The 70679-nt window shown below is 43.2% G+C and overlaps 2 protein-coding genes and 1 long non-coding RNA gene across 8 annotated transcripts in view; all 3 read left to right on the top strand.

The window, feature by feature from the left end:
* LOC133270526 (uncharacterized) overlaps window positions 1–8881 on the top strand; it is a 9029-nt gene extending 148 nt beyond the window's left edge. Inside the window, exons 1-3 of the long non-coding RNA XR_009743817.1 lie at window positions 1–932; window positions 6722–6897; window positions 8021–8881. The exon at window positions 1–932 is cut by the window's left edge and continues 148 nt beyond it. This is a non-coding gene — a long non-coding RNA (uncharacterized LOC133270526). The remainder of the gene's footprint in view (window positions 933–6721; window positions 6898–8020) is intronic.
* A 3369-nt stretch (window positions 8882–12250) lies between these two features.
* KBTBD8 (kelch repeat and BTB domain containing 8) lies at window positions 12251–22980 on the top strand. Of its 2 annotated transcripts, none has more exons than XM_061455775.1 (4): window positions 12251–12410; window positions 14670–14829; window positions 15484–16598; window positions 19295–22980. In XM_061455775.1, exons 1-4 carry the CDS (start codon window positions 12395–12397, stop codon window positions 19756–19758), a joined length of 1755 nt encoding a protein of 584 aa, XP_061311759.1. In that variant the 5' UTR covers window positions 12251–12394; the 3' UTR covers window positions 19759–22980. The 2 variants fall into 2 exon arrangements, with proteins under 2 accessions (XP_061311759.1, XP_061311758.1); XM_061455774.1 differs by having other exon boundaries at window positions 12252–12410; window positions 14619–14829.
* A 4697-nt stretch (window positions 22981–27677) lies between these two features.
* On the top strand, window positions 27678–69629 carry LOC133270533 (monocarboxylate transporter 2-like). 5 transcript variants are annotated; one of them, XM_061455813.1, is made up of 6 exons: window positions 27679–28927; window positions 32453–32593; window positions 32798–33055; window positions 59030–59173; window positions 63957–64832; window positions 67666–69629. In XM_061455813.1, the coding sequence occupies exons 3-6, from the start codon at window positions 32839–32841 to the stop codon at window positions 67956–67958; spliced, it is 1530 nt and encodes a 509-aa protein (XP_061311797.1). In that variant the 5' UTR covers window positions 27679–28927; window positions 32453–32593; window positions 32798–32838; the 3' UTR covers window positions 67959–69629. The 5 variants fall into 5 exon arrangements, with proteins under 5 accessions (XP_061311798.1, XP_061311797.1, XP_061311796.1 ...); XM_061455812.1 differs by having other exon boundaries at window positions 32443–32593; XM_061455814.1 differs by lacking the exon at window positions 32453–32593 and having other exon boundaries at window positions 27678–28927.
* Window positions 69630–70679: the final 1050 nt, after the last annotated feature.

The raw sequence follows: 70679 nt of genomic DNA, 5'->3' as shown, positions 1-70679 counted from the left end.
TGACCAATCTCACCAGATACCTCTGCTACCACAGAAAAAAGCTACCACCTAGAGCAGAGATTCTACCGGGGCAGCCAGGCAGAGCAGGCTGGACCCTTCCCCTGAGTTACCAGTACTTATGTCCAGCTGTATAACCTGAAAACAGCCATCAGCACATGAACAAAACTGGGTGTTCACAACTGAAAGAGGAGCTTGCACCAGCTTTGGATAGCAATAGTCTTTAGGCTTTGCAGCTTGGGATGCTAAGAAGGGGCTGCAGCATATTGCCTTGTAATAACATGAAGCAAAAACTCAGCACAAAGTCTGTGAACCAGATAAGATTGATTAAACAATTTCTAACCAACGGGGTTGCACATAAAAATTTTATTAAAACCTCAAGTGCTAATTTTATTTCCTGGGTCTGTCACTGCTATTTTTTTCTTTTTTTTTTTTTATTCAGTAGTGATAATTACTACATTAGAAATTAAATGAACCTCATATACTACATCTTTCAGACCTCCTAGGAGAGTTGTGAAAGTGATTTAGAGAAGTGAATTTGCTATTGTGCCTAATCAAGTTACAGTAATTGTCACCTATAATTTTAGCTTGACTGCTACGTGTTTAATTGGGAGCTTTGCCTTTGAATTTTTGTAACTGAGCTTCCCTGTGACTGTTCTCCTACTTCCCATCCCTTCCCAAACCCACTGACAGAAAACAAATCACTGCATACAGCTGTGCCATTAACAGCACTGCCGTTTGCTGCTACATTGGTTTCTTCATCAACCTGAGGTGCTGCAACATCAGGTGATTTTCCTTGCGAGACCAGCACCAGGTTGTCTCCCTCTAGGTCATTATCACAGCTGTGTAGGTATCAGTGGCAATAAAGGGGCTTTCTGGCCTACAGGAATCCTTAGTAGGGCTGTAAGTATTGCAGTACTCTGGGGATTGCAAAGGTAAGTCCCAGGACTGTCTTACATGTGTTGGGGTTCCTGCTGCTCTGCTCTCTACCTTGTCCTTCAGAGATGCTGGGCCATGTGCTGCCACCTTAGAAAAGCTTACTAATAAGTCCCTTAGTCTGATTGCCCCAGTCAGGCCAACAGATTTGCCCTCCATGAGCTTTGCAGGACAGCAAACTGCAAAGCAAGCCGAAGGGTTTCTAGGACAGCAAGATGAGACCTGCAGGTGAGCGGCAAAGTAAGATACAGTGGAGCCAAAGGCATCCCAATGCTTCTTAACAAGATCCCAAGCTACCCTGGTTGGAAGCTGAGTCAAGGGTAGGCTTGTGGAGGCTGCTAATGCTTCCTCCCAAGCAGACACAGTTAGTTTAATGCACAGGTTCCTTACTGTGGTCTGAGATCTGGGTCATTTAGTTCTAAAACAGGCCTGCTTGTTCCTCCTTCCCTTTTCTTGCTAAAGAAATGGGTTTAATGCACATACATATATGCGTGCATAAAGCCCGTTTCTAAGACAAGGGGTTTGCGCATATATAGACCCATGCAGACTTAGGCCGCAAGGAAATGAGGGTTTTTCTGGATTTAGGGAAGCTGGGGATAATTATGAACATGGGAACTCTAAATGCTTCATGTAATTATTGATCTTCAGCCCTCCTGGATGCTTGCCCAATATCAGATTGAAGAATGAGGCTGCTTCTGAGCAGGACAGGGACCTGCTGGAGAGAGTCCAGCGCAGGGCAACTAAGATGATAAAGGGAGTGGAGCATCTCCCTTATGAGGAAAGACTGAGGGAGCTGGGTTTCTACACTTTAGAGAAGAGGAGACTGAGGGGTGACCTTATTAGTGTATATAAATATATAAAGGGGGAGTGTCACGAGGATGGAGCCAGGCTCTACTCAGTGGCAAACAATGATAGGACAAGGGGTAATGGGTACAAACTGGATCACAAGAGGTTCCAAGTAAACTTGAGAAGAAACTTCTTCTCAGTGAGGGTGACGGAACACTGGAACAGGCTGCCCAGGGAGGTTGTGGAGTCTCCTTCCCTGGAGACATTCAAAACCCGCCTGGACACATTCCTGTGTAACATTATCTAGGTGTTCCTGCTCCGGCAGGGGGATTGGACTAGATGATCTTTTGAGGTCCCTTCCAATCTCTAGCATACTGTGTACTGAGCAGCCCTCTTCAACATAATGTAATACTTGCCCCACTGCAGTCACGTAATATATAAAACCTGCTTAGTTTAGGTTGGGATCAGGCTCTATGGTTTTAGACAGTCTATTATGGATCCTTAAAGATCCAGAAAGGCTACATTATGTTGATGCAATTAATGGCAGTTATTTGAAGCTATTTACCAATATAACACTCACAGAAATTGTGCTTGTGTGGCTTTGTGCTTCCATTCTAGAGTGATGCGTGTAGAATAGCAGTAACCTTGTCTTTGAATAATGCATGTTGTTTGTCAGCCACTCTTTAAGCCTTTGTGCTTAACCACAGAAGATTAGCGTTTTTGTTTCCTTTTTAAACAAAGGTTTGGGGTGGAGGGAAGTGGGGAGTGTTGGTTTCCTTTCTAGCTTACTTTAAACACTTCCCCAGGCTTTCAGTCTGTAACTTAGCTATTCAAATTGGGGTATTTTGACCTTAGAAGCATTTTTTGCTGGCTCTTAGGCCTGCCAAATTTTATAACTTTCTAGTAAATCATGAATAAGTTGAAAGGCTGTAGAGTTTTCTTCCTAATTTCTCAAGGGTCCTTTTATTTCCTAATTTGTTTTCATCCCATGTTATTTACTAACTGTAACCAACTCTTCTGGTATTGTTCCAGTCCACAAGTGTGGGAAGGTTTGGCAGGTAATGTGTAACAGCAGAAGGGGTTTGAAAGATCCTGGCCTTGAAATGAATATTGTTGGTTGGAAATTGGACTGCATTCATTATGTGCTGGTGTTCTTCTGAGCTTTGTCTTCGAGTAAGGATGCCCCAGTGGTGTAAGCTAGGGTTCTGAGGTGATGCTGAATTGCACAGCTGCAGCACAGAAATACTTAGCCTCAAAATCAACAGGATGTAGTTGAACCTTAGCAAATTAAGGCTTGGGGGTACATTTTCTTTGCATCTGTTTTGGGGTGAAAAGTAGTGTTTGAGGGTGTTTCACTTAAATTGAAAGTGAATTTGCCATACCGTATTTCAGGGAAGGAGGACAACAGAGGTAAGACAAAGGGTTTGCAGTACCACTAGCTGATGGGATGACAACAGGAGGCAGCTCACTGAAACCAGCCTGGCAACCTGACGGGGAGCTCCTGACCAAGAAGTCACTCAGTCAATGACATAGCTCCCTTGACTGTGTCTGGATCCACACTAGCACCTCATATCTGAGTCATCACTGGCACACAGAGCAGGCAAGACCTGTTGGCAAGAGCATATCACTGAAGGGGAGATGTTTGGGTTGTCATGTTGACAGATTTAATACAGAAATGTTGATGTGTGTGAAGAGCTCTATGGTCATATTTGGTGAAGGAGAGGTTGGGGTGAGATCATGGTTATAAGGAAACAAATTCCCTATTTCTGCAAGGCATCTCTGATTTCCACACTTATGTGTGTTCTTTTTCCATGCTCTTTATTCAACTTTGAATCCCCCTCTGATGTGCCAGGTGAGGTCTGCCAGGGGATGGGGTGACAGAAGCTGGTACATGGCCACGGCTATTTGTGGAGCACTGTGGTGTGACAGTCACAACTTCCTCTGGCAGTTGGGTTGGACTATCTCCTTTTTGCCGTTGCTGCTGCTTTTCTTTTTCTCTTTATGCCATAACATTTAGGAAACAAAACCAGAATGCTCTTGGAAAACAAAATGGATTTTTAGAGACTGCTGTGTTACATCCCAAACTTTGCTGTGCAAACTTTCCAGTCAATCTAATTTTCAAAAATGCTGGCACTGAGCTTCTCACCCTTCCCTTATTGATACCATTCAAGCCTCTTCTTCTGGAACTGCAGTTTGTTCTCTGTCGTGTGTATTTCAAGAGCCAGTCCACAGCTCCCACACTGACATGTGGTTGAAATGACAGCTCCAGCTTTCACACACTAGTGCACTGTAGTCGCTGGGGAGTTTCTCTAGTTTCTCTGTTCCTGCTCCACTATTAGGTTTCAAATCTCCCTGCTGAGTAGCTGTCCTCAAGTCACATCAGGTAAGCTTAGCTATGCATTGAATTCGGAGAGTGGAACTAATCCCACATTTCAGCTTTAGATAGAGAACAATGAGAGAGGGAGCTAAGCCTGGCCTCTGTCTGCAAGGTAAGGGTTTTAATATATTAAAAGAAACAGATGCCCTACTAAAGCATGTGTGTTGCATCTAATTGCAGGTCTACATCTGAGCTGAATGCCAGGCCTACATATTTGAGTTAAAATACGTATAATGCATAGCGTATTACACACATGTCTAAATTACGTGTATTGTTCAATGTGTGTATGTTTTGGTTCATTACTCCTGACAGGAAAGCTGTAATGCCAGGCTCAATAGTCTGTATAAATTCAGGAAGCTACTATCATTAGCAGAAAGGAGCCAAACATGCTTCTGCTTTCCCAACTCTTGACACTTACATCCCCAAGTTTCATCTCCACCGCTCTGTGGAGGAGTGACTGGCTCACAGGGAATTTTCTCCCAGCATTCCCTTTGTCTGAAGGGGACATTTATATTGACTATGCTAGAAGTGAGTTTAAATTCTTTCAATGATAAGATGAATCTTTATTCAGATCTGAATTTATAAAATCCTTATTTATAAAGATTTGAATCTTTTAGCTGAAAGGAGCAGATATGCTAGCTGCTAAAAATGGTACTTCATTGTCTTACCAGTTCCCCAAAGTGCACTTGCTATTTTCTTTGGCAAATAGAAGAAAAATTAAATTTTTCTTCATTTGAAATGTAAAAAGAATGGTGAGGGAGTGCCCCGAGATCATGCCTGCACAGCGCATGCTAGAAATGAGAACAATCTCTGCAAGAAGTGGCTTTAAAATTACTTTCCCTTTTAGCATTTATACTATTGCTATGATTAGTAAAAGAACTGAGTTCTGAGTGCGCTCCATGCCTATGACGAGCAAGCACAATCAATGTGAGAATGAAAGTCCTCACTCATTCTCCCTGCCCTTCAATTCCCATGCTCCTTGTGTTGCTGATGAGCTTTGCCTTCAAGTTTGTTTAGGGCAGCAGGAGTCATGGGTCACTTCCCAGCAGGTAGACGAGCCCTTCCCAAGCCAGGTCTTGGGAGGGATTGATGAGGTGCTGAGGCCTGAAGACTTCCCAAGGAGCTGATGGGTGTGTGGGCCATAGTTGACCCAGCCATTCCCGCAGTCATGTTTGTAGGCTTGCTTTCTTGGAATCCCTTCCCCTTTCCACCCAACAGCAAAAAAAGTGAATGCCCTGCTAGCTCCAAGTATCACATGAACCATTTTATCTTAACTATTTTTGCTTGGAAAGCTCTTCTTTATTCTTCTAGGTTAAAGAGCAGGCATGTTGTCTCAGCACAGTTAAATCCCACAGCTTATTACCATGAAATACATGAGCTTAGAGGATATGAAAGTGTTCCATCCAAGAGGATATGAAAGTGGACTGCCCAGAGAGAGTTCAAGGCCTCCTCTATGAGGACCACAGTTCCAGACTTTAAAGGCGTGTCAGTATTTTCAAAAAGGAAGGTTGCAAAATGGCCTTTTAAACCGGCAATTGTTTTCCATATATCATCAAAGCAGACTCTTGGAGGAGCCATGCAGTTTGGAAGGGTTCCTCTGCTTCAGGGGTGCAATGGCAGCATGTGCAGGGAGAGTTCGGCTGGCTGCAACTTGACTGGCTCAGAGACCCAAGAGCAGGTTAATCACTGAAGCCTTTAGAGCCTAGATTGGGTGTCTGGTGTGTACTGCAGCTGGCATCATTGCAGCTTTACTGCTGCTAGTATGTCCTTGGTGTGTATATACATAAGTATATACCTGAACGACCTTATCTGAAGGAGGGCGGGGTTCAAATGGGAGAAAACCCTGTTGTCCATCTTGCTCCTCTGGAATCCAGAATGAGTCATCTTCCTTTCTGTATATTCAAACACAGTATTTGCAAATAAGGTCTAGGAATCCACCCATTGTCTGACTTCCAATTATCTGATTTACTCCGCTGCACAGGGATTTTAGAGGAAATAACCTTTCATTCTTTTTAACACACAACCATTAAATACACTTTTACAGTCAATAACAGACCAGGATTCTCTGAGGACCTCAGCTCAATGTCTCTCCATTCAACAATAAAGCTACTGACCACAATGAGATAAGGATCTAAAGCCACAATCAGAAAACAAAAGTTGCCAGTACCCAGAAATATGTAAACTGAAGTTGTCCTGAACAGTGCAACATTCCAAATCAAGCCATAGAACATAAATGATGCAGCTGAGTTTGGGTGAGTCAAGTAAATAAGGGCAGGTAATGAGACCTGTATCTCAACCCACTACTTCAAAAACCTAGTACCAGGTATTAAACTTACTTCCTTATGAAAGCTGATCCACTGGGCTTTCCTCTATACAAGAAAGCAAATACAGGGACACTTCTAAAAATATTCACACTATCCATTACCCTTTCAAGGATGTTAAATTTGTTTATGATTGTTACCTTTCTGCATTCAGTGAACAGGTCTATAACCCCACACTGCCCCATCTTGTCAGACAGCATTGACTCAAAAATGCCCCTTAAGAATTAGACATCTGCTAAGACACTTTTTTTATGCAATGGGCCTTCTGAGTTATGAAAATAACTGCAGTGTATTAACCTTTCAGAGTTCTTCAGGCTGAAAGACTGAAGGGGAGAGATACTTTCCTTCCTGTTGCAGCTCCAGGGATTGTCTCTTCTGTATTCAACTTCTTTAAAACACACACAGAACAGTTACTGAAGGGAGAAAGAGCTAAGAAACTCAGCAGCTCTAAGCAATAACTTCAGAATGGCCCACTGGATGGTATTGAGTGGTTGAAGTTTACTGTACTATCCCTAAAAAGAAACAAATAATGGTTGCAGCTATGCCAGCTCCCCCAGTTAAGAAGGAAAATGAGTTTGCTCTTAACCTTCATGACTTGTTCCAGCAGAAGTGCTTTATTTTTTTTCTCTCCCCTTTCCTTAGCCATCTGTACTCTTTGGGAAGTGGCTACACCTTTCCCCTGGTTGAATCCCATTCTGACTAGTGGATGGATCAGTTTACACCTACATTAGCGCATTGAAGTCCTAGCTCTTAACTGTAAGAGCTGACCAGGCCATTGGTGACCTGGAGGTCTGTCTGGGTTTTTTACATGCAAGCTGCAAAGTTCTAGTAACACACACATGTAGGTAGAAGCAAAAGTGGATGCAGAAGAGAAGGGGCAGTAAGAAGTTACTGCTCTTCTCTGTTGTGGGCTTCATCCAGCATTACAAGGTTTGGTTTTGTCTGGGCCCACTAGATGTAGAGAGGAGGTAGCTAGAAGGGTTTGGAGATGAGTTTAAACTACTTGTTGCAGCACAGTTCTGAGACAAGCTCAGGAACATGCCTCCTCCTGCTCTGGATGGGGCACATTCCACCTTTGTGTGTGGTTTGGTTTAGAGAGTGGCCCAGAACCCTGCCGAATATGGATCATATTTGCCAGTGAGAGGGATTTTGGAGACTCCAGGTATGATACACAGTGTTTGGTCCAAAGCTGCAAGAAGCTGCTGTTTATTTTTCAAGTGGTGCTTTTAGATGGCTTTCAGGAATAAGAAATTAAACATGCACAGATGTGCATGAAATACTGACATAAATATGTTATCTACAGTTAATTCAGTCTCTGAATGCTCCAGTGGAGCCACATTTTTTGGTGGCAGCCAGGCTCTGATGCACCCCTCTGTAACAGCCAAGAGAATCTTAAAAGTCATGGCATGTTAAGGAGGGATGATCATAAAAATATGATTAGAGACTTGACAAATCTGAACAGAGCTCATACATGGAGTCTGCTGTAACCCAAGCAGCGTCATTCCCTTTGAGGCTGCTGTTGGGTTATACCTGCTGGACCTCTTCTTTTTGTCCCCTGTGTAGAGCAGATCCAGTGGAGTTCTGATTTCCCATCTCTACGCAGATACCCAAGCCTTCTGTGTTAGGCTCCTAGTAATGACAGACTGCTCTTGGGAAACTTTATGTCGATGATGAATGAATGGGTATTTTCCTCTGAAGTGGCTGCTCCAGAATACATCACTCTCACATCATCTAAACAATGCTGGTCATCCACATTTCCAGTAGCTGCTGGGACTCCTGAAAAGGGTAGAGCTTGTCATTCAGAGATAAGGAGGGATTAGCTCTGCGATCTCAGTCAGCCTTAAGAGGAAGGTTAAAAACTTTGGGAGAAGGAAGTATGTGTGTGCATGCACATGTGTCTTCCAAAACAACAGATGGTTTCAATAAAGTTGCTCCTGCTGCTAGGAAGTGGCACTTCTTGACATTAGCAGAGCCATATCTCATCAGGGTTCTTGTTTCTACCAGCCTGTCTCGGCAAAGTTAAATCCACTGTACTGTATGTGGTAATCAGAAAAGGCACTCTGATATCTGCCCCATTAATTGCCCCCTGCCGGCTTTCCTTCTCTCTTGATGTAAGGCCCACTGTGCTCAGTATGGAGGGATCTATCAGATTTGAAGGGCAACCTTAGCTAATGATCTGCAATTCCCCCTACTTAAACTGCAGCAAGAGCTGTCCTTTTAAGGATCCTGCAAGAAATGCATTATTTCTGGGAACCGCTAAACAAAAACCTCTCCACTTCAATCGATACATCAATGTATTAAATTATTGTGCAACTAAATTAATGTGCCCCTTGGTGACAGGATTGCAGAAAATGAGCAGTGTTTTATGCATTAAAGCCAAACTGGTAAAAGATTGTTTTCAAGGTTAGATTGTGCCATAGTGAATATCAAGATTTTTCCTATTAAAGTATGATGGGGTTTCAGAGTGCAGTTGTCACCTCTATTGCTTCTTACAGACTCACAGCACAAATTAACATGTACAAATAACTGAAGAGTTGTAAATATTAGTTATTGAGACATCTGGGAGACAGCAAGGAATATTATTTACTAGTATTTGATTTGAATTTTATAATTAAACAGTTCTGCTGGAAATTAATGCCTGTTTTCTTACCTTGAGTAACTGATTAAAAGAGACCTTTCAATGTTGCTGTAAAAGACTAAAAAGCTGGTTGAACAACCCCCTAATTCTATTTTTCTTTACATTTTAGTCCAATTGCATTTATTATCTTCATTTTCCTGGCAGGAGGCAGTATGAAAAGTCTTACCTAATACTGAGTAGCAAGAGCTGGCATTATTCAAATGCTCTGTGCATTATCTCTAGCGCAGCAGGAGCACAGGGGGTGGCTTGGGCAGTTCCCTACCAGATGACCCAAACCAATAATTTGCCAAAGATAGGAGGCTTTCTTGGTCTCTGTGTTGAAGGCAGATGAACCACAGCTCTCTAATTAACTTGTTCTGTAGGTGTAATGAAGGAAAGCATCTCAACAGGCTGAGAGAGTTGGGCTTGTTCAGCTGGAGAAGGCTCCAGAGACCTTAGAGCAGCTCCCACTGGCTAAAGGGGCTGACAAGCAAGCCAGACAGGAGATTTTGACACGGCTTGTAGTGACAGGACATGGGGGAATGGCTTTAATCTGCCAGAGAGGAGACTGAGATGAGCTCTTAGGCAAAAGTTCTTCCCTGTGAGGGTGCTGAGGCACTGGCACAGGATGCCCAGAGAAGCTGTGGTTGCCCCATTCCTGGCAGTGCTCAAGGCCAGGTTGGACAGGGCTTGGAGCAACCTGCTCTAGTGGAAGGTGTCCCTGCCCATGGCACTTTCCCCACCAAGTGTTTTCAGATGTATGTTTTCAAGCTGTATCTGAAGGAATGATAAATTAAGTGTGAAGCTAAAGCATAGGTGAAAGCATCCCAGTCCCTCAACAACCACGACCTTTTGGATTCTTGCAACATGTCAAAATGGTATCACTAGTTTCAGTGCATTGCTGACCAACAGAAAATGTAAACCAACCAAAATACAAACCAACAAAACCACCCTACCCAAACTAAATAGAATATCGATAAAGGAATTGACATCAATATGTCTATCCATAGCTCCCCTGTGTCTCCTGGGAAGCCAAAATCCATGAAATCAAATAATTTCATCAACAGCATGCAAGTAAATTAGTGTCAGCACCAAGCTGAGAACCCAATATTCTGACTTGTAGCTCTGTGCTTGAATAGAGGGCCTGCATCGCTTTGCAGGCAAAACAATGACGGAAGAGAGAAAGAAAAGGATGCAGCAGATGCAAAGGGAGCTGGAACTCATTAAGCATCTTGTAATTTCTGAGAGAAAGGTTCCAAAATTTGTGTGTAATGCAAATGCCATTTCTAATACCTAGCTTCAGCATGTTAGGTGACTGACAGAGATTTCAGAGCAACTTGCACAGGCACATGCTTCTCATTTTGCACCTCAGTGATCCAGTAAATAATATGCAGAGATAGGTGAAAAAGCAGGTCCTTGTATTTCTGTGGGTGTGCTCGATTGTGCTAAGTCTTCTAAGTACTAAGGACTAATAGTGAAGGCTTCCACAGAGGAGAGGAGTGGTGGCATATTACACTTGAGAAGACTTCGAACTAAGATAAATAGTTGATACCAATGCCTCTTGAAGAATATTTAAACCTGTTTGTATCGCAATTTATGTGCTTCACCAAAGGCCATACAAAGGTAAGCTATTTCAAGAAAAGCTTTCACGCCAAAGTATGGTTCAACGTGGTATCTGTATTAAAAAACATTCTATGTTTTGCTTTTGCATTTTGAATGCTAATCCAGTCCGGCCCAAGTGTCCCCAGCAAAGGAAATGAGCTGTATCAGGCAGTATAATTTGCTGCAAGGTAAGAATAGAGGTATTCTTCTTCCCTCCGTTTTACATTCCAAGGGACAATTTCACAGGCCATGCCATTGCTGAATGGGGAAATTGGAAAAACTGCAGGATTGATTTGCAGACGCAAAGTTCTATTTTCTTTTATACCTCCTTCTTCAGCACCTCTATCATCCCTGTGCTATGTGGCGTTAGTATTGACAACAGCCTGGACGCCACTGATAATTGCTAAACTGGGAAAAAGCCGTGCCTTGCAAGTGAAAGGAAAGCCATGTCAACAGCAGGCAGACGACACCGAGTGGTACTGTTCTTGCCTTTAAATTCATCCACTTTAGAGCACTGGTGACGGACCCGTGTTACTGTTTCTGAGAATTAAAGGGAAATGTATTTTACAAATATAATTTAAATTGGCTTGGCTTGCAGTTTTTAACAGAACTTCCCAGCTAGAACCTGCAAAGTTGTATTAAATCTATTTTCATCAAATCCAGAGAAACATACTGGACTTTGTCATGCTTCCATTATGGTTAATTCTTCATTAACTGCATTTCACAAAGGAGGAAAAACTCCACTCCTGCAGCAAACTTCTGAGAATGACTCAGTTACCAAGAACGAAACCAGTGGCCAGTGGCTGGAGAGAACTGGAAAAGCTGGTGAATATCAGCCCCTTGATCTCTGGGATGGAGAGAAATGTGCTTTTGTGGTATTAAAGGTCACTGCCAACAAAATGGTTGCTTGTTTGCTGGAGTTGTTCAGCTGCTCTGTGTGTAGGGCTGGTTCAGCACCAGCCACACTGCGCTGGGTGCTGTGAACAATGGTAAAATAAAGACTCCTGGCGTGATGAGCTTTCAGACTAAGCAGTCCATTATGCTCTTCATTAAAGGTCAATTCCGCCTTGCACAGCTCTGGCTGCCCTGCCCCAACCACATCCTTGCGTTATTAGGATGATGGCAGGCATTTTCATCTACCCCGTTTCTGCCCGTTTTCCAGCAGTGCCCATGGTGGCTGCTCTGCCCGGCCTGCTGGGCCCACAGCTTCTGGGTAATGCCTCTGCTCCACTTTGGGAGGGTCTGCAAGTCCGTGAGAGCAGGAGAGGCAGCACAAGGGCTGATAAAGCAGGAAGCAGGATGGGTTTATTTGCGTGGAGAGGCCATTTCTGCTGCGTGCACTAAAGAGCGGCAGACTCACAGCAAGGTGCTGAAGGATGCCCGCTCCCCCCGGCCTGAAGGCCCCAAAATGGCTGCTCCGCCCTGGGGCGCGTTGCTACGCGACGGGCAGAACCCGTCCCCACGTCCCCCTCCGCCTCCTCCTTTAAGCTACAACACCCAATCAGACCGCCCCGCGGAGAACTACAACTCCCGGCATGCCCCGCGCGGCCGGGGGCGGTGCACCGCCCGGATGGAGGCACGCACTACATTTCCCGTCAGGCTGTGGGGGTTGTGGCCAATCAGCGCGTCTCAGGTTGGCCGGTGCGAGGAGCGGGGTTGGCTTCCGCGGGAGTAAGCGGGCCGCGGAGAGGAATCGGAGTGGGTGACATTTCCTCTCGGGCCGCCCCTCTCTGCCGCTGCCTGAGCGGGGCCCCGAGAATGGCAGCGTTAGGAGGTCGGTGCGGCCGGGCCAGCCGTGTGGGGGAGCGGGCTGGAGGGGGAAGCGGCTTGTGGGATGGGGCACTCGGGGTGGGGTGGCTGCTGTGGGGGGCCTGTGTGGTGAGGGATGTCTGGGGAGGGGAGGCACACAGAGGAGGGGAGTGAAGCCTTTTATCTGGGGGGTGGCCGTGGGGAGAACCGAGGTGGGGGTCGCTGGGCTGAGGGGTGGATGTGAGGGGGGACGGGCCCGGGGTGCTTGGATGAGGGGCCTGCGGTGTGGGGAAGGTGATGGCAGAGGAGGGTGTCCGAGTGGGTTGTGTGCAGGGGTGTGAGGTGAGGGATGGTGTATGGGCAGAGAGCAGGGCCGCGTGAGGTGTGCGGCAGGGCTGGGCTTTGTTAGGGTAGAGGGAGGGTTTCCTGAGAGGGGCACCTCAAAGCTTGTGGTCTGTGTGAGGGGAGCTCAGCCGAGAGGGGTTGTGCTTGATGAAAGGCGTCTATGAACGTGGATGTGTGGGGAGTGGAGAAGGGAGGGGGGTCTGAGAAATTAACGTGGAGAGTGTTTTGGGGTGATGTCTGTGAGAAACAGTTAAAATTTTGAGATGCAAGTGAGAGGAATATTGACAGAGGATAAAGATCCTTGGGGCAGGATAAGGGAAATGAAGGTGATTAAAATGATTGGGAAGGTTTTATGGGGTGAAAGCTGAAATGTGGATAGTGTAAGGATTAAATAGAATACATGCATGAGTACCTATTCTAGCACTAGAAGGTGGCTTGCTCGTATTTGCTCATTGCCCGAGTTACTGTCAGGGTCAGAAAAGAACTGTTTTACATCTTTTTCACTGTTAGAAAAATAAACTCTCCTGCAGTAGTAGCTACATCAGAGCTTTGTGTACATCAAAGCTGTGGTAGGTAGGAAGCCTTGGAACCGATTTAACAAAGTATTGTTTACTTGGAATTTGCTCGCTGGTGATTGAAACTATTTCTAAACAAGCACCAATTCTCCACTTCCCTAATGATTGGTTTGAATGTTGGAGCTCAATTAGTGTGATAAAGTTGAATCCCCTATTGTAGATTTTACCTGAAGTATTTACTATTGTATGGGAGGAGTAGGGTGGGAGGGATGAAAGTGTTTTGAAGACTTTTCCTAACAGTACTTTATAGAGACACTGATGATATTTGGCCCCAAGCCTCCCTGGGAAATGTGTGCCCAGCAGCAGATCCCCATTGATTTAATTGTGCCTGCTCAAAGCTGTGTCTTAATTCTGAGTAAGAGAAACTGTAACTGCTGTTTATCGCTACGAATTAGAATTGAAATTTCCTATTCATTATCGGCATTGTTGTTTGCTGTCCTCTTTGCCCCTTTGTGTTGCCTAAAGTTTGTTGGAAGCATTCTCTGTTGCAGTCAGCAGCTTTACCTGATTTGCAGCTCTTGCCACCTAATGTTTTTCTTTTGAGCTCTCCTTTGTTGTTGTTGTTGCGTAAAAATTTGGTTGCTATTACGAAACAGTTTTTCGTGCTTGAGGTATTGCTCAATTTTCACTTTGGGCTTTACTTCATTAGGCACATCGCATGTTACTTAGAATAATGTGCTCCACTCCATTCACTTTTAACAATGATATGTGAGCTCCTTCATAGCCAAGCAATTTGATATGGCAGTTGTGTTGTATTTGTAAAGAAAAACATTTAAGCATCCATACAAACTGATGTGAATTTAAGTTTGTTGCCCAACATATTTACTGTTTCTTCATGAGTCCATGCTATTAACCATCACTTGTGTAAGCTAGAAGCTGGTTCCTGTTTCAATGTGAAGTTAAGCTTGTGCATATAGACTTGTGTAATGATGATGTAGGTTGGAGGCTTATGTTATTCTTCTGCATTCTTTGGTTTTCCTGTTTTATAAGTCAGTAAGCTTTGTGATTCTTGACTTAATTTCCCAGTGATATGGAGTAACCATGAGTTATGTGGTGGGTTTTTTTTTCTTAATGTTAATAGATATAATTTAATGGTTAATGGTAACCAATGCATACATTGAAAAAAAAAGATATCTTTATATCTTTACTCTTGAAAGTGTTAGACTTGCTGTTGATGAATAGTGACAATGTGGAAGTATAAAATATTAATTTGAGCTAATTCTTGCTCCTGCATGGTTTTTCTTTGGATGGAGAGCATTGCGGTATTGTATTTCTTGTTTGTTAGTTAAACAGTTTCAATTTTTGCCTTGTAGAACCAAGTAAGTTTTCACAAACACTGAACGGAATTCCTTCTTCAAACCCAGTCAGCAGTGGAATGGACCCCTTCCATGCTTGTAGTATTCTTCAACAGCTGAAAACCATGTATGATGAAGGACAACTGACAGATATTGTAGTGGAGGTGGATCATGGGAAAACATTCTCCTGTCATAGGAATGTTCTTGCTGCAATCAGTCCTTACTTCAGGTACAATATTCCATTGTTCTAGTGATCAAAAGCAGAATTATAATTGAAGTTCATTATTAAAATTAAAAATCACACCTATGCTAATATTCCATGGAACTTGGTAATACAGTGAACCTAGTTAATAAAGGTTATTGTTCTCTTCAGGCCAGTGAATTAGCAGTGTCTGTTTATAAAATGAGTTTCACTGGAGAAAATGTTACATGATTTAACAAAAAAAACCAAACAAAAACCCAAACAAAATTGCATCCAGTTTTGAGGGTATCTTGGATACAAGAACAGCATATTTAAACTACTTGTTTCCTTTTAAAGTTATATATTCTAGTATGCTAGAATGTGCATGTGAAATAACTTTTTTAAAGTTGAATGTGAAGACTTGCGCATGTCAAGAGCTTTGCTTGTAAACTGAGTGAATTTTAATATGGGGTTGCTGAGGTAATTAAGCAAGAAATTTGAGTTTGCCATTTTTGTTTCAGCAAGTTAGAACTGATCTTAAATTTAGGTATCCAAACAGGACAGTGTAACATCAGTGATAAATGTATTTATGCTGATACAAGGGCAAACTGATTGGGATTAGCTGTACAATATAACTTCATTTCTCATACATGTACATGGAAGGTGATTACAAATAAACTGCTGAATGTTTCTCTTTTGTAGATCTATGTTCACTAGCGGCCTTACAGAGAGTACCCAGAAAGAAGTTCGTATAGTTGGTGTTGAAGCAGAGTCAATGCATTTAGTATTGAACTATGCATATACCTCCAGAGTAATGCTGACAGAGGCCAACGTTCAAGCTTTGTTCACTGCAGCTAGTATCTTCCAGATCCCTTCCATACAAGACCAGTGTGCTAAATATATGATCAGTCATTTGGACCCACAGAACTCCATTGGGGTGTTTATCTTTGCTGATCACTATGGTCATCAGGAACTCAAAGACAGATCACAAGACTACATTCGTAAAAAGTTTCTGAGTGTCACCAAAGAGCAAGAGTTTCTTCACTTGAGAAAAGACCAACTGATAAGTATACTCGACAGTGATGACTTAAATGTAGACAAAGAAGAACATGTTTATGACAGCATTATAAGGTGGTTTGAGCATGAACAAAATAAGAGAGAAGTGCACCTTCCGGAAATATTTGCCAAATGCATCCGTATGCCTCTGTTGGAAGAGACATTTTTAGAGAAAATCCCTCCCGTGTTTGCACAGGCTATGGCCAAAAGCTGTGTACAAAAGGGACAACATAGTGCCAATGGCTATACACAACGGCTTGGAATGACCGCTTCTGAAATGATCATATGCTTTGATGCTGCCCACAAACACTCAGGAAAGAAGCAAACAGTGCCTTGTTTAGATTCGGTCACAGGGAGAGTGTTTAAACTATGCAAGCCACCAAATGACTTGAGGGAGGTTGGAATTCTTGTATCTCCTGATAATGATATTTATATTGCGGGTGGTTACAGACCAAGCAGCAGTGAGGTCTCCATTGACCACAGAGCAGAGAGTGATTTTTGGATGTATGATCACTCTGGCAATAGGTGGATTCCGAAAGCTCCTTTGTTGCGAGCCAGAATAGGCTGCAAACTGGTTCATTGCTGTGGTAAACTGTATGCAATAGGTGGTCGTGTTTATGAAGGAGATGGACGTAACTCACTCAAGTCTGTGGAGTGTTACGACAGCCGAGAGAACTGTTGGACGGCTGTCTGTCCAATGCCGGTAGCAATGGAGTTTCATAGTGCTGTGGAATATAAGGATAACATCTATGTTTTACAGGGTAAGGTGGTTTGACTACACGGTGTTTTGTTGGAAGTGGGGATTGTTCAATCTGACTATGCTCCCTTAAGCACCTTGGAAAACCTAAATTTCCCGGACATTTAGAGTATACTTGGAACAGCAAGGTGGAATGAAGGCTAGGGAAAGCAGTGGGTGCGAAAGAGTGAGGTTGCTGCTTGAGTTCTCATGCCTTGGGAATGTGTACTGAATTGTAGCATTGAGTATTGCACAAATAGCAATTTTGGTGGTGCTAAGTCAACAGTATAGTATTAAATTTTACTGTCGAAATTCTTTATTAAATCTTCATCTGGTTGAAATGCCCTAATGTTGAAGAAAAGATATTGTCCTCTGAAAAAGCAGGTTTCATTTTATTTAGCTAAACCTGTGAAAATTCCTGGTGTCTGTATTCTTGGTGACCACTGAAAGCCTTCATTTCATCCCCTACCCTGCTATTTGAAGTCAACCTGGAAACTAAGAAAGGTGGTTTCTCTTTCTAATTAGCTCTGTTTCTTTGATCAGTAATTATATAGTGCCTTTACATCCTTTCTTCAAGAAAATAATCGGACTTATTGGTGTATTAGATATTATTAAATTAATAAACAGGATAATTATCAGAATGGATCAAATAATTTATTATTCATTCTTCTATAAAATACCTATTTGTATTTTGAGCCATATAGCAGTCTGCACATAAAAGGGCAGAGTCTGGTCTATGGGGCTGTAGTGAGAGTCCCAAGAAGTGGAGCGAAAGAAGAGAGGGTGTCTTGGTTATGTTTTGCTAAAGGCCACCTCTGAAAACACCTGCAGAAGTTGGAGTCCTAGATTCACATCAACACCCTCTTTGGGTTGCTCTCCATACAAAGCTGGACTAGAAGAAAGAAATAGGATAGAGAATACTGTAAGGTCATTGTTATGTACTTGAAGAACTCAAGTGGATTTCTTGACTTTGCTTTCCTGCTACTTGGTAAGGTTGGGCTTCCACATGACTGGGAGAGACTTCTGTAGTTTCTGTATCAGATTTGACTATTGTTGATTGTGACTTTAAATAATTGTGTTACACTAGCAAGTTGTCTCTGTCTGTTCTGTTGGGTCAGACATCTGTTTTAGGTGGTTAAAAGAACACAAGAATATTTAATGTAATACTTTAATACAAGGGGTAATGGCTTTAAAATGAAAGAATAGATTTAGGTGAGAGAAAAGGAAGAACTGCTTTTCAGTGAGGATTGTGAGGCACTGGCACAGGGTGCCCAGAGAAGCTGTGGCTGCCCCATCCCTGGCAGTGTTCAAGGCCAGGTTGGATGGGGCTTGGAGCGACCTGCTCTAGTGGAAGGTGTCCTGCCCGTGGTAGGGGGTTGGAACAGAATGAATTTTAAAGTCCCTTCCAACCCAAACCTGTCTGTGATTTAACTTGTTAAAAGCTTGTTAGAACTGCTAAAAAAATAAACAATTTTATAACCTGCATAATTTGTTTACAGATTTTAACTGCACTAATTCTGTGCTTCAGTGGTTTAAATGACAGCTCAATGCTTGCAAGGTATTTCACTGTGCAACCAGCAGATTACAAAGATTTATGTTATGGGAAATAGGCAACTCTTCTGTTTGAGTGTGGTAGATAAAACCTTGATTGAGTTGCACTGAAGTAGTATAAAAAAAGTTAACTTTCAATAACCTTTCTAGAGAAAGGTAGTAAGTTTGAAGTAGTCAATAAGGATTGAATGTTTAAATACCAATGGAACACGAGCATCAGTCATAGGAGATTACACTTTGGAATAAAAATTAATTATCAAAAAATGTATTATATGTAAGGCTTGGCTTTTAAGTTGTCCCCCCATCCATTTTATTGTATCACTGCTGTATTCTTTGTTATACTTGAGGTGCTTGGTTACACAGCAGCTTAATTAAGATTCTTAAAACAGCCATGTGAAATTATATATGATTTGAATTATGCTGGTATTTGGCAAATGTTAGACCTTTATTTCCCCAAGCTTTACAAAAGACAGAGTAATCTTTATCTATTTTCATCAAGTTTGCAGAGCATAAGCTTTCAGTCAGCTGAACTTCCATTAACTGCAGCCTGTAGATGCTTCTCTGTGCAGTGAACAGAAGAGATGTTTTGTAATTGCATCACGAAACTAATGATGAATCAGTAGCTTCATGCAAATACTCACCTGGCATCCTTCTAAGCAAATCAACCCAAATGTGTAACCCAGCTTCCTGATACAAATGGTTTCAAAGTCTGTGTGTGGTGCAAGACACAATTGTTTGCTCAGGTTTAATGACTTTCTGGCACTGAATTCAGGGACACCATGGTCTGTAGATGACCTATTGTGAAGATGTTAAAGAACAAAACAAATACTCCAGACATTTCAAGCCTAGAATCTTATGAGAATTTGTCCCACATTAGTAAGCATGGTTTAGAAGTATTGAAGGACATCTAGTAAATATGTAAAACATTGTATTTCTGATACAATTCACATTCCCTCTTCTTCGGCTGGAATAGAAACTCAAAGTAGTTTTTACTCATGTGTTTGTAACCTGGATGAAAGCAGGCCATGGTGCTAGGGTTTCTGTTACGGGATCAGGGCACTTAAAAATTGGTAGTCTATGGAAGAACATATCTGAAAGCTTAGTAGCTGCAGAATTACTGGTCTGAGAATGAAGCATAAGTTATGTTTTATTTTTCCTCTCTTTTTTCAGGGGAATTTTTTCTCTGCTATGATCCTCAGAAGGATTACTGGGGCTTTTTGACCCCCATGACTGTGCCTAGACTCCAAGGCTTGGCAACTGTGTACAATGACTCCATCTACTACATAGCTGGAACCTGTGGAAACCATCAACGTATGTTTACCGTAGAGGCCTATGACATTGAACAAAATAAGTGGACTCGAAAAAAAGACTTCCCTTGTGATCAGTCCATTAATCCATACATAAAACTCGTACTCCTCAAAAACAAACTCCATCTCTTTGTCAGAGCTACTCAAGTCACTGTTGAAGAACATGTTTTCAGAACCAGCAGGAAGAATTCACTCTACCAGTATGATGAGGTTACTGACCAATGGCAAAAGGTCTATGAGACTCCCGACAGGCTCTGGGATTTGGGCCGGCATTTTGAATGTGTTGTTGCTAAATTGTATCCGCAGTGTCTTCAGAAAGTTATTTAAATCTTGTTTGTTTTCAGTCACAGGCCTTAGTGATTTCAGTGGTGATATGATGCTAGAGAAAACATGTCTTAAAAGAAAACAAAGAAATCCTGTCAGTATTTATTGTAAGCTGAAACAGACCGTTTTTTGTGTATGGGGACGGGTGCTCTTTAAAGGTTGCAGTCTGGGGAGGGAATACTGGTTCAGTTTCATATTTACTGATGCTTTCCTGGGAAATGAGAAGGAGGTTACAAAGTGCAATTATCAGCATTCTTTTTTTTTTTTTCCTGGTAAACACTTGTTTACCATGTGTAGTCATGTCATACTAGAGGGGTGGTTTTGTAAGAGCAAATTAAGTGGAAGAGCCAGGATAACTATGCACTACAGTGAAAGAAAATCTAGCATTACTAGCTAAGGATGTCCAAGATGTTTTGAAGTGACTTTTCTTTTTTTTCCTTTCCTTTTTTTTTTTTAATACGGGTAAATTTTGAGGCAATATCACTACGTTGGTTTTCTTTGGTTGTTTATTAGTCTAGATTGAAAGTACATAGAGGAATGATAGATCCTGATTCATAATGATCTCTCTTTTTTTTTGTACTATTTTTGAAGTCTGCGAAGATGTTTTGTGATGTTTGTGCACTACAATTTAGGAGGAAAACTCGAGTCCTCGAGTCAGCATTGGAGCACAGAGTACCTTTGCCCCGGACGGATCCTGTTCACATTACTGTACCACTTCTTGTCTGTGGATTTCTGAGCTTAATGATGGGGGTGGAATCCCAACATCTACTTTCTGCCACATAGACGTAGTGTTGTAAAACCATGTATTTTTTTTAACACTGCTTAACACCTTTTTTTCCATCCCATAAAGGGCTTTAACCCAAAAGTTGATGGTGCTAGTACGTTTTTAATACTTGTTTGTCTGAAATGGGCCAGCTTTATGCTACTGTTTAAGACAGCCTGTTAGTTTCCATGAAATGTGTCTGTCGTGAGGCCCTGTCCTGTCATCAGGTTGTCTTTTTTAACATAACATTTTTACTGCAGTGGTATTCTTGCACAGAATGGTGACAGGATATGGCCTTCATAATAGTGATTATTTTTCTTTTTGTGTGGAGTGTTCAGTTTGTCTCCACTGAAGTACAGTGCTATGTGCAGAGTTGGCACGTGCTCCAATAGTTTGGAAAAGCGTGGCTTAACTTTACAAGTTGTTGTTCTTTTCTCCTGGCAGTCAAGCCCTCAAATAATTCCTCTTTCATTCTGATCTATAATGTGAAAATTTGCACTACTGAGCTGTCTTCGTTATCTGGTGTATTAAAGGAAAATTGACAATAAGTGTCCATGGCCTAAATGCTCTGAGGTGCAAATGCGCAATAGGAATCCAATGTATTGCAACACTTTTCTCTACGTATTTAACATTTAGTTTATTTTTGAGTAGTAAATGAGTTCAAAGTTCAACCTCTACTTCAGTACTGAAAACTGGATTTAAAAGGGAAAAGATGAATCCCAAAACATCTATGGGCTGTAACTCACCAGGTTTACTTTGTTACAGCTCTAATTTTTGCAGAGCTGTGAGTATGTTATCTTACTCTTCCCTGTTTTCTCCAATTGACCTAAGGAAATCAGTTAACTTGCAGTGGCCATAGCTGACTGTAAGTGCTTACCACTATCTGGCTTCACAGCTGATATTTCAGTAAGCCAAATATTTAGCTTGTTGTTTATCCCCCTGGCATGGCTGAGGATTTTGATACTGTTTGTTTACAATGTGGCGTTACTGTTCCCAAATGGGATCTTTCTCATCCACAACAATACATGCCTGGTTCTATTTCTTAATTCTTGCACAAAGTGTTTAAAAGGCAAAAACAAACACAAAAAACTGTGAAATGAAAAGGAGAAAAAAAGAAAAAGCCTCTTTGCATTACATACCTCATCTTCCAGAGACTCACCAAGCCGCTGCTTTTGAACATGAGCACCTGAATTGACACTTCTTGCTAAGACTGCATTTTCCAACAGTGTTGAGGTGTGTTGTTTTTTTGTTTAGTTTTCCTCTGGATACTGTTTTCAGTGTATCCATAGCCAAGAATAAGAGTGTTGGTGTTTTTTTTAAAGGGCAACTGGCTTTGTTTTTACAATTACGCTTAGTCCTTGGCTAGCTCTTTGCTCTGTTGTAGGCCTCTAGCTGCAAGCTTTCTGAAGCACCCTCCCTAACAGTGTTGCATTTATGTGTAAAACCATTTCTTTGCAAAGTGTTATGTACATTTTTTTTCTCTCTTTTTTTTTTGGTTGATTTTGGTTTTTTGTTGTTTTGGGTTTTCTTAAGCTTGGTTGAATATTTACAAGACTTCTTGCTGCTTTTTGACAATCTATATTTATTTAGTAGAACAAATTTCAATATATTACTTGAAACTATGAAATAGAATTGAGTTAGCAGTTGACTGGTCATGTGATGTATAGAAGTACAATATGCTGTGGTTAATTCTACAGTAGGTTTGTTCATTTTGTTTTATCTGCACTAAAGTACGAAGATCTCCATTCTGTTTAACCATTCAAACTGAGGGTGTGATCCAAGTCTGTTATGTGTTTAAAAGTTAAATCCTGGAACTTGCTGTGGGAGTAGAATATACTAAACTTTTTGCATGAGGAGTTTGTTGAGACAGTAATGTAGCTGTGACATTTTGCCAATTCTTAAATGCTTCTACGTCTTGCTGAAAGTCAGATTCCTGCTAAAGTTTTGCTTTAGAGTCAGGCTTAAGTAAACTTGCACAGCACAAGAGAAAAAAGTAATTGCACCAAAGGTACTGATAATATTTAAACAGTAATCTGTACATTTTCCCCCACTTGGTATTTTTTCTGCATTCATTTCTTGCCCTTTATTAAATGAATTTCTAGCATTGTGAGGACTTTGTGCGTGTAAATCTCTTCTTCCAGACTTCTTAGTTACTTTAGAAGGCAACATTTTGTAATTTACACTTGATTCCATCAGTAAAATTTAGCCTAACTAAAAGCAGTTCTGGTGCACCAACCATGCAGTGTGTGTATGTTCTACAAGAAATCGAAGAGCTCCCTGTTCGTAAGGCTGTTTAGAAATGGCATCCAACATTCAGTGCTCAGGTATGTTAGTAAGAAGTACTGTAGTCCTATGAGGGCAAATGTGTGGATTTTTAAACATTTTGCCATAATTGCACAATTTTGCATTTTTACTTAATGTCATGTTATGTTTCTTAAAATAAACCTATTGTTGAAATACAATTGAGTTCAACTGGCTTTGTGATACATTTCTTGCATGCTTTTTAGTAAACTTCTGCAAGTTAACCCAGTGATACATCGCTTTGATGCTTGTTCAGTTGTTTCTCTAATTGTGTGTAATGTATCTATGCCATTTTTTTCCTTTTCTTTTTAAGGCTGTTACTTGGGGTGGAAGGTGCTTTGTTCTGCTTTGCTGTCTCCTTGTTGCTATTCAGGTCTAACTTCTCATTTGCTTACATGCAGGTGACATCATCTTTCCCTTTCACTTCCTCCTTGCCTTTGCCTGGAGCTGTCATCACAGCAGGAATGTCAAGTAGGGCTTTCCAGTCTGATACTGCTGCACATTGGAAAACCCTGAAATGCTTCATACTGAGTTTCCCAACATCCTTAGTAAGGAAGTTCCTTCCCAGGTGGCAAAAGGGAGGTGGAGAGTATAGTGATGCTAGTTGCAAAGGAGTCTACTGCAGAGCCGAGAACAAGAAGCCTCTTTTCCCCTAGCTGTTTAAACAAAACTCCAGCCTTATATGTGGCTTCTGATGTACTGACAGTGCTTAGCACATCTGCTTGTAAATTATACTCTTCATTTGAGAACCTTTGTTCCCTTTCAGGGACTGTCTAATGATGCTCAGTCATTGCAGGCTAGGAAAACATGAAATTCTCTTGTTTGGGAAGGTACCCCTTTTATTGAGTTCTTGCAGGTGTTATTTCCACCCTCCCACCCACTCAGCCCCTCACCTCCAGCCTGTAAACTTGTCTGGTTGTGATTTAAAGGCTGTTCACCTGGTAGTCTGCTCACAACAGAAAAAATTCAGCATCCAGCCTAGTGGTGGTGGTGTATCTACAGATGAGCTCTGCACACATGGATGGTGAGTCAGGCTGCCTTGGCTGCCTGAGCTACACAGAAGACTGCTCATGAGCCATGCATTGCAGTACCCACATGTCTGGAGACTTCTGCATGATGATCCTAGCCTTGGGTGAGTTTCTGCTAGGAGATCCATGCTCCTGGTCACCGTTTCAGAATTTTCCATTCTCTCCAGTTGTACTGAAGAGCAGTACCCATGGGTCCTGGCCTCTTTTTGTAGTCACTGGTTTATTTTATGTGATTGCAGCATTGTTCTTCATAGGTGAGCTACTTTCTTCCAACCTATGACAGCATGTACTGGACAGTCTTGATATCTTTTCTGTTTGCAGCCTTCTGTTGCTGGGAAGATCTCTCTGGAGTAAACAGCCAGTAGAGCAAAGGCGCCACTTGCCTGCCTACTTTCCTGTCCAGATCTGCAACTGCTCTGTCACAAACCAGGGATGTGTCCCCTTGAAGACCTAGCAGAAGAAAATGATGAAGCCAGCACAGAGGAGGTAGGCTTGAACTTTCTAAGACATATCTGGAAGCCACTCTTGGTTTGTAATGGCCACGGAGGGGGACCAGAGCCAAAACTGGGACAGGAGCAGTTCAACCATCTTTTTTGATTTCCCTTTTGCTCTCATGGCAAAAAAAAACATGATAAATGAACTGGCCCTCAGTGCTCTTATGAAATCCTTCTAACACTTGGCATGCAATGAATGAGAACTTTGCATGGTCAAGTTGACCTATTCAGGTATATTGAGGGTCATGGATAACTAAGGGAGCAGTTTTGCAAATTATTATACCCTCTAAGTGTCAAAGAGGATTTCCCTTCTTTGGATGCTACAGTAAATTCTGATGTATTTTTTGATGATAGAAATATATGGGCACTTGTGAAGACTTTCTGTCCTGGGAGGGGATGGAACTATTTTCTGGCCATTTTGATTTTCCCTTTCAGACATACTTAGGGAAGCAAGGCAGGTTATTTTGGAAGCATTTGCTGGAGGAATGGAACACACATGTACACCCCAAGGTAAAGTAGCATTACTTAAATGAAATAATCCACCAGGTTTGTTCGACTTTCATGAATCTGTGCCCTGGTTTTTCACAGCCCCAAAGTTACTAAGAAGTACACTCCCATATGCGTGTGCAGGGGATATCTCGCAGCTGGGCACTCGTGCTGTCAGAAGCTAGAGAAATAACCACCCAGGTGTTGCTATCTGCTTATCTCTGTGCAACATGTACTCCCCTCTCTGCCTCAAAGTTTGAACCTCACCCCTTCCTTAACATCTAGTTAAGATCCCATGTGCCTCACTGCTGATTTCTGTACTTTATGCAAATGATAATGCAAAATATCCACTGTCAGAGGCAGGTATTTATTAACTGTGGCTGAGTTTGCGTGATCAAGCTACAGGTTAACAAGTTATTTTGGGAGCAGCAAAACTGATTTCTAATGTGTCTCTCTGTAGCAGGTTTTCTGAACCATAACAAAGGTTGTGTTTGTCAGCTTCCCCCCTGCAGGAAGTTGCACAGGGTGCCCAGAAAAGCTGTGGCTGCCCCATCCCTGGCAGTGTTCAAGGTCAGGTTGGACGGGGCTTGGAGCAACCTGGTCTAGTGGAAGGTATCCCTGCCCATGGCAGTGGGGTTGAAACTGGATGAGCCTTAAGGTCCCTTCCAACCCAAACTAGTCTATGATCTCCTTCTGTTCTAGCCAACTAATTGCACACAAAACCTGTACAGACTACACATCTTTGAAAGCTTTGGCCCTCCATAAAATGTAATTTAAACCAGACAGCATCTCAGAAGTTGAGGTGTATGTGGTAGCAGATAGTGAGAGTAATTGAGCACATAAAAAAAAAAACAAACCAACAAAACTAAATACTGTGTTTCCTTAAGGAAAAACAGGCTAAAATCCCCTCTTGAAGAGTTGGCTGGGTTTGACTCTTTTTGAAGGACTAGGCAGTTTCCAATATGTAAGTTTTTGAGTAAAGAAGAGGTAGATCTGCATGAAGAGGGGCAAAAGGGAAATAGGTAAAGCATTGTGTCCTACTCTTTATAGTACCTGAGTGAGGGTGAGACCTCAGCATGGAAGGACCATTGCTGCATGCAGTTCTCTAGAAGTGAGTCTTGGGTTCTCCTAGCCCTGCTGCTTTGTGCTGTGGCCCCACAGCCACAACAGGTTAACGGGGCAGGAGGCTGTGCCCTTACAGTCTCAGTTACCACCTTCAAAGTGTGGAGTCTGACCTCTTAAAAGACAGTATGTGCTTATTTAGATCTTCAAGTGTCACTGAATACTAGCAATGGTAACATACCTGTAAAACATCAACCAAAACAGTACCAAATAAGTTCATTTTAAGGAATGCTCTCTGTGTTCCCATGTATCCTTAGGACCTGCACATGACCTCTTTTCTGCAGCTGTTAGTATTGCAGAAAGCTGGCAAGGTCCCGTGCAAATGGAAGATGTGTGAACTGTACACTTGGTTTGTGCCAACTTTTGATTATTTGTAAACTCAATTCTAAATTTTATGAGATTTATTGTTTTGAAGTCAAGTTGGTATGTGATACATCAGCTGTGGGAAAATACTTGCAGTTAAATTTTGAATTGCTTTATACCCTTCTAGTTTGATTCTGTTCATATTCCTTCAGCAACAGATTTCTTCAGGCATTTTTGAAAGTTCAGGGGCAGGACTATTTGGTGAATATCAAATTAACCTTCTTTCACAGCCAGTAAGTGAAGTGCTTAAATAGTATTTACTCTGAAACTTGCATTTTGTTTTTTCTTGAAAGAAATAAGAGATGTGCCACATTTTACATAAAAAATGGTATATGGAGAGCAAGTATTAAAGAGCCATCTGATTAGTCCTTCACATTTCAATTTTTCATAGGTTGATGGAATAGTAAAAGAGTTTCTGCTGCTTTTTTTTATCTCGGCCACTGATGGCGGTGATTTTTCCAAGGTATTCCAAAGTGATTTTGAAAAGCAGTCTCAATCGTTTGAATTGCTATTACGTCTGAAGTGCATACAAATGGCCACAGCCCAATAACTATCAGTAGAAAGCTTTTATAATGAAGGCAATTGCTATTAACACAGAAGTGGAAGGAGGGACAACATAATTTAACAAAGGCAAATTCATGTTTTGATTTGGTAAAGTACCAAAATGTCTAAAATATCTCAGAGCCCAGGGAACTATCTGCAAGCAAAGGGGAAAGCACAGTTTTAGAAGAAAAGACCAGCAGTGTAGAAACTACCAAATTCTAAAAGGAATTTCACCTTTTGCAAAGCCATTGAGTTTTCACAGTAACATTGCTCTTAAAGGTCGTAGTGTTGAAAGAAATGACTCTTGTGAACCCTAGGTCTGGTATGATTTCAGCCTCTTCAATAGGCAGCTTCTGATGACCTTGAGTGGGACAGCACTGAGGACCACAGGCATCTCCAACACGCTGCAGTGAATTCTCATAGCACCTATAATTGATATAGTCCTTTCAGAAGACAGAACACATGGGATATGCTTGTTACATTTCTGGCTGTAAGATGCTTTTAGAAAGAATAACTTGTAGAAGCCATGACCAGCGAAGTAAAGAGGGCTGGACCATAAGATCAATTCAGACCTAGGTATGTTCAACTGGTATTCTGTCCCTGACAGTGGATATCGGGGGAGACAAGAATGGACCTGGCTGTCAATATTCCCCTACCTCCAGCAATTTGCAACTGCAATGCCAGAGGTGGCATCTTTGTATTTAATAGCCCTCGATGGATTTCTCCCAAGAATTTATTTTGCTGTCTTTTGACACTTGGAGACTTTTTCAGCATGCTGGTAGTATTGGCTGATAGAAAATCCTTTTAAATTTGACCAGTGCATTGTGTATCCTGTGTGAAACGAGCATTGAGATGGCTGCAATAGTGCTGGTAGCAGCCTTTCTTTTTAATGTAAACTAGCGAGCTAGTGCATGGGTTTAAGCATTTGCTGTGTCCTTGCAAGGAAGGTGTTTTTGTTGGGGCAATACAAAACAGCATGGATGACTGCATGTGGCCCCAAGGAAATGTGGTTTGAAGTAAATGCTGACATGCAAAGTTAGCTTGGATATATTATTTTTCTCTGTGTTTATTTACCTTTCTGTTGAGTTTTCTACTAGATTGGATGAGAACATTACCCTGACCTGCCTACAGTCAGCTTGATTCCTGCATTTTCTTGTGCTTAAGTAGTGTATTACAACGTCTGGATTATAAACATGCCAGGGGAATGTTTTAAATCCCTCAAGTGGGGATTTGCAACCTAAGTCTTGTGGAAACATTCCTACTGAAATTGGGTTATATTAAACCTCCACAAAGTGTGGACTCACATTGTGGACATTGCTCGCTTGTCCAAGTCATCCACTTGTTTACTAGCAAGAAATTCAGGAACTTTGCATATCCTCCTCCCCTCGCTCCTGGGTGAAATTGACCCTTTGATAAGTGTTGCTGTGGTCTGTGAATCCCTTTGCTCTTGAGTGATCAAAATAAGCCTGATGCAGGATTTTAGGTGACTTGGATGTTGTGAAAGAGAATTTCAGGCAGGAGGTTAAAATTCCTACAGCAGGATAGGCAAAGATAGGGGATCTCTGTATGCAAATGCCCCCAGAGGAGAGAATGGGAGCAGAACCTGCAGAAGTGTGGTGTGAAGAAAGAATAAGTTAATATGTACAAGGAAGAGAGGAAGGAAGGAAAAAGGATATCTGGCAAGTAATTTATAAATATCAACAGAGATGTGAGAGGCCAGCATTCCAAGCACTACAAATGGGGAGCTGGCACTCATGTTGTCTCTGGTAGGCAAATGGCCATCCCTGTTCTTGGAATATTAGTTAATGTGGGATGTAGTTGCCTTTGGATACAGCTTGAGGGGTTGGGTGAGAAAGGGTGTTGTGAGTTACAGCAAGGTCTTGTATCTGAGGATACAGCCTCTGATCTCAACCTTTGATCTCTGCTGCATCTGGGGTGGGGGAAGAGTTCAGCAAATGGTTTTAAAAGCTGAGCAGGTCACTGCCAGGGGAGCCAGAAACAGGAGAGACACAGGAAGGAGAGTCCCAGTGGTACCCATCTCTGCGGAAGAGAGAGCATCCCACTGAACAGTGGTCAGTGAGTTTGTATGTATGTATGGTGTGCAGTGGCTTGCTTGGGTTGAGGGAAACAAGGGAGTCCTTGTATAGACAGGTGAAGCTGCGTTAGACTTGGGTTTGATTTGTCATGGTGCTGTCCTTTAACAACAAAAAATCACACCCAACCAAATAAAACAAATATAGAAAGTAATTGTATAGTCTAAGAATAGTCCCCAGTTGATTTAATTACAGAATGGAGGACTGTGATTGTATATGTTGGTTCCAAAAGAAAAAATCTTCAACAAATTAAGAAGATGGTAATATCAACAAGATTGAGATGTGAGGGCCTTGATTGTTCAAGAGACCTGAATTTCTTTATTTTGAAGTTGTCGATAATAGCTTTATCTAGTTTCCTAAACAGGAGGAAAAAATAGTGGATAATGAGTATCTAGATGTGATCAAGAATAAGTAGGTCTAAAAAAGTAAGAGGAATAAAGCAGGAAGCCTATAGGGAATGGTGGATGGAGAAATGGGAATTCCAGACATGTATAACTTTGTAAAAAAAGGAAACATTAGTAAAAGGAAAGAGCCTACCAGTGAACTTGAGTCAGGCCATGTCTATACGAAGGCAATTTTCTCACGATTTTCCTCTGCTCCAGTGAAAGGTGAATTAAGAGGTGGAGTTTTCAGTGCTTTCTGAGTGAAGGAAAGAGAAGCGATCAAGGATGGGGTCATTTCAGAGACCTGACAAATGAAATTACATGCACAATGTAACTAGAGAACAGCAAATGAACTGTAATGCTTCCATTCATTTAAATAAGACCTGGAAAATTATAGGGCTGTAATTTTATTTCAGTGGTGTAGCAGGGCCTGAGCAATATTGAGCAGAGGAAAACCCCAAACGTGGTAAGGGTAAGCGAGGGCACTGATGTAAGAAAACAGGGGCTTCCAGGAGGAAATCAAACAGTTTAGAGAACAGTTATTAAAAAGGGAAATCAAAATGCAAAAGTTTTCCTTGAAGTGGATATTGGAGAAGGAGCTGCTGTGACGCCACATGGTAATGAAGAACAAACCTGTAGAACACGAGGACTGGGGCTGAGGAACTTTAAGGTGACAAGGACATGGCTGAGAGCGTGGTAACTGAAAGGGGTAATATCCCATGAGAGGATGGTCCTGTGCCCTCCTTAGTGCTGCTGTCCCCACAAACCATGGGGGTGCCACAGGAGACGTGAGGGAGAGTATCGATGTTTCCCATTACTGTTTATTGCTCAGGCTATTAAACTGTTAAAATAGTCCCTAAAGTTCAGTTCCTCCAGGCCAGCCTCTGGAAGACTTGTTTTACAGTCAGGGAAGTAAAAGGCAGTTTATATGGTTTTTATTTCCTAGTGTACACTATGTTTTCATTTATCTTCAGTTCCTCTCTTTGGTTTTCTGTATTACGTAAGAAATTGCCTTGATAAAGAAAAGCTGGACAAGGAAACCGATACCAGAATCTGATTTTATGCTAATGTATTCTTAATAAATCTCCCATTAAACAGAAAATGAGATTCAGTGAACAAATATATTCATCTTGTGAGACTTTTAAAGGTGGTGCACAATTACTCAAGGTTTTACAGGAGGAATGAATTGGTGGTAATAAAAAAATGACCTTTCTTGTTAATCCCTGAAAATATATTGGAAGTTCAGGCTCGACCTTTTTAAAGGGCTGCCAAAAGATATATGAATTTGAGGTGCCCGAGAAGTTTTGCATATTATAAACTTTGGTAGACTGTGAATACCAAACATAATGTTAAATAAGGGAACATGTCCTCACAATGCTCACCCCTTAATCAATTTTACTTTGCCTGATTTCAAAGACATGAGGATATGTCAATGTTTTTTTGCGAGCTTGGTGTTCTCTAATATTTGAGTAGCTTAAATTGAGTAGAATAAGCATAGATGAAAGAAACAGTGCCATGAAATGCAAATATGATAAGTAATAAAAACTCTTAAACATCTTGTCAATGGACAGTCATTCCAACATCACCACTATTACTCTTTAATTTAGGTTTCCTTTTAAAATCCCATCTATGGTAACAAAGAATAGTTAATTCTGAAAGACAACTATTCTTTCTATGGTAAAACTTTAATGATGAGGGATGATAGATTCTTCACCAGAATGACTTGTTCCATATATTCTGAATGCCAGTAATGGGGAAATAATGTTCCATGAATTTCCATGAGACTATTTTATTACTTAATATCAGAACAGGAGAAACTTTGCAAGTGCCATCTGTCTTGCTGCTGAAATTGTACCGTAGCATCCCTCATCATGTAACAGGACATTTTCATATTATTTATTATTTTGCTGCAGTAAAAGACTTCTTAGTTGGCCTTCTCTTGGTATAGCAATGAAATCTCAGAAAACCCAGCAACTTGCTACCCTGGATTTCATCCAAGTAGAAATTAAAGACTGGATATATTAAATAGGAGCTTTTTGGACCAATGTTTTCTCCAGTACAGTTAGGGTTTCCTCAACTGCTTTGGACAGGGGATTAGGGCCATAGGGGTTTTCCTGTATGTTAAAAGTTGAATAGTTCTTACCTGTGCATTTGCCAGGAAGTCCTTGAAGCAACAGCTGTAAAAGCAGATGAAAGAAAGCATGAATTCAGGAGTATACCTTCATAAACCTATACCTACCAGCTTAAAATACTGTTTGTTTTTTTAATTTCTCTATGGTTCCAGTAGTGTCCCTGTACTTACAGTTTGGTTCCAAACTACATCTCTCAAGAGGCAGTGCACTTTCAGATAGATGCAATTTGCATCTAACTTTTCCTAAGGTTCTGGAATTTTTCTCCTCTCTTTTTGCAAGATAAGCAAAGGTCCCTCTCTCCCCAGTTAGCTGACTGTTGCCTCTATGGTTCAGTAAAATGTGTCCAGCTGATTATCTGTACTTGCTGCTTCCCATTAGCTCTGATGATGCCTTTTCCTTCTCAGCTTCTGAGTTTGCAGTATATGAAGATAATAAATCACCTTTTATCCGCAAAGATGCAGGTGCACCTACGTGGCACTCCTTGCTGTGGTACCTCCTCCTCTCTGGTTTAATGCGTTGACCTTGACAGGAGGCCTATGGACTAACTCCCAAGAGGTGGTGCTTTTCCTTTTACCCTCATTTTATTTTAATGGCTAGGGAAAATGGGAAGAATGCAAGTGAGTGAATGCCCTCTTTGATCTGTGTTGCTCCTGAGCATAATCTGCTAACCTGGCAGGCACCAGGCGCAAGTGGAATTGCTGCCCCTAAGTAGAAAGAAACTTCAGCCTCTTTGCAAGCAGTTGCTTACATGTTGCTTGTTGGCTTGACGGAAACGAACAGCCAAGAGAGCCTTGTCCCCCTGCAGAACAGGAGAGCTGGACATGCTGTGGGGCCATTCTGCTGTTCACAAAATGGGAATTATTCTTTTAAGGAGGGATAACACAAAATCATAATGTTTTCCACCCACATCTGAAAAATACACAATGAGGCATTTACCCTAAAAACACTACAACTGCATCATCTGGTTCTCTCTGGTGAGACCGTTGCAGGAGCAACCTCCAGCAGCCAACTCCTGAGTTGAGACACCAAGCTACTGGCTGGATACAGGAGAGAAGAGAAAGCAGAGGCTTTAACTTCAGTTGTGAATGAGGTGTGTCCCTGGAGGTGGAAGCTGTGGGAGAACTTTGAGGGTGTGTATATTTAAAATACTGGTAGAAGGGTTATTGGGAGGGAAGGGTGATTTTGGTTGTGTTAGAACTGCACAACAGCAAAAGATCAAGGCTTCAAGAGTGGGTGATCCTCTGTACCTCTAAATTATATCACTATGCTTTAAAATAATGTGTGATTACACAATATGCATCTTCTGTAAAACATACATATCCTTTGCCCTGCAGGACAGCGTGAAGTAGATTTTGCTTTGAAATCTGGATTGACAATGTCTCCTCCAGTCTCTTCAGACCTGGGCTATGTACCCCCTGATGGCGGATGGGGGTGGGCAGTGGTGTTTGGAGCCTCAATCTCAGTTGGATTTGCATATACCTTTCCTAAAGCTTTCACAATCTACTTCAAAGAGCTCCAGGCTGTTTACAGCATCTCCTACAGCCAGATTGCCTGGGTAACGTCCATCATGTGTGCTACCACCTACGGAGGAGGTAAGTGAGGCAAGACCATATTTTTCTTTGGAAAAGAGGAGGTTGGAACCCTTGGTAGGGGAGAGTATATTTCTTTGACAAAGTTCTTGGAAAGCTCTAACTGCAAGTTTGGCTGTTTTCTGATGACATGCATTGGCAAAACAGAGAAAACCAGTACTGTTGAGTATTTTATTGGCGTGTATGATGCCATCAATTCTTGTTATTTCATCAGAAGTCTTGCTATGTGTGGGGAGAGGCCATGTTGGGATTGAGTCTTGGGCAGTTATTTCAGCATATTTAGTACTGTCTTTAGTTCTGTTCCTACTGTTGGCTTTCTGTTTGAAACAATAAATGTGTTGCTTGCATTCATGATACCGGATACTCAAAACTTTGGTGAACATGCATGTAAATCTTGAGACAGGATACAAGTATGTCTTTCCCTAATTCTCTTGCTAAAATTTTGCTGCAGATAATTTATTAAGGGATGATGATTGCCTCTGCTGATTTTTTCTGAAAGAACAAATGTGCCCACCAGTTACTTGAAGTTAAAAGATTCACTGGATATTTGTACCTTGGCTGCAAAAGTTGCTGTTGCACAAAGGTGTTGTGAAGGTACTGCTTGTCCTCATAATTAAATCCTCGAGTGGATATGCTGAGGGATATTTCCCTTGCATACTGATGCCAGGTATCAGTCTGTCACTTTGATCTGAGACGCTGGTGTGTATCTTGCTGTTAATGGTTAGTAGAGGACCATCTTGCTTTTGGTCATGATGCTTGTGAGTTTGGGGGTTATTTCTGGGCTCTTAGCTGGCTCTTAGATCCTCTTAGCTTGTTTTGCAAGGGTGAAAGGTAAAAGGATTAACACTTAAAGAAAACAAGAGCAGTCACACCAAATCACATCTACCCAAACCCGTATTCTTTCTCAAATGAGGTCATGGATGCACACTTTGGGAAAGACTATTACAACAAAGTTGTAGATGGAGGGATCCTCTCAGTATCCCCTTGCTTTCAGGTTGGTGCAGTTTGGAGGCTTCTTGGGTCACGTACTGTAGACATCAAGGGTGCACCCTGTGTACAGAAGTCATGCACACTCATCTCATGTATTTTAGGAACTGGTTTTACATGGCAAAAAAAAAGACATTTTGTCATTGATACGGATGGATTAAGTTGAAAGGGGAAAATTTCTGTAGAGCTCGTCTGGCACTTGGAACAGTGATACACATTGCTCTGTCAGTGCCGCGAGCAATACCTGTGACTCTGTGGACAACCTGTGTGTACTCCTTTGACAACTCATGCCTTGTGTTATTACGCGTGCGATTCCCAAGATAACAGCATGCCTTGGAAAGCTGGCACAGGAGCAAGCGACTTTGACTTGCTGATTTGAATCCAGTCCTTGTCAAGGGATACTGAATGGGTCTCAGCCCATTCACAGCGGGCTGGTGCCGGTGTTGCTAACCCACCAGGGATGATTGGCATGCTCAAGGTTTGGGATGTATGTGACTAGAAAGAGCCTTTTCACATCTGGCTGTGAGGCCAGGCAGCGAGGAGACTTTGCGGAGTTCTTTGGGCTATTGTCTCCACTGCACATGGACAGAAAGGTTCAGTTCCAGGGTTATTAAATCAGCAGCTATATTGATCACCTATTTCCCCTTGAAGCAGTGAATGTGTGTCTTCTGGCTGCTGTTTGGCTCTGGTGGTTTCATGCACTGAGAAGGGCTAACAGAGGACAGGGTGAGAGACTGGGTGAGAGACTGAGGACAGGTTCAGGCTGTGAGCACTGTCAGAGGGCTCATTTTTCATTTCCTCAGTGTGGCTTTTCACGGCCCTCTGAAAATTGGATGTCTGAAACTGAACATTGAACGTTAGACAGGTTGAGTTGACTGGTTGAGATTTTTGGCTTTTCATTTTTCACATTCCCTGAGCTAGGGCCCTCAACATCTGATGAAGATACAGGGGAGAGTATATCAAAAAGAACTTCTGTCAGTGATCTTGATGGGGGCTGAGGCCATTACAGAATAAACCCTGTGGTTTTCTTCATTGATCTTTACCTACAGACTTTTATGAAGTCTTATTGCTGCAGAGCCATCATTAAAACTATGGCACATGCTAACAACAGGAGGGTGTCAGCATAAAGAGGAAAATACAGGATGCTGTGAAGCAAGATGAGTTTTCCTTTGCAGCATTGCATTTACCTTTACATAGACCTTGAGTGAAGAAGTCAGTGCTGACAGGGGGGTCCCATCCCTTCTTGTCTGGTGTTTTCACAAACATTGCTGCAAGAGCCCCTTTCCTCTCTGAGGTCTGTCCTGTGGTCTTGTAGCTGTTGCTCTTGACCTCAGTTTTTACCCACTGTAGTATCTGGGTTTAAAAATGAAACAAAAACCTCGAAGTATGAAACAAATAGATCTTGGATACAATAAAAAGTCTTGGGAAGCATCCCTGTGTAGCAATTACACTCTTCTAGAATTAATGAACATCAGTTACCTCTTCTGTGCAAACAATAATTCTAAACATTTCCCTGTCATGTTCTAATCTTTCACTTTTTGTTTCCAGTAAATAGTGTTGACAACTCCATAGATCTGAAAGCAGCAGCACCTGAATAGTAATAGAAGAGGGACTGGCAGTAACAGATTTAGGAGTTTCATCTCGGGGAATAAATATCTTTGGGTGCATAAGTAATTGAATACTCAGTTTGATCTTCCTTTCAGCTACACCAGCATAAGTCTAGAGCAATTCTGTAGCATCCAGGGAAGCTGCACATTGTATTTGAAGGAGGAGGAAAGCACCAGCAGAGCCTGCTCAGAGTGGTTGAGGACATGCAAGGGATGAATCCCTTTGGGGAGAATTATACCTTTAAACCCCAACTTTAGTATTATGATATTCATAAATGCTACAGCTAACTACATGAGTAGTCGTTTGGGACAGCATGTGTTTCTTTGCATTAGACTAATTAAAACAAAAAGTTTTAACAAACACTGAATATAATTAGTGGATGAAACTGTGGCTGTTCTGAAGTCAGCAGGCACCTTGCCATCACCTTTAGTGGAGCCAGGATTTCACCTTTCAGCTTCAGTGGTTGATCTGCTGATCTATAGCAGTAGGAACCTGGCAAATTTCAGCCCCAAGCGTGGCATTTGGGAAAGGGGAAACCAGATGAGATTTTAGCAATGAATTCTGCATCTGTAAACCCTTGGTTTCACAAAGGTCTCCAGGAATGTTAAGTGATGGAATGCCCTATAAACATAACCTAGATAACAGGTGCATCCTTGAAGCCAGTCTTATGAGGAGTCATTTCTGTTGCACTTAGGGGGCTCTTGGGAAGGTCAGTCTGTAAAGCCAGGATTACAGCAAGCCTGAGTAAATACTACACTTGGACCGAAAGTCTCCTCCTTTTGATCTTGTGGGATGTACAGTGTCAATAGTTCAACAAGCTTCTAAAGAACAATCTGTGTAAGAACTTGAAAGTTAATACTAAAGCATCGTGCTTGATCTGCTAGACAACGGTCAGCCAGAAGGGCAAAGCAACATAGAAGAAGCAGGCACAGGAGCCTGTCTGGGTTTACCTAGAGTAATTCTGTGTATTACATCACCCCATGTTAAGGGCATGGAAGGCTGATCAGCCTTGAGTGATATTACACACAGCTATCCACACCACATGATGTGTGAACTCATCTCTTCCCACCTTAGACTGTGTGGTTGCTGCCTTTCTGGTATGTTGCCATCACTTTGTATCTTCCTAAGCAAAGGGATGCACAAGATCACATGAAAATAATTACTGTGTGGTTAGACTGGGATTATACAGTGACTCTAAACTGGCTGAAAGTAGAGAGAACTTGCTCTGGGGTGGAGAAAGCTGCTGCCTCTGCTGCTGGTTTAACCTGGTATCCTTAGTGGGATCAGCTACCCTGTGACAGGATGGGGGATCTGGAGGGTGGTACGTGTGTGACAGTTTGTGTTTACCAGGACTTCCCATCGTTGACACGGCAGAAATGTAGGTTATTTATTTTTAGTGTGCTTCTGCTTCAAAACAAGAACAAGCAGGCAAAGTAGTAAGGCAAACTGGGATAAGATGGGATATAGTACTGATGTTACTTTGACAACACTAAAGCGCCTTTATTCACTACATATTTACCTTGAGTCAAAAGGTATGAGCCTGTTATCCTGCAAAGAAACCTCACAGCGAGGAAAACAAGGCTTAAGTGTTTTCTCCCACCTCCTGGAAGTGGAGAACCAGGGGGTGGGAAGGCATAGGCTCCCTCTGCACACAGTGATCTCCAGTAGAGTCCCCTTTCATTTTGGTACAAATGAAAGAGCAACCTGCTTCGCTCTGGCTAATGTGTAATTACACCTTCAACGCAACCTTATGCCCCAACCTTTTGTTTGTCTGTCTTTGTGTGCACAGGCTGAAATGCCACCAGGCTCTGCATTCAGCAGTGTTTGGAACAAACCACAGTATTTGTCCTAATTTTCAACCATTCTCATCTTGGCATAGCCAGACTTCTGCCGTAAAAGCTAATAGCTAAATTCTGGATGCATCTTTGAGTACTTCAACAGAGTTGTTTTTCCCTTTCTGTGCAGTCATTTTCCAAATATAACAGAGGAAGATCCTACTGGGATTAAAATGTAAATGAGATGAAGATGCAATAGCAAAGGAATAATTTGTTTTAATTCCCCAGTGAAAACGTTCTAGTTATTAGATTTAGATTAATTGTGGCCATCTCTTTCCTAACAAAAATGTTTTGGTTTGGGCTGCTGATTAAACTCCTGCAACAGGGGAAAAACAGCAGAACTGATGTCACTGCTCAGTTTATTTTATCACCTCCAGGAAAGCAGCACATCCAGCAGCAATGCTGCATGCACCTGGTTGTTTTGATGGTGTGGATGCAGGGCTGGAGCCATCCAAGGGGTTTGCTGGCTCTGGAGAGATTATTTTGTGTTGTATGAGCCCCTCTGCCTGGCCCCTTGCTATAAATACTGGGGTTTAGCAAAAAGCAAGCTGGACATTTCATAACTTTCTGTTTTAACCTCTCCTTGACCCCCTTGTAAAACATTACTCAGTGGAATGCAAAGCCACGAGGCCCTGCCAGCATCCCGGGTGGTTCTGAGCAGTGCCAGCACTGACATCCCTTGACTCCACATGGTGCCAGGGACACATGGAGCTGGTGACTGCCCACAGCAGAGCATCTTACATAGTGGTGAAGAGGTTGTGTAGAAATTCAAGTTCCCCCTGAACTAGCCATAGGGATGTAAAGGGATGCAGGTAGATGATGCTTGACCCACATGCCCCATTTGGACCATGTGTAGGTACTGCATTGGTGGGGTGCTGCTCGCATCCTTCCTGCTGCTCAGTGCTCTGAGAGCTGCTGAGCAGGGTGAGGTTACCTTTAATTAAAACCTTGAGTATGAAAATATTAGTGGTAAATCCATGAATGCTGGAGGTCTTGTGGCTAAACACTGAGGAATGTGTTGTATCAGCCTGGTCATGCTCAGTGGTGAGGAGAATGCAGAGGTATGAGGGCAATTCGGTGCTTGCCAGAGAGGGTACTACTGATCTCTCCCCAGGTCTGTGTTTTGTGATTGCATCTGGTTGGGGTCCAGAGCCAAGAGTTTTACTGAATTGAAACCTTTTCCCAGGTAACACTCTATATTATTATGGATTGATCACTTGGAAAAAGTTAAGAAGATTATTAGGAAAATAAATGTATGGGCCTATTTTCAGAGGGCTGGGATATCTGTCTCCTAAGAGGAGAGTAATGGCATCATGTCCTGGGCCATGGCATTCAGCCCTTTGGTTTTCTGGACAATTGCTGCTTATAATCTCATTCATTAAATCAGAAGCTCCATTTTAACTGTGGTTAAGGATTGTGTTTCACTGCTGATGCATTTTATGGGCAAATGGAAGATGATAGTGGAATAATTTTAAGAAATGCAGGTGTGCCATGGAAGTGAGGATTGCAGGCCCTTTAAAGCAGCGCAGAGTTGCCTGTTTAGGTGCTCATTTGTCAGACACTGTTTTCATGCAGCAGAGCTAGGTATGGATTTATTTATTTAACGTGGGAGCAATCTCTAAGGCCTTTAATTGACTTTCAAAGACTCAATGGAGGAAAAACTGTTGGGCTTATGGAGTTGTAGCTCCTACCTTTGGCTGTAATAAAATGCCTTGTGTAAAGGCTTTGAACAAAATTCTTTCCAAATACCAAAGTGGTGCACTTGAGAATAAATAGAAATGCTTTCCATTCTCATGTGAGCCCATTTCTTTCCTTTCGTTTTCTTTTCCAGGAAAAGAAAAAGCACTCAAGTTGTCAACACTTGCAATTGGTTTTCTGTGACCTTATGTTGTTCCCTGTGAGGGTGTTGAGGCACTAGCACAGGTTGCCCAGAGAAGCTGTGGCTGCACCATCCCTGGCAGTGCTCAAGGCCAGGTTGAACAGGGCTTGGAGCAACCTGGTCCAGTGGAAGGTGTCCCTTCCTGTGGCAGGGGGTTGGAGTTGGATGAGATCCCTTTAACCCAAACCATTCTAGGGTTTTAAATATTGTTCCTCAAAGCTTAAGTTTCAATAATGAATTATGTTGGTTCATTTGATTTTACAAATCATGGCTTAAAATATCTATGGGAACTGTCGTGGAAAGCTTTGCAAAGTTTGTGGAATAGGCCCTTTCCATAGAATCGTAGAATTCTGTGATTCTATGGGAAGGAAGGATCCTATGAAAAGGAAGTGAAAATGGACCCTTTTGGGGGGAGAGGAAGAGTTTGGTATTCTGCCTTGCTCCTGGCCCCTCCTCCCACTTTGCCCCTCTTCTTTGGACAGCTCTGTAGTGGAGTACTGGGAATACACCACAATAGCAGTCTCATATTTACATGGAGCATTGCGATAGGGGAGTGAGCCATTTGGAGAAGGTATTTGCAATTTCAATCAATTTCATTGCTCCTTGCCAGCAAATTAAAACCCTGCCCTGCAGGAAGCTTCTGCTCTCTGTGGATGGGTGAGTGGAGCCTGCCCCGGGGGTGCTTCTGCTCCCCGGATGGAGGGGGAGCACTCACGCAGGCAGCTACTGTGAGATGAGCCCAATCCTCCCCACATTGCTACTTAGTTCTTTTTGACCTAGGGAACACACTGTTTCGGCTGTCAGACCCACCCTCTGCTCTCAGGATGCTGTGCGTTGCTTGTGAGCATCCAGAGTAGCATCATGAGGGCGAACAGTAATCGTTTTCAGACATCTTTAGAAATCATTTCTTTGCCCCCAGTACCTCCTGCTGCAACTGGTTTCCTGCTCCAGTTCTGAGTTTGCCACCAGCCCGTGAGCACATGTACGCAGAAGCTGTCATATCAAGGTTTGCTGAAGGAACATGCTTTAATATGGGACTAAATTTAGTGTTGGAAGGAAAGGCCCATCTTCCAGTTGAGGTCATGGCTGCTTCTTCATCCCTTTGCTCCTGGGTGTTTCCGTCTGTCCTCCCCACCTTCCACACTGCTGCTGAGGATGTGCCCGAGTTCAGTCTCTGGTGTGTTTATGCGTATTTGGTCTGAGCTGTTATTTTTGGGGGACAGAACACAGAAACCAGCCTCTGAAGCAAACCTTATTCTCGTTTATGAGGAAAAACTCCACTAATCCAAACCCTCATCCCTCTGTAGTAAAATAGAGGGAAACAGCCCTGTCCCTTGGGTTTATCCCCTTGTTCAGCTGCAGGCAGGGCTTTCATGCTGGAGAGACTTTAATTGTCTCTTGTGATGGCAGACTGCCCACCACTGCACTCTGCTCCTTTGTGTGTGCAAGACTACATAGTGGAGGTGATGCAGTAAAAGTAGGTATCCTCATGGCCCATGAAGTGGGTCTGGGCTGTATGAAAACAAGACTCTCCAGGTCATCCTGGAGCCCTTCTACCTGAGAGTAAAGGCTGCCCGGTCATTTTAAGTTTACTCAGTTTTATAGGAAGAAAGAAATAGTAGTAATAAAACATCCTACAGACGTGTTGTAAGGGCATCTCTAAAGCTCTAGGTTGATTGTGCCAGGAAAACTACTGAGTTAGGCAGTGATTTTTTTTATTTTTTTTTTCCCATTCCTCTTCATTATTGCTTAATTATGTATGTAGAAAAATAGGATTTACAGTAATGCAGTGTCTGTTTTGAGAGTGTTGGAGGGAGGATGGAAATACAGAGGAGCAGAGCTCCTTATTTCATCACAGATTGACATGGTTGTACCTGAACAACAGTGGTGCCACTGTTAAAACTGTGTTGTTCAAGATTAGAGAAGAAACACCAGCCAGGAGCAGCAAGCTTCATCCCCCATTCCTTGGGGAGGGAAGAGCTCTGTACAGGCCCAGAAAGGTGTGAGACAGGATAGCGGCCAAACCTCACAGAGACCCTCATGAGCAGGGATTTGCTCTTCCTGGACTGCCTGGGAAAGGCTCCCAGCATCCCCATGCAGAGGACCTCCATCTCATGCAGGGGGATCCCACAGCCCCCTTTTTCATTGCTGCATGGTTGGTGTTCTAATGATAGAGTAAGAGGAGGAAATAAAAATGTGAACAGCAACAGAACTTTAAATACAGATTTTAAACCCAGCTCATTTCCACACACTAAACTAGTGTGACTTGGGGTTTTGAGTGTTAGGTTGTCTTTTTTTGGAGGAAAAAGAAAAAAAAAGGTTGAATGCAGCTTTATAGGAGATTGGGGAAGAGTTGGTCTGAGCCTGAACATGCAGAGAAGCCAAGGCAGAAAGGGAAGCTCTGCTCGGGGGAACTGGAAAGAAACTGCTGTGTTTGCAATGCAGGCAGTGTGATTATTTGCAGGCAAATAATTTGGTGTTTTGCCAAATTGATTTGTAAAATCTGCCCAAATCATTCCCCAGTCTTCCTGGTTACACACAGAGGAAAGAAGGTCTCTTGTGGGAGGTGACAGGGTGCTGACACTCACCTAACGGCTCCATATGAATGTCCAAAACTGGGGCTGGAAAGGCATGAGGCTGAGTTCCTCCAAGAGCCAAGGGCTGTTACTTAAGGCAGGTTGAGCAAGATGCATGTCTCCAGCGAAAATTACAACTTTCCATCAAGGGCAAACATTGCTATCGCTTCCTGAAACAGACTTTGACCTAAAAGCCGGAATATACATGGAATGGGTGAACGTAACCAGCGGGTGGATGACCGTGAGGCTGCAGTGCTGTGGAGGTACGGGACTAGAGAGCAGCCGGAGACTTTGTAAGGAGGAGAACGGAGCTGGGATACTGGTGGGAACACAGGGAGGGAAAGAAATTACTGTGGCTGCTTCCCGAGTGCCTCGGCTGGGAGTGCGTGTGTGTGTGTGTGTGTGTGTGTGTGTGTGTGTGTGTATGTGCAGGAAAAGCGGTAGGGGAAAGGAACAAGCAGGAAGGCTGTAGAACCCAGCGGCGGGCCGGGGCAGGCTGGTTCCATGTGGGGCGGTGCAGGTAGCTCGCCCGCCCTGTCCTGACCATCCTGTGCCATTCCAACCGCGTCCCGTCGGCCACAAGGGGCTCCGTGTCCGTGCTGTACTCTGCAGGTGGGTGCTGCCACGTTAGGGTGCGGGGTCCATGCATGTCTGGGACTGCAGCCCAGCCTGTCCTGGGGCTGGGGGCACGCACGGATGGGGTGGTGCACTGGTTCTAATTCACCTCCACTGTGCATACATGGGACTATCCTACTCTCCTGCCAGCCCCAGCACGGATGCAGGAGGCTGTATGCCATATAACTGATATATTAACTTCATCTCTCAACAAGTCATAGGACAAGGGCTAGCAGCGTCAAGCTGCACCAGGGGAGGTTTAACTTGGATATTAGGAGAAATTTCTTTACCAAAAGGGTGGCCAGGTTTTGGAGTAAGGATAATGTGAGGTGTCCCTGCCCATGGCAGGGGGGTTGGAACTAGATGATCTTAAGGTCCTTTCCAATCCTAAACTATGATTCTATGATTCTATAATCACCATCCCTGCAAGTGTTCAAAAACTATGTAGATGAGATCCATAGTGACATGGTTGAGTGATGGTCTTGGCAGTCCTGGGGTAAAGATTGGACTTGGTGATCTTAAAGGTCTTTTCCAAACTAGGTGATTCTGTGATTCTCGGTTTCACATTGAAGATGTGAAGCAGCAGCATCGCAGCTTCAATCTGGTTACTTATTTCTAATGTCGCACCCCTGCCATTCTGTTTTGCCATTTAACAGGAAGATACCAGTTATATGGAATAGACTGGGGACCTAGGACTGACTCTCCACCTTTGCACCTTGTGTTTCAGGCTTTCTGAGGAGCTATGCCACCGCCTGCTAACGCAAGGCGAGCCCCCAGCCCACCGGATGGTGGCTGGGGCTGGGCAGTGGTCTTTGGTGCTTTCGTGTCTATCGGCTTCGCGTACGCATTCCCCAAAGGCATAGCCATCTTCTTCAAAGAAATCCAGGGTTTCTTTGGCACGTCCTATAGCGAGGTCGCATGGGTCTCCTCCATCATGTTGGCCACGACATACGGTGCCGGTGAGTAAACCTGCACCAGCGCCTGCTGTGTGGTGCATTGGAAGGGCAGAAATAAGCCAGAAATCTAAGCTCTAGGACAGTGCAGAGGGACATCTGCATGGGTACTATGAACAGGTTCATTTTATGATCATGTTTCCAATGTCCTTTAGGGAAATGAATCATGCATGGAGCCTAAAGGGGTTGAGGGGAAGTTTTGCAGAGGTAAATTGGTGTTGGTTTGGGTTTTCAAACATGTCTGATGCCCACCTTATTTATTACTGGGTTCAGGCATCTTTTGACTTCTCTGGGTGCCTTTTGGCTTTTTGGAAGTTTCTAAATGCCTTGGAAATTGTGGTCCATGAGCAGTTTGATGTTGACATTCCCTTTATTTCCAGTTGGGGTTGCAGCACCTTTGCTACTTTCCAAAATATTGCCCATTTCATTAATATGGGCACAGAGGTCTCTATAAAGCCTCTGTGCATCCAGAGGCCTGACCCTGGTGTGTTGCTGATGGTAGCAGTGAGCTCTCCTGCTCAGAAATCGAATAGCTTTCCATGGGCATCAATGAAAACACCCTGAGAGTAGGCTGGTGTGCAATAGCTGGGCCTAGGTTTCAGCCAAAGGCAAGCATGGAGTGGAGCAATAAATGAAGTAGCTGCTCGTTTCTTGTGGCAGCTTATAATTACAGCAATGAAATCGCCAGAGTCCATCATTCTTATCAGTTGCAAAGCAGTGCATAGAGCTCTGCTCTTCTTAAAATGATTCTGATAGCACTTTCATGGCTCAGTGAAAAACTTGGACTGCCTTTGAGTCTGCGATGGGAGGTAGATGGGAACCACGCTCTGTAATTGCAGGAAACTTTATCAATATATATCTTGGCTATTCAGGCAATTCTGAAAATACGCTGTTTCTTGAAAGCAGAGATTTTTGCTTTGTTTTGTTTCCTTAATAGTGCATTGTAGTGGTTTTTGGAGAGCATAGCTGAAAGTAAAGATGCTTTGTAAAGGTTTGTAAAGAGATGCTTGAATCAGAGCCTATAGTAATCCATTCTATCATAACCCACTGCAAAGGTTTGGTCCCACAGAAAGTAGCTCTGCAAGGGCTGAGTTCCGGCTTGAGAACCCACAAATGGAGCACTTTGAGGGCAAGACCCAAACAGCTTAAGCCAGTGCCATTGTCTGAGGCCACACTTTTGGCCTCCCTGATGTGATGCTGAGCCCAAGCCCTGGGGAGTGCTGCCTCTTGGAGATAGATTTCCACTGGGGCTTGTTATTAAATGTGGATAAAGGCACTTTTGCCTCAGCCCCATCAATATCAACAGAAGCAAGTGAGTTGTGGTGGGAGAGGGAAACTGCTGTGGGGAGGCAGGCAAAAGGACCACTTGTCATTTAGGTTACACTTAAATGCTGTTTTAAAAGGCTGGGGTAAACTACGTGGAATGTCTCTGAAGCAGTCAAGTGGGGAAAAAAAACCAAAGCAGGCAGCCCATGCCTTTGGTGTGTTCAATTGTCTGCATATGAGTGTCTGAGGAAGTTACATGGTTTGAAAGTCAAAAAGATGGCTAGTATTTGGTGCCAAAACTATGCAAATGAGTGGAGGCTGCTGTAAATTTCATGGTCTGGTACTAAAGTTAGGACATCACTGGAGCAGGTAAAATGCTGCTCTGGTCACCTCTGCGTTTTACTGTCTGCAGGTTTTCCAACCCGCTTTCTTCTCTTTCCAAGTTTTCAAGCCAGTGGCTCTGTACCTGGAACACTGTAGTAGACTTTTATCCTAGTCAGCTGTCTCCTGCCTTTTGTCAAGGAGTTTTAGCCTTATTCTCCCTTATGCTATTACATGGTAATATGGGGGATGATACATCTAGGTGCTTTTAGACTTAATGCAGGTGATTGTGCTTTTGTACCTTCCCACTGGCCCTGCAGTTGCTCAGAGTTATGTCCATTTAATAGTCCTTTCCTCCTCTGCTCTGCTCTCAGATAAGATTTATGCTTGTTTGATCACCCTGTCTGCAGTGATCTGAGCTGAGACACCGTCACTCAGTGGCTGCAGACAGGCGCGCAATGGGAGCTTGCAGAACATGGAGCTAATGGAACACATGTGCCCAGGAGTGTATTTAACACATCTCATTTGATTGACTGAGCATTTAGCACCAGAGCAGTTTGACTTATGAATGACTCCAGTGATTTGGAAATTCTCATCAAAGGAACAGGGCTGCCCAAGTCTCGCTCTGCTGCGGTGCCTGTTAGAGATGTTCAGATGCCCATGCAAAGCTTGATTTACTTTGCTGAAAAGCTAGAGAATGGTTTAACACTGGATTTTTTGCTGATCTCTCCTGAAAAGAAGTTTCAAAAATGCCAAAGGAAGCGTTCAACATAGTCCTGTGTAACTAGTGGTGTTATTAAACCACGTAATTATTGCCATAGCTTGCCCATTCCTTTCCCATATCAGCAGTGAGGTAGAACTGTCACTGTGTGGAGGTGCAGGGGGGTGCAGTCTACAGCCATGTAGGAGCCGTGTTGGGGTGTTGAGTATCTCCTATGTGAAGCATCAGGCCTGAGGGCTGGAGGGGATGAATGGTGCATTTGCTGGTGTCAGGTGTGGGCATCACAGCCATGAGAGGAAAGCCCCAACCTTGCCTCACCTCCATCAGCACTGAATGGCCGCGATTTGGATCAAAAAGCGTCCCTGAAGCATGTGGATCAAAAGCTTTCCTGAAGCGTGCAGAGGCTCTGCTGTTTGCTTGCTTGGCCTTAGGGAGAGGCTGTAGTGTTCCTGTCCCATCGCCGGCGTTCAGCTGTGTGCCTGTGCTGTGGCTCTCTGAGCCAGGACTCAGGATGGGGAGGCACATCCAAGCACAGGATGTGTCCTATGAGGACTGACCAAGCCAGCCGGTCCCCTCTATCCCTAGGAGCTCTGGGCAGCTGTTGCCCGCAGCATATGCAGGGTCTGATGCTTTCAGTGACAACAGCTTTTGTTTGCACACACCCTTAAGTGATAGTCCCTCATTTCCTTGGCATGCTCCTTGTGTAGGGACTTGCTGTTAGGCTTGGCTGCTGTGTAACAGAGCTTATGTTTGTGTTTCATAAATAGCGCAAATATCTGTGTTCTGAAAACACTCGGTGAACCATCCCAAGTCTCCACTAGAGCAGCTCTTTTTACTTTGACAGCATGGATGCAGATTTACAGTGACCACCTGAAGCTTTAGCTTGTAGCACCAGAGCAGCTCCATTTTTTCAGACTCAAACTGAAAACCAGCAGCCGAGACTGTTTCTGCCCTTCACTTTTTGCTGAATTCCCCCAGGAAGCTGTTTTGTACCAGCTGAGGCTCTGGCAATATATATTGCAGAAGTTTTAATGTGTCTTATCCCCCAGTTTCTTAATCTGAACTAGGCTGCAGAAAACAATTCTGTCACTATAATACAACTAGTAAAACAGATTAGTGTGCAGTAAAGTGGATAGCTTGGACTTTGTGATCGGATGCCTGTAGTTCTCGGCAGTATTCATGTTCAACAATTCCCTGCTTCCCATTGCGGAGGGCAAGCTGGGAGGTGTGTGAGTGAGGAGCACAAGGGAACATTGATTTTCCCTGACCAAATCCTGCAGGGTGAAACCTATGAATCTGATAAAGAAGGGTTTTGTTTTGCAATATTTACACTTTTTTTTTGGTGTGAGCTAGGAGCTCATTCCTTACCCCAAATGAGAAAAGTATTACAGAGCAGAGTCTTAAATGGATGGAAAGAAAAGGAAGGAAGATTGCATCACCTTTCCCTAAAGGTGCTTTCAGCTGCACCTCAGCTTCCAGGTATGTCCTGGGTTCAGCAGTAGCAGTCATATTTTACTCCTTAGTAGCTAGTGCAGTGCTGTGGTTTTGGCTTTCAGCCTGGGAATAGCACTGATAACACCGATATTTTTAGTTACTACTCAAATGTTTAGACTGACCAAGGACTTTCTGAGTCTCATGCTCTGCCAGGGAGGAAGGGAAGCTGTGAGGAAGCAGAGAGAGGACACCTGACCCAAATCAGCCAAAGAAGTATTCCATACCACAGCACATCATGCCCAGGATGTAAACTGAGAGTTACCCGGAAGGGCTAGATCACTGCTCGGTCAGGCTGGGTAGCGGTTGGCGGGTGGTGAGCAGCTGTATTCTCTCCCCTTGTTATTTCCCTTATCATTATTATTATTATTGGTGGTAGCAGCAGTGATTTGTGTTATACCTTAGTTACTGAACTGTTCTTATTTCAGCCCATGGGAGTTACATTCTTTCGATTCTCATCCCCATCCCTCCTGGAGTGGGGGGACGAAAGTGGGGGGGGGAGTGAGCGGGGACTGCGTGGCTGGTTTACGGCTGAGCTTAAACCATGACAAGGTATCAGGCTGTAGAGGTGACAAGGACACACCAACATGTGAGCATCGCAGGGTGCCCATCATGCTCCTGCATGCCTTTGGCAGGATTTCCTTTTGCAAACTGCCTCCTTGGACTTTGCTATGCCAACACCAGGGTTCCCGAGGTCTTGTGTAGTGTACAGGGATGAGTTTTGTTGAGGAAGACAACCTCAACTAATATAATTACAAAACCAAAAGCCTTTGGCCTTCACACCTCCTGACTTGGGCCGTGTGTTGCACTCACAATGCCAAACTGAGCTGCCCTTCTCCCATTTTCTAGGGTGACACATTTCAAACTAGGCCACAGATGAGTTTCTGGAGATAATCAGTACCTGGGGAAAGCAGGAGGCTGTTAAGCTCCCAGAAAAGAAAGGATAAACAATATTAATTTGCTGGTAATTCAGTTGCCCTATTCAACATCAGGGGAAGCAGCCAAACCTTCTAAAAATAAGGAATACTGATGCCACTAATTTAATAGCAGCAATGTTCTTGTAGCTGTTATGGTCTCTTCTAAGGCTTTGAGAGAGTCAAGGATTGCAGGAAGAAGTAATGTCTTTTATTATAGCCAACTTAGAGCTTGAGCAGTAAGCTTTCTGCCACATGTGCCAGAATAGAGAAAATAATATCTAGGACAATATCCTCATTTTCAGGGGTTTTTAATAGTGAGTGAGTGTGAGGATGCTCCTGTCATCACTGTAATGAAACAACAGGAGTCACCTGAGTGAAACACGTAGATTAGCTCCTGACACAATCATTTCAGCTGCTGAGTGTGAATAGCTGGGGCTGGAGCAGGGGACATCTGATCTTATTTTCCCCCATTATTTTGAAGAGTCTCACTCTTTCTTTTGCAGTTGCTGTGCAGCTGAGCCTTGTGCATGTTTGTGTACACTTCAGATGTAAATACGACCTGCTTCTGTTGCCTCTTTACATATAAAGCTAAGTTTCATCAGGACCGTACACTGTTGTCATTCAGAACGTAGTGCAGTGGAGTCCTTGTCTCAGTCTCACTCTACGCTGCTGTAATATTCCCCCTAAAATCTCCAAGGGGCTGGTTTTACCCATCCAAATGTATATTAAATTTGGGCAATCACCTTCTGTCTATTTTTCAGACAGGAGCAGAGAGCTACCTTTTGCAAGCACTAAGGAAAAAGAGCGTTTCTGAAGCAAAAGCCTTATCCCAAAGTCAGTCAGTGTTTATTACTCCTGTTATTTATTATTTATTGGTTTGTAATTAGATGAAATGGCTGAAGATTTAATTCTGGAGATGCTCCACAACAGAGCATCTTTTCTTCAAAGAAACTTACTCCCAGAGTTTGTAACTGCTTAATATGGCACCTGCTAAAGCAGCAAGGAAGAGATTGGGAAGTTGAAAGTCGACCATTGACCTTGAGCATTTAATCCAAAATTTTATAGCTGTGTTTTATTACACTGCTGCATGATAAATTGCAGTGACAGGTTTAGAAAGCACCTTACAACATATAGCAGTGTAAAGCTGTATTAATAATGAGCTTGATTCTGCAGTTTTTCACTTAATCAAAACTGCCAATGTTTTCTTCTGGCCTGGTCTGGACTCCATCAAAACCTTCTCTGCCTCCAGAAGACCTCTCCCAAGGCTCTCACCCATCCCAGATGCTTGCAACTGGTTGTGAAGTATCAGTACTAAAAGGGGACACTGAGGCACAGGAAAGGAGGTGTGGGGTCTTTTAAAGAACAAGCAATATGTGGGTAGCAGAGTCCATCCCAGACTTTAAGAAGTGTGGCCTCTGAGCCACTTTTGGCTCAGACATCGCTGATGGGCAACAAACAACAGGTAGGATGTGCCCCGATAGGTAGAGGCTTTACCTGCTAGAAGCTTGGTGATAGGTTAGGGCAAAATAATGTGTTGTGCATTGCCCAGCATTCTGCAGTGGATTTTCCGTGTGTGGTGTTCCAAACAAGTGGGTATCCCCATCACTATGGGGAAGAGAGCTGCTGGCGCGAGAAATAGGTTGTCTGTGTGGAACAGCCTATAGGGCCGTTGTCTGGTTTAAGAAATAGTCTCTGCAAGGCGCAAGTTTGCATATACTGAACTGGTTTTGGCTGCGGTAGAGTTACTTTTCTTCATTGTATCTAGTTTGGGGTGATGTTTTGGATTTGTGCTGAAAACAGCCTTGATAATTCAGGTGTGTTTGTGATTGCTGAGCAGGGCTTACACAGAGTCAAGGCCTTTTCTGCTCCTCACACTATCAGGGACGAGGTTGCGGGTGCACAAGGAGTTGGGAAGTTGTTGCACTGTGGGCTTCCCATCATTTTCTATAGCATGGACTCTGCAGAGAAATAAATGGATTGGCTCGGTTTGCCTTTGGAGATGCTCAGTTGATACACCTGCAGCGTGGATCTTCGGTGTGCATCCATCTGCTCACTGATCTTTTCAGGAAATCCAGTTCCTGTGCTGTCTCTGACCATCCTGTGAGATGCCTTAGTTACTGAGGGTGTCAAAAGTGACAGTGGCCCTTAGTGCTGAGTGAGGGGTATGAGAGAGGAGAAAGAAGGGGAGGACAGGTGGTATTTGCAGTGGTGTATCTTGTACGAGCTCACTCTAGTTATGTGCTTGCAGCATTGGTTCAACAACAATTCTCAAGCAGGGCTTTCTTCAGTATTTCCCTAGGCATGTTCTTTTCCAGATGTGTGGGCTGAAACAAAAGGAATATCTCTGTTTATCCAGGGTGGATATCCAGCATCCTGCCATTGTGGCCCAAGCTTGGTCAGGTGCTCCCTGTGTACCCACTGCTCAGCTGCCCTGTGCAGGGCTACATCCTTTTGCTTATCATCATCACCTCTTGGAGTCCCATCAAGAGTCAATCAGCCTCCCTGTGTTATTGAAACAAGGCATCTTTCCACACTGGGGCAATCCCCAGGGTAGCAGCACCATTACAATCATGGATTTTGTTAAGAAAGCTGGATGAGGAATGATTTGATTTCTGTAATGGATGATGATGCAGATTCATATACTTTTCCTGACTCTTAGAGAGCACTCAGGCCCTGCAAGGTCATCACATATGTGCTTCTATTTTTTATTTTTTTAAATAACCCTGTTCTACTTAAGAGCTCTAATAGCACTATAGCTTCAGGTGAAATATTTCTGTGTTTGTGGACTTGGTCACAAAGCTTTATCATTTCGCCCTTCATTGGAGCCAGCAAGGTCACCAGGCAGCAGTAATAGGGATGTGGGAGACTTAATAAACCCCAAGATTAATAAGAACTAGGAAGAAGAACACGCAGAGTTTTGGTTGAGGTGGTGTTAACACTTCACAGGTGGGTCTTAAGCCCAGGACTAAGTTATAATCCACTCCCCTGGCGAGGGATTCTTCATCAACGGCTGTAGTGATAGGACAAGGGGTGATGGGTTTAAACTTAAACAGTGGAAGTTCAGGTTAGATATAAGGAAGAAGCTCTTTAATGTGAGGGTGGTAATGCACTGGACCAGTTGCCCAAAGAAGTGGTGAATGCCCCATCCCTGGCAGTGTTCAAGGCCAGGTTGGACAGTGCCTTGGGCGACAGGGTCTAGTGTGAGGTGTCCCTGCCCATGGCAGGGGGTTGGAACTGGATAATGTTAAGGTCTTTGCCAACCCAAACCGTTCTATGATTGCAGCTTTTCTGCCCTTGGATGACTCTCCAGCATAACTGGTCTCTTGGTCAAATATGTAGAGCTTCCAGGAGGTAGATAAAGCCCTTTGGAATGCATGGCTAGGTAGCGGCTAATTTGCCAATAGAGCAATTGTGTTAAGACCGGTAACAAAGAGCTGCTGATCTTGAGGAATAGGTGTTTCAGCCATGTAGGAAACTCGTGTTCTGCAGCCATGCTTCAAATGCCAGCAGGGATAGAAGCCTGCAGTCCTGCCAAAGCAAGAGGTTAGCTAAAGAAACCATAGGAAAGCAATTCGAAACCCATGAAGCCATGACCTTCTGCAGGTCAGCAGCTGTGATCTGCTGTGTGGGGAGATCCAAACCAGCAGCCCAGGGAAACCACTGAGCACAGGCACCTGCAACACCATCCTCTTACAGGAGCCATTATTTAATTGACTAAATATAAAGTGACACGAAGGACCTTGGCTTCAGCCCCAGGTTTGGAGCTGTTGGCCTGTGGCTCCTCTATGTGCCGCAGGAGCAGTGCGAGTCAGCTGTGTGATGTGGAAATTGCAATGCCGAGGCACTGATCAGATGGGATTGCTGGATCAAGGAGAGAACACTTGTTTTTCTGAAGCTTGGGCTTCATCTGCCTTTTTCTTTTTTAACATGAGGATGCTGCTGTGGCAAATGCATATTTCTGATGGGAGGTCAGGGTCCTTTCTTGGAGGATGCAGGTTGGTTTCTGCAGCAGATCATTACACCCACTGCCTTCTGAGCTGGACACGGTACTGAGACCCAGCACCTTTGATGTACACACCATTTTCCTCACCTGCAAGGAAGAAAGAGGCATCTTCTGGTGATGGGTTAGCTGGTGGAGCTGCTGTTGCATATGCTGGACTTCAGCCTCCTTATTAAAAATTATCTGCAGTGCAAAGTAATACTAACAGAAAGCATCGGGGAGATTTGGGGGTGAACAGATCTTTGGAAGCTGCCCTTTGGGGTCTGGCAGAGAGGTATTTGATACCATGATAGTCACCTGGGGTGTTTGTTTGCTGCTGCTGCTTGTCCTCCAGCTTGTGCATGGCCATCCTGCTTCCAGCAGCCCTGCCTGAGGAGGTGCCTGTTGTGTGTGGGCTCATTAGCCATTGCAGGTGCAAAGCAAACCATCTATACCAACCAATTGGGACTAATAATATGCTGTTATTACTAGGTACCACCAGCTCTTGTCTAGTTATCTGGAACTGGCACATGCAGTAAGCTGAGTTACTGTGGGACTACAGTGAGCAGCTGTTCTCCAAGCCCTGGTGACACTTAAGTGCATGACCATCCAGGTCCTGGACCCTTGGTCTTCTAGCAAGGAAGAAGAGTGAAAAGCTGCAGGTTTGAACCCTCTCATCCCTTCCCCCTGCCTTTAGAACTGTTTTCTGGGGCTGTGCACCATTACCAGTGCTGGTTGCTGATGCTGATCCCCTCTGCCTCGGGAGCTTGGTGGATTCTGGCAGTGTGTTAATAACATGGAGGCACTTGCTTTCATTTGTGGGGTAATGAGGAGGTTGCTTTGTTACAATGGGCTGGTACCCTAGTGAATAAATTACAAGGCCAAAGGCAGTGTTGTTATTCCATCGAGGGAGTGAGATTATTACTGAGGAAATTGCAGGCCTGCTCCTGTCGTTTTACTACTAGTATAGTAATAGACTTTGTTTTATCAGTATAAATGATTCCCACCCCCCCCAGCTGAGTATGCTCTGCTCCTTCTTACGTCCCCAGTGACTCCATATAGTCAATGCCAGTCATGTTGTGCTGCATTCCTTAGTATATCATGCTATTCCTTCGTATACCAACAGCAGTTGAAAAACATCGACTATCTGGGCAGTTCTTTTGGTGCTGACCGCTGTCCCTTTGCAGGAACAGCTCTTCAGAGCCACTTGTCACTGTGGAAAAGCGGGAAAAGCTGGGCTGTGTGTTGCAGCCCCAGCAATGGGGGCGACATCCCAAATCTGCCAACACTGGGGTCCATGCAGGGTTGCTCTTCTGTCATCTGCATGGCCATCAAATGGTCTTAGCATCAGGTGTATAGCATTTGCAATGGCTCTGTGCCACTCTACACTGGCAGAAGGTCAGTCTTGTGAAAACTGGGAAGACCCCCTGTTGCATGGAGGCCCCTGGGTTACAGGATGAGTCTTTCAGTCTCAGCTTTCGGCTGCTGCTCTGAAGGCCCTGCACAGAGATATTTCAGCAAGAATTCACCCAAGTTCCACCAAAAAAGGGATAATTCTGTTAGAATTAGGTTAAAAAAAAAAAGGACAAACCAAACTTTATAAATAAAGGATATATAGATACATCTATACTGTCAGACAGGAGAGAAGAATGCTTTAGTCCTTGTTAAAAATATATTGCGTTTTGTACCACCACTGGAAGTTTTGCAGCTCATAAAAGATTCATAAGGCTCGTTGAGGAAAACAGAAAGGCAATTCAGGTGTCTACTTTTTGAGTACCATTGTACTTGCAAAAGTTTAAGCCAGTCTGGATTGATATTTCTTGTTAGATGCCAACTCTGTATTATGATCTTCTTTGGATCATAGTTCAGCAGCTCAGAAAGAATAAATAACAAATGGCCTGGCTTTGTGGAGACCACAGGATTCTGCATTTTCTTTATGGTTTTGCAAACTCCTCTTTAGGGTCCTTTTCACTTCTACAAACGCAAAACTCAAGGTGAGAAGTAATTGGACAAGCTAATAAATGAGACAGGGCTTGCTGTGTTTCCCACTGGCGAGCTGCTATGTTTTGCTTGCCACCAAGATCAGCTTCTTTGACATGGCCTTTCATGTACCAGCTAACAACAAATGGAAATCTGCCACAGGTATGAGGAAAGAGGCTTTATACAGGACAGGCACTAAACCAGCATGATTTATATGGGTTGAGGATAGCGCTTTACACTGCATCAGTCTGTCAGGAATGCCATGATCCCGGCTACATCTTTCGGGGATATTTGCTGTAAGCTGCTGCTCTCCTGACTGCAGGGTTTTACTGCAGTAAACTCTTCTTGTGTGCACCCTGTTCTGCAAGGGATTGGGGTGTAAAGTGAAGTGCTTGAGTGGGCTTTCCTTGCTCTTTCCTTGACGGTGGGGATGGTGGTAGCCCCACCGGAGACCACGTGCCCTTCCAGGACTGCCCTGTGAGCCAGAGGAGGTGCGGAGCCATGGGCACAGCTCTCAACAAAGCCAGCAGCAGGATGAGGCTCAGCATCTCTCTTTGTTATAGGTGATAAATGATGGCTGGAAGTTGGTCAGGAGGGAAGAAACCACTTGCTGGTTTGTGGAAGGGGCTGCCTTGTTTCCCAAGGCTGGGTGGGTGGAAGTGCCATCTCTTCCTGCAGTGAAGCACCTTGTCCTTGAAATGCATTTGGTTACAAAGGGATGATTAAATTTTACTTCTAATTTCCTCATTAGATGTTGCAGTGGTGACATGGTGGTGGGGTTGTGGGAACAGTGCTACCTGGGTGACACTAGCCCTGATCCCAGAGAAGCTGTGCACTGGAGATGAGAAAGCTTTTGCTCCTTGCTATGACTTTTCAGGGACTCGGGCAGCATTCATGTGGCTGGTTCTGCAAGGTGAAGGCAGGTAAATATCATCTTTCTGAGAGCTTGCGCTGTCCTCACCTGTCTCTGTAAATTAAGAGGTAAAAGTCACCCCAAGTCCTGATGGCTTCTCCTGGCTCGCAGGAAGGAAGAATGATTTAGCTTGGGTGCCAGGACAAGGGAGCCTGTGGTTTCTGCACATTTGACCAGGCAGGTATTAGCAAATAAAGGTGCCTTGGGATCTAAGCTGCACACGTTGTGACTGTAAATGGTTTCTGTGTGGTAATATACAGCATCTTTATTCGTTTTATGCTGGCTAAATAACTGGTAAATGACAGGTCCTGCTTTTCAATTCCACCGTGTTTCCAGGGGCTGTCATACTTTTAATTTGTGCAATAGCTGCAAGCAAAGCAGTAATCGTGTTTCCCATTTCCCACAACTTCCCAAAGCTGTGGGCTTTGTTGTTCCCTCTCCTTAATTCCTCTGCCCTGACTTGAGCTATTTGATGTTTTCCAGAGCTCCCCACAAGGCTGCTGTTGAAGTTATCTAATGTCTGATAGCTAATAAGCCCCCTGCCAGAGATATGCTGCAGGTGGCATGTGGCAGAGCAGGGCAGGAGAGGTGCATTTACATCTGTTGGGTGTGATGCTGATCAGTGAAGACGTCTGGGCAGGGTGAAGGTGCACGTGTCTGTGCTTCATGTGCCTGCCCAAACCGGCAGGGTTTGCATGCTGAAGTGTGCACAGCAGCTATGTGACATACTGCACACACTCGGTTTCTGCTGAGAGATGGGACAGCTTTTGAAAGGCTGCTCCATTAAAGCCTATGATTTTCTGTAGGACCAAATGACTTGAGTGGAAGTAATTTTGGGGATGTGATTTCGCATTTGCTTCAGTGCATTTGAAAGGTCTGCTCAGGACTGTTATAAAACCTTTGGCCTGTGAGCAGCAGCTCAGGGAAGTTTGGTTTCCCAATTGTTTTGAGTCCTTGGGTTGGATTCTCTGGTGTCTCCTAAAGCATGGGATGGTCTAGATGGTGCTTTCCTTGCAGGCTGAGTGCTCATCATGGCCTTTGCTGTGGATTCTCTGATGGCTAGAAAGGTTTAGTCCCAGTGCTCTGCTACTGTTTTCTCCTTTAACTGGCTGCATTCAGTATCTTGAAGGTCTCCAACCCTCAGTCCTATGTGGGTGAGGCTGGTCAGGAAGATCAAATGCTGTCACTCACAAGAGTGTGCTGTGATCCTGTATGCTTTGTGTCTTTAGCAAAGCAGGCCCACTGTGTCTGGATGTAAGGTTTCAATCTGTGAAGGAGAAAGGCTGATGTTGCTTCTGAAGTTCATCACAGTTCCCTGAGAGCTCAGCCCAGCCCAGGCAGGTAATGCCTTTGAGACCACAGCTCTCCCACCCAGACTGGAAAACAAGTGGTGTTGATTATCCCCCTGTAAAACTGACAATGCTCATTACAGGAGATGAAGGCTGTTTGCTGAAGATCACTGCTGAAACACATTGCCAAGAGATCACACAATACAACAGCAGGGACCAGTTGTAGTCTCTTGGCTCAAATACGTCTTGGGATGTATTTGAGGACATTGCATGTTTGTGGGGGGTGCCACAGTGACACCCCCATTTGTAAAGCCAGTGGTTGGGATGCAAATTTTTGCTTTCATCTGCTCCAGCCTCTATCCCAGGTTGTCTCCATAGCCAGGAAGCAGAGCAGAATGTATCCCACCCTCATCCCCTTCCAGTTCATCATCTGCTGTCATGGTCCAAACCCATCCTAACTGATGGGTGAAACCAATACAAGAGCTTGTGGACTTGGGTGAGAGCACTGTGGATCCATATTTCCCTTCTCCCCAGGTGGATGCTGCAAGAGTAGAACATATATGAACATTTTGCTTGACTTCTCATAGCAGGGGCTTCTTTCCCTGCGATCTGTCCTGTGTCAGAGTAGGAGAGGGGCCTTAGCAAGAATCCTGTGGGCTTTAAATGCTCTGCTCCATGGTGGGACATCCTGTATTTTTAGGGCTAATGTGAAAGCCCTCTTCCAGTGGAAAAAGGTAATTGAAACCATATTTTATTAGTCGAGTAATTAGATTGATTCTGGAGAAATATGGACATGTGGAAAATTGAAAAATGGAAGAGTTGTGTGCCCTTAGGCTGCAGATGAACATGTTGGTGCCTTTCCGAGGAACACTGGCTTGATCTATTTAATTAAAGGACACGCTGACGCTGGCTCAAGCATGATGGAAGTCCAAGCTCTGACCAGGGAAAGCTCAGTGAGAAAAGGGGTCCCTTTCCTGCTGTGCTGATCAGATGTATGTGTCTCTTTCTCCAGAACTTAACTGGGTTCTGTAGTGCTCTGTGCAGCAAAAAGATGCATGATGTGAATCCAGTCACTGGTTTAGGACAAAAAGCTCTCTGTGGAATTATACACTCACATAGATGTTAATTGAATGGTGTATTCAATGGGACCAGCTCAGATCATGCAGATACAGGGATGCTGTTAAGACTGTGCTTGTGTGTATTTCATTTAGGAATGATTTGACCTTAGACATCTAGTGGGAAGTATTTTATATGTCCATTTTCTATATTAAACCAGTCACATCTACTGGTTTTTATTCTTGCACATTGTAACAGCTGAGAACTTGTTCAGATGCTCTCAGCCATGCTCAGGGAATATTGGGGTTTTTGGGTCTCATTCCTGTGTGCCATGGTTTGCAAGGTCTGGAAAAAGTTCTGGCACTAGTTCTGGCTAAGATTATTTAAGCAAAAGTAAATATTCCACTGACTGGCTCTGCAGTGAGGTGGATCCCACAGTCAACTCTTCAGAGATGCCTGTGAGCTTAAAATAGCTGTTTCCAGTAATCTGTATGTGGACAGCATGGGCTGTTCCTAAGGGCAGGAATGAAGGCAAGCAGGCACACTGGGCTCTGAAACACCATTGCTGAGTAGCACCAGAACCAGTCAGGTAAGATAAGATAGTAAATGCTGCCTGTAGCCCCCTGCCTCATTTCCAGCATTTTTTTTTGCAGCATTTTGCTTCAGGGTTTTTGAGGAATACAGAATCTTTTCTTTACATCTCGTAGCTTGATTTCTGGACCACTCTTTCCTGCTCTGTTTTCATTCCCTAGTTCTGACATCTCAACCTCATCTACCTTCAGAATTAGCTTTTCTTTGAGCAAGAGTTTAGTCCCTTCATTGTCCCTCCAACATAGATTATTCTCTGATTCTGATTTGTACTAGTCCTTCAGCTAGTTGGGACTACTATACACAAAACCTCCCTTCTTTCCTTCACCACTCAAAGCTGCTGGTGTGTTTCACTTCCTCAGATTTCAGCACTTGCTTTCCTTGTGTGCAGTCTTTGTTAAGCCATTTATCTCCTCCTTAATTTTGCACTGTCCTGCACCACCTCTTTACATAAATGCAAGACCAAACTGATTCCTTTGAGATCTAGGTAATCCATCATCCCAAACCATTTCTACCTACATAGACTGCTATTAAGATTTAATTAACAACTGTTCTGCTGAAGCCTCAGTTCTGGTCAGCACTATTGGAATTGCATTAAATAGAGGCATTAAAAATGCAACAGTACTCATGATATCAGCCTAGTAATATGAACCCCTGCTTTGTGTGTATGGTTTAGCATCATAATAAATCAAGGAGGCCCTATGTTGGGATCATGTGTTCACCTGATTTGGTATTGCTGTTTGCCTTCTCTGATGACACTTGAAAGTCCTGAGGGCAGGAACTGTCACCAACAGTGACACAGTGTGGCACGGGACATGCTGCCATCTCCACACAGTGTGGATCATCTTTCTCTCCTTTTCCATTTTCTTCCTGAAGTCATGTTAGAAGCTGTCAGCAGCATCTCGGGGGCACTGATGTTGCAGATTTTAACCTCCTTTGTGTAAAACATGCCCTTCTGTCAGAAGATACCTACCTCAAGGACCATTCTGTGCTCTTTCCCCAGGTCCCATTAGCAGTATTCTAGTAAACCGCTATGGCAGCCGACCCGTGGTTATGTTTGGAGGCCTGCTGTGTGGCATTGGGATGGTCTCAGCTGCCTTCTGCACCAGTATCATGCAGCTCTACATCTGTGTGGGCTTCATTACAGGTAAGAACAAAGCATCTCCTTTCCATGTGCACTTGAGGTTCACAACTGGTGGCTTGGGGTGTTCACACTTGGGAACTGCAGCCAAACGCAATGGGAAGTGAGATAAAAAGCTGGTAGGACAAGGGCCCTCTCTTACTAAGTGCTCCAGGTGAGCTTTAGCGAAGAGCACATCCCCTGCTAAGTGCTGTGCTCCTGAACATCGCGTGTGGGATCACAGCAGTGGATCTGCTCTTTGCAGATGGGCACTCTTGGCTGGAGGCAATGGTGAGGATGGCCATCAGTGCCCTCAGCTCCTGCTGAAGTGAATGAAGGTTGACTGCGCTCTGCCCTGGGCATGGCGAGCCCTTCGAGATAGAATTGTGACTATGAAGAAAGCACCTGTGTTCCTATATTACTGTGTTCTGTTTCCCTCCATGAGATACAGGAAATGAGAGTTCAGGTGTTTGCTTGTGCTTTGTCTACTTGTGAGGTTATCTGAAAATAATAACTACTGGAGTTGATTGAAAAGATGCAGTATTCTCCCTATTAAGAAAAAATAAGACTGTATTTCCTTATTGAAGTTACAGTTTGAATTGTCTGTACCGAAATATGAATTTCCATATTGGAAACTTAAACAGAAGAAGGCATAGGCTCAGTCCAGCATCTTGAAAGCCTGCAGGTGCTTGGTTATTGCTTTTAAAGGTAGATGGATTGGAGTTCCCAACCTGAGTTATAGATTCTTAACTGTAAGCATTTTTGTTTGATTATTTTGGCTAAGGTACATCCACTGTTCCTTCCAGTGCACTGAGAACACCTGCCTAAAAACATGACACAATGAGTTCAAAATTGCTTTTGAGGTTGCAAGGCATATGTTTAAATGAGTGTTCCCTATCTCTCTGCAGCTGTATTAAGTGCTGCTGCTTTCTGATCATGAAAAGCACGAGCTCAACATTTAAAATCAATAAAACCAACCACTAACAAAGTAAATTGGGACAGAAAGTTTGTCACCCTGTTCTCCTACACCAATATTGCTTTATTAAATCCATGCAGTAGAGAATAAATCCCTGTGTAGGATTCCCTCTCCTAAAACTCAATCTTTCCAAGTAGAGTCACTGCAGTTAGATGAAACTGTGTTATTACTGAATGACTAAATCTTGCAGATTCCTTGAAAGAGGTTCCATAAACAAAGCAATGAGAAATAAAAATAACCAATGTCTCCCATGAATAAATTCAATAGTTATTGATGCATGAGCTTTGCATCATTCTGTACTAAACAAATGTCCTCAAGCAAGTTGACTAATGCTGGATTAGGGCATGGAAACCATAAATCCTTTGCTAAAAATATATGCATTTTGGTAAGCGGAAGGGCTCAGGCAAGGAACAGTGCTATAGGAAAACACTAACTCCTATGTTCAAAGATACTTATCTAAAAACATGCCAGGAGGGAATTCTGTGCCTGATTCCAATGGGCCTAGGATTTATGAACACCCTGCTCTGCTTTGCTCCCTAATATCTTTACAAATCTGGTCCATTGCTCACCCCAGATTGCTGATAGTATGAGCTGTGCTTGATGCACACATGTAACCCTTGTGCCATCAAAAGGATACAGGGCAAACAGCCCCATATCTCCTTGTGCTTAATGCTGTGATATTTCCTCAGAGCAAAGCACATATTTTGTTGTGTACATCTTTTCCTCCTGCTTGCTGAATGGGGGCAGCTGTATGGATGAGGTCTTAGCTAATAACCCATCATTTCCAGGCATGGTGTGTGAGCTGGGGAAGGAATATTAATTTGGCAGAGAAGGGAAGATGCTTGTAATCCTGCTAACATGCTTGATGCCTCTAATTGCACTTGAAGTGCTTTTGCTGGTCAGGCCTAACATGGAAGCATTCAAGGGCAATTATGAAGCTGCCTGCTCATCATGCAGCTGAGACAGCATCAGTGGAGAGAGACTTCTGTAAAGATGATTTGCAATGACTGGAAAGCAACCTGTAAACATCACATTCTTTCTAGCCTCCTTCCTACCAGCCTGAAAAGGAAACAGGCTGACGTGAAAGACCCTGTTTGTGTAATTCACAGGGATGGAGATAAAAACAAGATACTTGTTACTAGGAGGTCTTTGCCACAGTCCTATGCTTTTGGCATATTAATAGCAATCTCTTCAGAGGGGCAGAGCAGGAAGTATCTGTTTACAGTGGAGGGATTAGACACAGAAGTCTCAGTTGCTTTCTTGATTATGTCTTTTTCCATTTGCATGCAGAGCAGGGATGAGGCTTTGCTGCTCTGAAGCAGCTCTGTTCTTGATGGCACCGAGCTGTGGGCTGCACGAGGCACTTTGCATACGCTGTAAAACCCATGTTCTCTTCCTCACGTGTTTCCCTATAGTGCTTAGAAAAAGAAATGGGGTTTGCAAGCTGTTGACCTGGATAGATGCCAGCCTGGGTGCATTAAATAGGTGTTTAGGCATGCAACCCCTTCTTCAAGTCTGAGGTAGAAGCAGCAAATTTCAAAGCTAAATGCAAGGCAATAACAACTGGTCAGAGTTTAGTTCCATCTGTACCAATTAGACAGCCATGAAATAAAGTGGAATCTAGGGTGAAGCATGTTGACTAATGAGACTAGAGGTTTTGCCTTAGCCATAAGTGTTGAGCATTGAAATACCTGTGGAATCTTCCCTTGCTAATAAGTTAAGAACAAGATCAATAGCTACACAGCTTACTCCTGTAGCACCACTTATTTCTTTCTAATATGAGGGAGATGTATTTAATCCAGGGAGGGATGCTCCTTCTGGCATAGGCTTGCTTCTGTTCATGCAACACCATCAATAGGCTTTTCTGTCATATCCCTGGGGGGAAAATGTGGTTATTTGAGTAACGATTTCAGCTATGGAAAAGCTGCTGTAGTTCTGAAAACTGGAATAAAATGGATATAAATATTTCCAACTAAAGTCAGACAAAAGCTTAAAGCAAATTGAAATTCCAGTCAGTCAGTTTGAAACTCTCCAAATTTAATTAATGGGAAGAGCATGAGGTAATATTAAATTAGATTTGTCTGACTGGCAAATTAATGTTCATATAATAAAAAAATGGAGTAGATCATTGTTTAAGCAAGCTGGCGTCTGATTTTTCCTTCTCTGCATGACATGTGCTAAGTCCCTACCAAAAATGATTCTGTGGAAATGATGGTTCAATTTCTGCCCTTATCTACCAGCATGGGAAATAGGGAGATAAAGCAAACTCTAATCCACTGTGCTGCATCTTCTCAGGTGAAAATAGCTGCATTCCTGTATCTGAGCACCATCAAGGGTTTTCTCTAACCATGGCTGTGTTTTGTGTCTGTAGTCCTCAGGTCAGCCCTTTAATGGGGATGAATTTGCCCCCTTATGCATTATGAGCAGCCTGTACTTCCCAAAGATATGCCCTACCAAATAAATGGACTATCTAGAAAAGTTCATGCTGAGAATATGTTTCATATCAAGGTTAATTTTAATCTGTTGCCATTTCAATTTATTTTAATGCTGCAAACCTCCAAGTATTTATTTTTAAAGAATCTTGGACTTGGTAAAAAACATAATTTTGTAAAACCATTCAAACCGAAGCTATCCAACATCAGCTGAGTTCTGCTGCATCAGTTGGATTGTGCTCTATCAGCGACTAATGATAGTGTTCCTTAATTAATTTTGAGGACCTTGACCTTTCTAAATTCTCTCCTGTAAAGCAATATGCCTAATTATGTACTGCACAGTTAAACAAACTAATTATATAGACTAATGAACAAGAAAAATCTGCATGACCCTATTTTCGGGATTCATGTTACAATCACTGATATATCTGATATAATCACTTCAAGGATTACATTTCTGCTTTGTTCTAATGGGGCTCATTCTTTCCTGGATGATAGGGTGGAAAATATGTGATATGCTTTTTAAATGTCTTTTTGATGGAGTTCTGAAAATTGAACTTTTGAAGGAAATGCTGCACATTGTAGCAATGTTTGAAAAGAAGAGATTGTTACAGGCAAGTGCTCTCAAACAGAAGCACAGAAAGTTGAGACCGTGATAGCATTTGCCTTCAGATTTCACCTGTGCAAGGGAAGCTGGCTAACTGAATTAGCAATGCAAATTTGTAATGCCATTTATATATCCAAGTGTAATAAAAATAAATTCTAATTTAAAGAAACACTCTAGGGCCCTGTTTAATTAGCATCCTCAGTCGCTGTTCTGCTGTGTACTTGCAGACCTCTTCATCTTTTGCATCAGACCTGAATTCCTCATGCCACCACATTAGTAGCGGCTGATAAGGGTGATGTTATTTTCTGTGCCCAGCAGCAGTGTTGGGTGCTCACCACATGTGGAAGGGGGTGCTAGCTCAAGATGCACCTGAGGAGGCTGTGGTTTGGTGGTTAGCGCTGTCCAAGCCACAATAACCTTCCTCAAACTGGGAGCTGCCATTTGTTTTTTAATAGATCCATCCTCTCCTGCAGCAACGCTGCTGTGTTTGGACAAAACCAACTCACTGAGAGTTATAGTTTCAATTTATTCTGAAGCAAACTCTTTGTGATAAGTTTGCCACCCAAGAGATTTGCTGTGCAAGAGGAAGGAGTGTTCTCTGACTGCAAGTGTCTTCCTGGGATCTCATTACCCACACGCTAGCTTAGGGATATTTTGAGCAGAGTTTGTATCCAGACTACCATGTTGAAGAGCCACCAGTGAACCAATTGCTCATAAGTTTGCCTTAAACAATGAGCTGAGGATAAATGGGTCTCATATCTTCCTTTGTGTCTCAACTATTTTTCTCTGTTCCAGGACTGGGCCTTGCTCTCAACCTCCAGCCATCAGTGATAATGATAGGGAAATACTTTCTGAAGAGAAGACCCATTGCAAACGGCCTTGCTATGGCAGGGAGCCCCGTGATGCTTTGCACCCTGGCTCCTCTCAACCAGTTCCTTTTTGACAGTTTTGGCTGGAGAGGCAGCTTTTTAATCCTTGGGGCAATTTTACTGAACTGCTGTGTGGCAGGAGCTCTCTTCAGACCCATTGGGCCAGGCACAACATCAGTCAAAACTCAGGTGACCGTGGAAGGGAAGGGTGCTCTGAAACGAGATGTCACTGAAGATGCCATGGAAATGAGTAGTCCCACAAACCTGCCCATGAAGAACAAAACGGAAGAGGAAGGAGACAGGGACTGTTGTGAAAAAATCAATCAGTACCTTGATTTTTCTCTCTTTAAGCACAGAGGGTTTTTAATTTACTTGATTGGAAACGTGCTCATGTTCCTGGGCTTTTTTGCCCCCATTATTTTTCTGGCACCCTATGCAAAGCACATTGGCATTGATGAATATTCAGCCGCTTTCCTCCTTTCAATCCTTGCTATCGTGGATATAGTTGCCCGCCCTACCACTGGCATCATTGCAAACAGCAAGTGGGTGAGGCCACGGATTCAATACTTTTTCAGCTTCTCCATCGCTTTCAATGGCATGTGCCACCTTCTGTGCCCCCTGGCTTCGAGCTACACAGGACTCGTCATCTATTCTGTCTTTTTTGGCTTGGCTTTTGGCATGGTTTGTGCCATGCTCTTTGAAACACTCATGGACCTCGTGGGAGCTCCCCGGTTCACAAGCGCTGTTGGCCTGGTCACCATTGCAGAGTGCTGTACAATACTGCTGGGGCCACCTATTGGAGGTGAGTGCATTTTCTTCCTCTGTTCCCACTGGGTTGTCACTTACATTTAGAGTCTTGCAAGCACGGTTTGTGAGAAGTGATTCTAAATGTGTTTTCTCTGCTTCCCACCCACCATTTTTCCACTAGTAATTGAACAGGGGTGGCAGGTCTTAGGTATCTCCTTCCTGTGTAGCCCTCCAGTTGAAGTCAACAGTTTGGAAGTGATCTTTTCGTTCCTGATCCCTTCAACTACTTGAACTGAACTTGCGGACTGGGACTTCTGCAACACCAGATGACTCCTCCTGGAGACTTCTTCTGTTGCAAAACTTCCACATTTAAGCACAGTAAAACACAACAGTTCTAACAGATCCTCTTGTTGAATCAAACCTCAGCCTTGCTATTTGTCTGTAAGGCTTTGAGTACTTCCTTTTATGGATTTTAGTTATTATATAATCACATTTAGTCATATCATCACAGCCTTAAATCTATCAGATTGATAAGGCTGTTCCAAAAATCATAACAAAAAAAGGTTTACTTTGGATGGGATGGTTTAAAGTATCAACAGGCAGAGACCCTCAAAGGTCCATGCTGACAATATTGAACCTCCAGAAGGGCTTACAGTCATCTGAAGGTAAGTGGGAACAGTGATCTTCTGTCGTTTTTACAGCCTCTGCTTCTTCCCCTCTACAGCATGCGCTCACTTCTTTTTCTACAAGGAGCACACCTTGTCTGGAAGACATAGGTTTTGAATTTGAATGATATTTGAATGTGGCATTTGGCCTAAGTAAAGTCCTTATCAGATCTGAGTTGGCTATGAAATAAATGACATTATAGGTGACATCATCTCAGTGTACAGATACTGTCATATCTGTATATGTCCTGCAATTTGCATATCACCTGTATGAAAGTTTGAATAACTAGTTTGGAAACTGGTCACCTTTAAGTATGCAAAAAAGTTGAATTAGTTTGTGTGTGCTCTCTGTATTCAGATGTGTGAAAGTTAAACCCTGCTAATTCTTTTGATATGACAGTGTCATAATATAGGTAAAGAATGAACAGAAAGAAGTCCCTTTAAATCTATTTCCTAGATTCAAAACTGAGACATGGCTGATACTCTGTATGACACATTTTGCAGAGCCATTTAATTCTTCATATTGCCATGTAGCTCATCCAGTGTGACAGAAGCAGCTGTATCCTCTTGCTATCTTACTGATTCATTTAATTAATGACAAACAAAAGAAAATACAATTTCAAAATGACTGTTTTCTGAATGATACAATTTTCTGTGTGGAAGATTAGGTTAATGACCAGAGACTGCTAATGAGGCTAAAACTGTTCTATGCCATAATCAGGATTATTAGTTTTGTAGGTTTTTTCCCCACCATTTTAATAAGCAGCAAATTTATTGGCTCTTTGGCATTTTAATAACCTACTGCAGGGTTCTGCTTTAATGAACTAAGTAAATTGTTCCCAGTGTGTTTTATGACTTTATCTTATTCTCAAAGGAAAAGAGGCAAGACGATCCTACTGTTGAATTTTCCAATACTCTGCTCATTAAAACTCTCATTGAAACTCATTTAGGAGACCTCTAGGTCATCCTGATTAGCAGAAAAGGGAAGATTGTTGCAATTAGCATTTGGTTGATGTTTCACCAGTAACATGAAAACCACATGAAAACCAGTGCATTGACAAGATATTCCAAGATACCTAGGAATGATTCAGGAAGAATCATGGCCAAAACCAGTTAAAACCGATTATTTTTGTGATCAAGAAACCTATTTGGTGGCCATAAAATCCTTTGTTAGTGTAATGAAGTGGCATAATTGGCCATCAGCGTTTCAACATTAGGGTTCAGTCAGGAAGTAACTAAAGGTCCCTCCTTTTTAAGGAGGAGAACATTTTCCAAGAAGTCAGACAGCTAATGGATGATGGGCTGGTTTCAAGGAGGGCTGATCTGTACTGTGAAGGCCAGGTTAGGAGTCGGTCTTACCTTAATTAGGATTTGGGATGTTAAGAATGGTTGGTGTTGCACCAGTAAATGGAATTAATGCTCAGGATCATAATCCCAGTAAGATTTTCATTACATTTTGACATAATGGAGAACAGTGACATTTCAATTAAGCCTTCTCCCTTCAATTACTCTACAACTCCATGGCAGAGGCATTAACCTTTGAGAAGAACCTGTCGCATTTGTCTTGGCATTGAAATTATCTGACATTGACAGCATCATCTTTGCATTCCCTGGAACTAATGTTTTCCAGTTCCACGCAGTGCCCTTTCATCTTTACATCATGAGTATAGATGCAGCAAGGGCAGCTGTGACCAAAAGATGAGTCCCCTCTAATGCTGGTGAATGAGCAGTGGTGGAATAAATTGGAGGGTCTTTGTCAGGAGTGTAAAATGAGACTGAGTGGCCAAGTGCTATCTCATGAAGGTCTTCCCAAAAGCTGATGCTTTTGCTGTCAGCCTGATGGCTATCAACTCAAATGAACATCCTTGTAGGTGATCACCAGAGTCAATGGAAAGACTGTCTCTGTGATGAGAGGATTAGTTTCTGCATGGGAAAAGTAGATGTGCTGAAAAGTCCAGACTTTGCAGTGTAGATTTCCTGTCACCTTCTACTTAACTGCACAAATTATTGGTAGTATTACTTATCCCAGTGTTGGCTACCCAAAGGATATATAGTGGAACACGTGAAGTATTTGAAGGATCAGAATATTTATGGAAGAGATCAGAAGTCTGGAGAATGTCTTATTTTATCCAAAAGCCACAAGGGTGTTCTTTAGGATCCTAAACCACAATATTCTTACCTTCATCTCTAAGCTCCTTTTTTTTTAATATGTATCTTTTACAGGAACGCTTATCGATACCTTTGGGGACTATAAATACATGTTCATTAAATGTGGAGTTGTGATGGTCCTGGCAGGAACCTTTCTGTTCATCATGAATTATTATAATTATCGCATGCTTGCCAAGGAGGAAAAGGAGAGAAAAGCAAAAGAAGAGGATCCTAAAACTGTAAGGACAGAAAATGAAGGCAGAAATAACTGGATCAAAGAAACCACACAGGATGGGCCTGAGCTGGAACCTTTGAGAGAGGAGCAAGAAGGACCAAAGAAGGAAGTGAATGGCATAATGGAGGTTTAAACCTGTTTTCATGGGCTGAATGGGATATTATTTCTGGGTTAAGTGGATGCCAGCTGTGAAATCACGCTAGGTTTTTAAAGTTTGCTCTATGTTCTGCCGTGTACTTCCTCTTCTTTGTTGTAGAAGACCAGAACAGAAACAAATTTGGTTTATTGTAAAGTGCTAGGACACAGTGCAGTATCTGTACTACACCTCTACGTAGTGCAAGGCCAGTGGCCATCAAAATCAATGCAGAGCTCTTCCAGCAGCCTAACAGGCTTTGCATTGAGTACTGTGGTGGCTGGATCTTCCCACCATGCAGTCAAAACTCTTTGACTGTCTTTGGCTGCAGTGTTGGAATCATCCCAGGGATATGGTGCTGCCTTCCACTGGCAGCTGCACTGTGCCTTGCACCTCTGGCTCATGGAAATGTAAACTAGACTTTACACTCATTTTAAATACAACATGAGAGAGCTGCGTGAGCAGAGCAAGGGCAGTACATATCTGTGCATTAGGTGGCAGCAAGGCAGCCTGTTCCTCTGGCCAGAGCATGCTAGGAAGGAACTAACGTGGCTCGTCATAGCTTGACCAGGGACTTTCTCGGGGACCTCTGCATTAGCAAAATGCCTTGATAAAGGTGATGTTATGCAGATGCCAGCATAACAAGGCCAGCATGCTGCAGGAGTCTTTCTTCCAGGGCTGAAATTATCTAGGACAGAAATTCAGTCTTAGAGGGCTTAAACTTTGAACTATATTTGATCAGTTCTTTAAAGTTTTCCTTAGGAGATTACAAAATCCTTATTATGTATCTGAGTGCCTTACTGTTTTTAGCATGCTTTTTCTTTACGACACCCTGGTGAGGCAGTAAGTGTTGTTACTATTAATTAATCATACAATGGAAAACTGAAGCACAGAGGAGCTATGGGCATCATTACATTGGTGAGTAATGCTGAGGCATGCCAGAGCTGAAATGGGATTCACTGCCCCAGATTAGGTACCTGAAAGCACAAGTATTGGGTGCCGAGCACAGGTACCCTCCTGATAGAAAATGGGGAAATACCATGGATAGTTGTACATTAAACCACAGCCCTATCTGCAATCCAGCCTGCTTACTTTGTGCTTCATATTACTTGGGATTAATGATTTTAAACACTGTTTTAGAGCTGTGACCTTGTGCCATACTTCTTTACCCTGGTTGTGTTGCATCCACCCTGGAGGGAATCCAAACACAGCTGCCTCCCCTCCTTGTTTGGGCCGGGTTAGACACCTCCCTATTGCTAGCACTGGAATACCTGGTGGCTTCATGCCGTCCTGGTGCATGAAATAGTTTCCCCAGGTTAGTGATGCAGAGCTGGAGCTGAAGCCACATGGAAAGCTCTTATTCAGTGGTGATAGTTTTGAGCTGGGAAGATCTGGATTCTAGCAGCAAGCAGTGATATGTTTTACGATAAGTAGCTGTTGCCCAAGAGCCATGGATGCTGAGCATGGCATCGCGTGGCTGAATCCTCAGTGTTTTGTGGATTTAGCTCCAAGTGACTGGATAAAAAGAAGAACTCTTCAGGCAGATCACCCAAATCTGATTTTTCTCTGCTGTAACAGTACTATGTGATCAGATAGTATTTTATCATGCCACTGTATGCAAAGAATGGATTGTAAAAATACTTTCATAAATACACTGTACTCTTAAAATTTGATCACTTCTATCTCTGTGTACAAAATCTTTTCTTTGAAATCTTTTGTTCACTGAGGAATAATGGTCTTTGCCTGCTGAATTCAGGAGGACTTAAATGTTATCCTTATCTTGTATTTTCTCTGAAAAAAAAAATCTGAACAATATACTTAGGCTTTTGTTGCTGTGTTTCCAATACTCTTCATTTCTGTCAAGTATATCTATGGTATTGCAGTAACAAAAAGCATGTCCTGAGCATTTTCCACTCTGCCTTTTGTGAGCTTTCTTCTACTTACTAAAAATATTTGTAGAAAATGAAATGAGTTTACATTTGCCCATTGGGATGTGTAGGGTAATGCTGCCTTTCTATTCAGTAAGGAATTTATCCTCATATGGTTTCTAGTCCTGGCTCCATGTACATGGTAATACAGCTCATGGTTTTAGCTTTTTATTCCAGGCCAATCACCAGTAGCTGTGTGCCACACAGTTTCTTTGCCATCCTCAATGGTTTGGGCCAGCCTGACCCACACCTGCAATTGCATGGGCCCATGAGTCTCAAAGCAGCTGAGAATGATGTGACAATGATTTGACAAGATTATTTTCATACCTTCCCACCAGATTGTATCAGTTAATTCTAGGCACAATGACCCAGATCCTCAGCTGTCCTTACTGAGAGAGCTGATGTAGGGCTCTTTGTCTAGCAGAAACCCAAAACAAGCTGTTTAGGTCATAAAACTTTGTTAATACAGATAATATTTTCAATAAAAAGGCTTTCTTTCCAGCTATCTATACAAATTCTCTGGCAAAGAGACACCATGCTACATTGGATAAGTGGCTCTTTACAGATTCGGAAGTCTTCTAACATTGAGCAGTGACTTCATTTAACCTACTCAGCCTCCTGTCACAGCACTATATACCATCTTTAAGATTACGACACTATTTCTATCACATAGGAATCCAGACTGTTTTAATACAATTGTGGTGATTATGACTGGCTGTCGATGGTGGCTGGCCTGCTTCCTGCCCCACCATAGGTTCACATCTCTGATCACATCCCACTAATCAATGCAGCA

Source organism: Pezoporus flaviventris, unplaced genomic scaffold (assembly GCF_033815535.1).
Source record: "Pezoporus flaviventris isolate CSIRO_AGI_PZ_B2104156 unplaced genomic scaffold, CSIRO_AGI_Pfla_v1 ptg000021l, whole genome shotgun sequence".
NCBI classification, from domain to species: Eukaryota; Metazoa; Chordata; class Aves; order Psittaciformes; family Psittacidae; genus Pezoporus; species Pezoporus flaviventris.
This window is presented reverse-complemented; position numbering and strand designations above follow the sequence as displayed.

What these genes read in the sequence shown, in the direction of transcription:
- LOC133270533 (XM_061455814.1), top strand. Translation starts at nt 32,839, where the DNA reads ATGTCTCCTCCAGTCTCTTCAGACCTGGGCTATGTACCCCCTGATGGC. An exon ending in CTGTGTGGGCTTCATTACAG is followed by an intron (nt 59,174 to 63,956) that starts GTAAGAACAAAG and finishes TCTCTGTTCCAG; the next exon opens with GACTGGGCCTTGCTCTCAAC. An exon ending in GCTGGGGCCACCTATTGGAG is followed by an intron (nt 64,833 to 67,665) that starts GTGAGTGCATTT and finishes TATCTTTTACAG; the next exon opens with GAACGCTTATCGATACCTTT.
- KBTBD8 (XM_061455774.1), top strand. An exon ending in GCAATCAGTCCTTACTTCAG is followed by an intron (nt 14,830 to 15,483) that starts GTACAATATTCC and finishes TCTCTTTTGTAG; the next exon opens with ATCTATGTTCACTAGCGGCC. An exon ending in TAACATCTATGTTTTACAGG is followed by an intron (nt 16,599 to 19,294) that starts GTAAGGTGGTTT and finishes CTCTTTTTTCAG; the next exon opens with GGGAATTTTTTCTCTGCTAT.